General features: G+C 43.8%; 1 protein-coding gene across 1 annotated transcript; it reads left to right on the top strand.

Moving 5' to 3' along the window:
• The first annotated feature begins 31,458 nt into the window (after positions 1-31,458).
• Positions 31,459-65,307, top strand: TMEM233 (transmembrane protein 233). The gene is made up of 3 exons (XM_029922305.1): positions 31,459-31,790; positions 56,549-56,685; positions 65,034-65,307. The coding sequence occupies exons 1-3, from the start codon at positions 31,605-31,607 to the stop codon at positions 65,038-65,040; spliced, it is 330 nt and encodes a 109-aa protein (XP_029778165.1). The 5' UTR covers positions 31,459-31,604; the 3' UTR covers positions 65,041-65,307.
• The last annotated feature ends 6,782 nt before the right edge of the window (positions 65,308-72,089 follow it).

Genomic DNA, 72,089 nt, shown 5'->3' with positions numbered 1-72,089 from the left:
CTCCCTCCCTCTCTTTCTCTCTGCCCTTCCTCCTTCAAAACAAATATATAAACTTAAAAAAATAAAAGACAAAAATTAAACAGCAACAGTATCTCACTTGTTCCAGCTGGAGAGGAAGGAGGATGTACAAAAACAATAAAATTGATGTTCTTTCTTCACTGTACCAGAACTCATAAGAACCTTCCATTACACATCCAACAACTCTAGGGCATCTGAAATGTGGTCTCATTTACAAACATTTATTTGTACTTTATTATTTCATGAACCACTGATTACATAAAGCAGATTCACCTCCCTCCTCTTCTTTAAGCTAATATTGTTTTACGTTTCCAGAAAACTCACCAAAGAAGAGAGAAGAAGAGGGCAGATGAGCAGACCTCTGTCATGGGCTATGGTGTTGTGGGTGGTTGGAGGTTGTAGGATTAAGCGATGGACTCAGACCAGAGAGCCTGGTTCAAACTTGGCTCTGACATGTGCCAGCTGTGTGCCCATCACTGAACATATCTGTTGTGCCTCAGTTTCCTCAATGGTACGATATGAGTAGTAACAGCGCCTACCACATAAGATTCAGGTGAGTGGATGCAATGAGTTCATTCACCAATTCTCATTCTTCACTGCACTTTCAAACCACATCCACATGGGGAGGTTTTTTTTTAATTCTCAGTGCCCCAAGATTCTGATTTCATTGGTGTAGGGTGTGGGCTGAGAATCAGGACTTTTAAAAGTTATTCAGGTAATTCCAATGTGGAGCACAGATTATGAACCCTTGAGTTAGTAGATGTGGTATGCTTAAAACACTGTCTGGCACAGTGTAACCATGATTTAAGCGTTTGCTGTTATTACACCTTTAATGTCTTAAATAACTCATGATATATTTAAAATAGTCGTTGAGAGCCTACTCTGTGTCAATGCATGCCATTGCAGGAGCAGACCATCTTCCAAATTAATTTGCAAAGCTCACAAGGAATGTTTCAACATGTCGCTCTCTGGGAAGCACGGGTGGGCCGATTGGAGACCAATGTCCGTTCTGGCAGCTCATTCAGCAGTTCCATCTTTTCAAGCCTCCATCAGTGAAATAACACAGCCCATTTCCCAAAACACTTAAATCCAACAACAAGGCTTTAGTGTTTGGCAACATACAAGCAGAATGCAATTAAGCTTTGGAGCTGTGCAGAGTGTCTACCAGCCAGAGCCAAATGGGAATGGAGCGAGGTGAGGCCCCATTTGGAATATGGACTCACCCCATATGTGCCTCAGGCCCCTACCATGGGAGACACCTCAGTGAGTGCCGACTGAAAGTGATAAGGGGACTTCAGAACTCGGGTCTTCGTCAGAGAAGGAACCGTCGGGGGGCACAGAGGCACTGAAGTGTTGAGGAATGACCCTTCTCTCTTGGACAGGGCCAAAAGAGGAATGAAAGCCATCTCTTTTCTTACCCAAAAATGTTGAGCTCCCACATTGTCTCCAGGCACCGTGGGTGCTGATTCAAACAGCGACCACTGCTAACTTTTATTGGGCACTTCCTATGTGCTCAGCACTATTCTAAGACCTGTACATGCATCGTGATTTTTAATATCCATAAACAATTCTATAGGGAGAGGGTGACAAGCATTACTTTGGAATGAGAGGTGCAGTGATTTGGTTCCAAACGACAGAAACCCAACTCAGACTGACTTCAACTAGATGGAATTGGTTGCCTCAACAAATACAATGAAGGGTTGACACAGCAAGTTATAGGATGGACAAGGACACATGTGGATGACTGAAGCAAATAGAAAGAGAGGTCCTTTATTTCTGCCTCTCCTCTTCTGTGCACCAGCCATATCCTATCCCACTGCATGCCAGCTTCTTACACAGGTGGCACTATGGTTTCTGGCCTCTTATAGGCTCCCCTTGTCTGTTCTGGCTTCAAAAATCCAGGGAAAAGCTCTGATTTGCCCAGCCTGTCCACCTTGAACCAATTAGCAGTGACCAAGGCAGCAAAATCATGTTAAGAGCAGGGCAGGTCACACAAATCACATGGGTTAGACTCAGGGTAAGAGAAAAGTAAAACAATTTCCCCAAAAAAGGGGGATATATGTTCCCAGAAGAAAGGGGAAGAAAAACCTATCCTAGTCCACTTTCCAAGAATGAAAGCCAACAAGACCTTTAAGAAGGAAAGTGACTCCTCCTTAAAGTTTTATCACTCTGAAATTCCTCTGGGGACTTAGGGTTCAGACCACCTATGGCATTTCAATTCAGTTTAACATTAATTGAACTTTTGCAGAATGATGGCATTATGTTCCAAGCTGGCACATAGTATGAGCTCAATAAATTTTTGTTGCATGAATAATGCAAAGATGAATAAGGTAAGGTCTTGCTGCCCAAAGAACTTACAGCCCACTAGGATCTTAAGGCAAGGAAACTGTCCAAAAGGAAGATACACCTTGCTCTAAGAGCTCAGACAAATTAAACATCACATTGATTTGTGAACAGATGGAGAGACAACTAAGTTAGGAAAGTCGTCAAGGAAGGAGATACCATCTGAGATGGGCCTTGAAAATGGATTGGGATTTCAACAAGCAGAGATGTAAGAAAAGTGTCTCTGAAGAAAAGCAAAGCAGGTGAGCAAAGACATGAAGGCAGATAGGGACAAGTCATCAAGTCGTGTGTGTGTGTGTACGTGTGCGGTAAGATATACAAACCATAAAATTTGCCACCTTAACCATTTTTAGGTGTATAACTCATTGGCATTAACTATGTTCACACTGTTGTGCAACCATTATCACTACAGAAAATGTTCATCACTCCAAACAGAAACTCTGCAGCCATTAGCCAATAACTTTCCATTTTCTGGAACATGGCAATCTACTTTTCGTCTCTCTGAATTTGCCTCTTCCATATATTTCATATAAGGAGAAGTATACAATATTCATCTTTTTTATGTCTGGTTTACATACTCAACATAATGTCTTCATGGTTTGTCACGAGCTGTAGCATGGTCCAGAGCTTCATTCCTTTGCATGGCTGAATAATATTCCATTGGATGAATGTATCATATTTTGTTTCTTTATCTGTTAATGGACACTTGAGTTGGTTCCACTTTTGGGCTGCTGTGAATAATGCCACCATGAACAGTGACACACAAACATCTGTTCAAGTCTCTGTTTTCAATTCTTCTAAGTATGCATCTAGAAGTAGAATTGCTAGGTCTTACAATTTTTTTGAGGAGCCCCCAAACTGTTTTCCACAAAGTTTGCAGTATTACATATTTCCGCCAGCAAGGTACAGGGCTCCAATTTCAATACTTGTTATGTTCCATTATATATACATATCCATCCTAGTAAGTGTGAAGGGGTACCTCATTGTGGTTCCAATTTGCATTTCCTTCATGACCAAGGATGTTGAGCATCTTTTCACATACTTATTCAAGCCATCAGGTTTTACTGATGCACAACCCAGGAGTAATAAAACTAAGGTGTTTAGGTTTTATTATGTAGTCAATAGGGAGCCAATGATAGTTCAGAAGTAGAAGAGTGACATGATGAGAAATATAAAATCTATTTAGAAGAAAGCAAGATGGAGACCAGGACTTGTTGGGAGGCTATCTCAGTGCTCCAAGTGAGGGACAGTGCAAGCTTGAGTCAGGAAGGTGGCAGTAATGACGGAAGGAAAAAGACTCCAGAGGAATCACCCCTTCAGCACCCTGGAAACAACTCATGTACAGTCCTAAGGAAACGGTTATATAAGAACGGTATACAGCCTTCATGATGAATTGCTCTGCGTCCACAAAAATGAAGATGCAGATGAATAAATAATGGGGCAGAAAGATGCTCACAATATACTAAGTGAAAAAAAAAAACAAGGTTACAACAAAGAATGTACATCATGATCCCATTTTTAGATAGATGGTACGTAATTAGACCAGAAGGGAAAAAGAAGGACAGATACTGAGGGAAAGAAAGACCTTGAAAAGCACACACACAAATGTGAATCATAATCATCCCTCTCACTAAAACTAACCTCCCACCAAATTACTTTCTGTGCCCTATTTTCTCGACTGCCCTTATCACTTTCTGAAAATATCTTATTCATTTGTTCATTTGTTTATAAATTCCAGGAAGGACTCAGGAGGCTGTTTCATTCTTTCTCTATCCCCAGAACCTAGAACCTCACCATAGGAGAAGTTCCATAGATATTGTTTGGCAAAAGTGCTCAGTGATGTAATCACTGTAATTAGCGGTGGTTTTTCTTACCTTTTTTTTTTTAAACTGTCCACAATGAATTTCTAAGTTTCAACATAGGAAAAAACGCAAACAAGAGAGACAAAGACAAACGTCTTTCTTGCCTCTGCCAATAACATCACCACCACCTCTGCTAATGCCACCGGATCTCCCATCACGGCTGTTGTCCTCAGAAGGACCCCGCAACCAGAGGCCAACACCAGATACCACTAGTACGACATCAAAGAACTTTGCTCAGCCTGTGAACCAACCCAATGGCTCTCTTGCCTTCCTCCAGCTTCCTGGGTATCCGCTTTGTCCATCTGTGCCCACTCAGCACAGGTGAAGTTATTAACACCATCGCACTCCCACAGACTCAGAAGCCCAGAATAACCTGCCGCCGATAGGACGTACACTTGGAAGGATGTTTCCAGGAAGAGGAGGTCACCAGTCTATACCCACACTGTCCTATGCTCACCCCTTCACCTCCTTTGCCCCCAATCCTGAAGACTATGGAAATCATTACTAAACAGCAGAGTTACCTAAAGTTGGAGGAGGAGCCCAGGCTGTACCCATGGAAAAGTAAGTGTGGAGCCCAGGAGCCCACTCAGAGATTCATCTTACAGCTTTGGCCATTAGCACCTCCTCTCAGGTCCCGAAGTTCTGAACCAGAGATTAATTACACTGAGTCATCAGCCCTGTGAGGTGAGTCATAGTCATGAGTTACTAACGTAAAGGGCCAAAGTTTTTAAATAATTAAATATTCATAGTAATGTAGAATATAATTTATTACATATAATAAATAGATTTTACTATATGTGTACTATCTAGAGAAAAGTACATACGTTTATACAGTGGCATATGTTATATATTACATATGCTATATAAAATTATATAGAGTATATTTTACCATATACAAATATGTATATTTGTAGAGAGTACATTCAATCATTCATTTATTCATTTGTGCTGTGAAACTGAACCCCGATATTTTGTACCACCTTGTAAGCTTGAAGCAAAAGACAAACACCTATTTTTTTTTTTGAGAGAGAGCGAGCAGGGGACCAGGGCGGATGGAAAGAGAGAGAGAATCTTAAGCAAGCTCCACACTCAGCTGGGAGCCATAAGCAGGGCTCAATCTCATGACCAAGAGATCATGACCTGAGCCAGAATCAAGAGTTGGACGCTTAACCGACTGAGCCACCCAGGTGCCCCAGACAAACACCTATTTTAAAGCCACCAGTATTGCTCATTTGCTTTTCAGATAGAGGTTGAGTTCATCATAGTTAAGAAGAGGAGGAAAGATTATTTTTGAGAGAATCGCTCTAGGAGACCTCTGAATTAAGCAAAGGGGAAGGAAAGGCTTATTCTGAAAAGGTCTCTATTGAGGGCAGAGACACATCTCTCCAAAGATACTTCTGGTCAGGGGAGGGGAAGGAAGACTTCTTTTTTTTTTTAATTTTTTTAAATGTTTTATTTATTTTTGATACAGAGAGAGGCAGAGCATGAGAGGGGGAGGGGCAGAGAGAGAAGGAGACACAGAACCGGAAGCAGGCTCCAGGCTCTGAGCTAGCTGTCAGCACAGAGCCCGAGGCGGGGCTCGAACCCACGAACGTGAGATCTGACCTGAGCCGAAGTCGGAGGCTCAACCGACTGAGCCACCCAGGCGCCCCGGGAAGGAAGACTTCTATCTCTGGAACAAAGTGGGGAGGCTGGGGCTAGGGGCTTCACTACTGACTTGGGGGAGCGAAGGTCAAAGGCACTACCGACTGAGGGAAACAGGCGGGCTCTACAGTGTGGAGGCTGGAGAGGAGGGGCCCAGCTAGAGTGTCCAGGAGCCTAGTGATGAGCTCTGGGATTAGCGAGGTCCAGGTTTCCCCCTCTCTGATAGAGACTGCGGCCGCAGCTCCTCTTCTAAGAACTGAGCGTGACGCTGGGTGGGTCACCCTAAGAACATCCTCCATTACATCTCTCTCTCTCTCTCTCTCTCTCTCTCTCTCTCTCTCTCTCTCTTTTAATGTTTATTTGTTTTTGAGGGAGACAGAGCATGATTGGAGGAGGGACAGAGAGAGAGAGGGAGACACAGAATCCGAAGCAGGCTCCAGGCTCTGAGCTATCAGCACAGAGCCCCATGCGGGGGCTCAAACCCACCAACCGCAAGAGCATGACTTAAACCGAAGCCAGATGCTTAACCAACTGAGCCACCCAGGCGCCCCTATGTGTCTCTTTTTAAATAAAGTGTTGAAACCCCTGCCCTAACCCCTGCCTTTCAAACTCACCAAATCCCAAGCAGGATGGAAACCATCAAGCCCAACTCAGGCACTTTAGAGAAGAAAATCAGAGTTTTAGAAGAGGAGTTACAGAAAATGCACCCACACAGCAGCTATCCTGCCACCTCTCTTGGCCCCATCTACCATCCCTTTGCCTGTGACCATCCAACCTCTGCTCACCAGCTGGCAAATGGCATCCCAGAAAACCAGGGCCCTCGGTCACTAGAGCATCCTGCCCAACAAGAACATTTGGCGAAGAGAGACTCTCTGTGGGAGGAGACAAATTTAACAGGCATCTGGGCAGGAAGCACTGCCCTGTTTATTGATGGGAAACTGTTTGCCTGAGTAAGAGCTCTTTGGGGACCTTTGAAGATGTTTGGCAAGCCCCAGTCCCAAAAGCTGCCGTGTGCTGCGAAAGGGCCCATGGGCCTCAGAAAACTCAGCAGCCAGAAGGTTACCTCCCCAGAAGCCTACTAAGGCCGCAGTGTGGAAAGGTCCCCATCCAAGAAGGATACATGGAGTGAACCACATCTTTAAGAGCTGACCCTCCTCTAGAATTACTCCAGCCCTCCACGCCCCCCACCCTGTAATTTCTCCTTTAGAGCACTCTGCACACATGGAATTAGTTATTTGTCTATATTCGCCGAGCAAAAGCTCCTAGTGTGCCCGTTGTGAGCACCAGCACCGTCCAAGTCACATGATGAAAACTCATTGACCACAGTGAGATACCCCTGCACTCCCATTAGGGTGGCTACTACCAAAAAACCCCAGAAAATAATAAGTATTGGTGAAGTCGTGAAGAGGTTGGAACCCTTGTGCACGGTTGGGGGTAAAATGGTGCTCAGCCACTGTGGAAAATAGTTAAGGCAGTTCCTCAAAAAGTTAAAAATTGAATTACCAATTTGATCCAGCAATTCCACCTCTGGGTATATGTCTAAGAGAATTAACAGCAAGGTCTCAGAGAGAAATTTGTGCACCCATGATCACAGCAGCACTATTCACAACAGGCAAAAGGTGGAAGAAACACAAGGCTCCATCCATGGATAAATAGATAAACAAAATGTCATATATACATACAATGGAATATTTTCAGCTTTCAACAGGAAGGATATTCTGACGCATGCTGCAACCTGGATGGACCCTGAAGATATTATGCTTAAGTGAAATAAGCCAGTCACGAAAAGACAAACGTCATGTGATGTCACCTACATAAAGTAGCGCAAACTCACACAAACAGGAAGTAAGATGGCTGCTTCGAGGCGCTGGGGGGAAGGGAAAGTGGGAGTTTTTGTTTAATGGGTATAGAGTTTCAGTTTTGAAAGATGAAGAAGTTCTGGAGATTGGCTATACAACAATGTGAATATATTTAACTTTCCTGGGCTGTACACTTAGAAATGGTCAAGACTGTAAGTTTGATATTGTGTGTATTTTATCACAGTTCTTGACAGTGAGTTTTTAAAAATCCTTCTTGAATAAATGAAGAACACAGCTGGGGAGACTTTTAGCTATGTGAGGTGGGGGGGGCCCAAGCCCACCTACACAAAAAGGAAATTACATTGGCTCATATGACCACACAAATCCAAAGATAGAGCTTCAGGCATGGCAGGATCCAGGTGTTCAAATAATACCACCCAAAATCTGTCTCCATCTCCACCCTGCTTTCCCCAGCTTGTGGGAAAGAATGGCACACAAAGCCATGGAAGACGGTTTGTTTTTCATCCATATCAGTTTCTCTCTGAATTGGATACAAGTGGACACCATTTTGGGGCGCCTGGGTGGCTCAGTCGGTTAAGCATCTGACTTTGGCTCAGGTCATGATCTCATGGTTCATGGGTTCAGGCCCTGCGTCAGGCTCTGTGCTGACAACTCAGAGCCTGGAGCCTGCTTCAGATTCTGTGTCTCCCTCTCTCTCTGACCCTCCCCTGCTCATGCTGTCTCTCTCTCTGTCTCTAAAAAAAACAAAAACAAAAACAAAACAAAACAAACAAAAAAGAAAACAAAGAAAACACAATGAAGTGGACACCATTTTAAAATCCCCTCAAGTTGGCCTCAAACTCTAGCAACTCCCTGTAACCATTTCCAGGGAAGTTCTAACCAATTATACACAACTGCAACTAGACATTTAAAAAAAATTTTTTTTAAAGAAAGGAAATCCTGCCATTTGGGTTTTTGGACAACATGAATGAACCTTGAGGGCATTATGCTAAGTGAAATAAGTCAGACAGAGAAGGTCAAATACTTTATGATTATGTGAAATTTAAAAAGCCAAACTCAGAAATAGGGAGTAGATTTACAGTTAGCAGGGGCTTAGGGATGGCGGAAATGAGGGGATGTTGGTCAAAGAGAACAAATTTCCAGTTAAAAGAGGAGTAAGTTCTGGGGATCTAATGTACAGTGTGGTGACAATAGTTAAAATATTGCACTGTATACTTGAAAGTTGCTAAAAGAGAAGATCTTAAATGTTCTCACCAGAACAGCAGCAACAACAAAATGATAACTATGTGACACGCAGGATATGTTAACTCACCTTATTGTGGTAGTCATTTTATAATCTAGTTATATTTCACATCATCACGTTATACACCTTAAATTTACACAATGTTGTGAGTCAATTATATCTCAGTAAAACTGGAAAGATTTTAATAATGTAGATTAAACTTACAAGTAGTCATCATATTATGAATAACAACAAGGAAGAAATATTCTTCAGTATTTGAAACTGCTATCCAATTCAGCAAAAAAGTCAGCTCATGTCATTGACAAATATGTGAAATTTCCACATCTTCATCATTTCACTTTTGTCTTGCTCATTAACCTAAAAAAAATAACCAACTAACATTCTTGTCAAAACTACACCCATTCATTAATGCAATCATAGGTTGGCTAAGAATATGAGTATGGTAGAAATCAACAAATGAATTCTGTGATAATTTGATATTTGAAATTTATAATAAAGAATTTTGCATTTTTAATTATTTGTAAATTGAATGTTACAAATCCTCTACATCATGAAATTTATAATAAACATACACATCATTCATAATATATGTGTGTAGATAGATAGAAATATGTAACATAATCACTACAAAAACACTATACAAAGAGATACATCTGAAAACACAGGAGGGGTACATGGGTTGCTCGTCTGACTTTGGGTTAGGTCATGATCTTGCAGTCTGTGAGTTCAAGCCCCACATCGGGCTCTGTGCAGACAGCTCAGACCCTGGAACCTGCTTTGGATTCTGTGTCTCCTTCTCTCTCTCTGCCCCTCCCCCACTCATGCTCTGTCTCTGTCTCTCTCTTAAAAGTAAACATTAAAAATTTTTAATAAAAAAAAATTTAAAAATGTGAATTAACTCAGGATGGAATCTTAAGGGTATTCAAATAACCTTCAGGAAACAAGAGAAACAGGGAAGCAAACAGGAAACAAATGATAAAATGGCAGACTTAAGTTCTAACATTTCAATAACTGCCTTAAATAGAAGTGGTGTAAATACATCAATTAAAAAGCAGAGATTGGCAGATTGGCAAAAATGGATAACAAAGTAAGATTCAACGATATGCTGCTTAGACTATTGAATGCTGAAAATGAACTGAGAGTTGAAGGGGAAGGGGGAGGGGGGAAAAGAGGTGGTGGTGATGGTGGAGGGCACTTATGGGGAAGAGCACTGGGTGTTGTATGGAAAACAACTTGACAATAAAATACTGAAATTAAAAAAAAAAAGAAATTCACTTCAACCTTAATGATACTAGTAGGTTAAATCAAAGGAATGAAAATAGATATGCCATGCAAACAATAATTTTTTTAAAAGGCAGAAGTGGCTATACTAGTATCATGAAAAGTGGGCTACACAACAAAGAAAATTACTAGAGACAAGGAACCACCTTACATAATGGCAAAAGGATCAGTTCTTTAGGACCTAACAATTCCATCTGTGTGTGCACCAAATAGCAGAGCCTGAAGATACGTGGCAGGTGGAACAGTTGTAGTTGGAACTTCAACATGACCCTCTCGGCAACAGACAGAACTACTAGAAAGAAGCCTGGCAAGGATAGAGAAGATCTGAACTATACAATCAACCAACAGGATCTAACCGACATATATGAACACCCCACCCATTGACAGTAGAATACACAGTTTTTTTTCTACTGCCACCAAGGCAGATCCTATGCTGGTCCATAAGACAACCCCCCCCCTCAAATTTTTTAAATTGAAAAATCATAAAAATGGTCAAGGATATGAAAGTTAGGGATGAACAGAGGAACCATTCCAAACTGAAGGAGACATGATAACAAAATGCAATGCACGTTCTTAGAGGGGACCAGAGATGGCCACCTGGTGGGACAGGTAGCAGTATCTGAACGCGGTGTACAGATTAGATGGCAGGGTTATCTCAAGCCTGATCTCCTTACTTGAAGGGTGATATGGTGGTTATTTAGAAGAGTAGTTTTGTTTGGAGGAAAAACACAAAGATTTAATTTAAAGGTGATAAGGCAACATGTACGTAGCTTATGTTCAAATGGTTTGTGAAAACTAATGCTAATGAGTTGGCACACACCTGTAGACATTTAGAGGAAGAAAGGAAAAGGATGATGAATCAATGCAGTGAAATGGTAAAAAGTTGGGATTCTGAGTAAGGGAGGAATGGATGTTGCTTTCATGGCTCTTCCAACTTATCTGTAAGTTTGAAATTATTTCGACATAAATCACTTAAAACAATGGAAGTTATAGTATGTTATATGTGTATATTAGTTATAATATGTTATAATATGTGTATATTAGCAAACGCTGAAGGAATCTACCCACTGAAAGAAATGTAGAGATGAGATTCTATGGCAGAGGACTACTATGTATGTACAGGAATTAAGACAGCATAGGTACTTCTATGAGGAGAGACAATAGGCCAACCGATGGAATGTGCCCACATGTATGTGGACAAATTAGTAATGGTGCTGTATTAATTAGACATCCACGTGGAAAATGAATCTTGTCCCCTAACTCGTCCCTTTACACTAAGGGTCTATTTTCACAAGCAACACTCTACAACTTGGATTCACAATCAGGGGACAGAACGCATCCTCCCCACTGATCAGAGGTTGCTAATGTGGCACCTCAAACTGTTGGCAGGATTAAGAAAGCAGGGTTGGCATGGAAACCAGAGTTTCAGAGTAGAGTCCAGAAGCAGTTGGGTATCCCCTGAGGTACCAGAGCTAATGCAAACACAGGAGACTCAACTCTGTGACTGCAGCTGATAGACCTGTCTGGGAGCCTATGTGACACTGTGACATACCACCAAGGTCTGTCACGTGGGAATTACGGGTCCTTTACAGGAAGCTGGATGCTCTAGGTAAGCAGATGGAGGCAAGGGCCATCTGGCTGTTGCTGCTTAAGTGACTCGCATTGAACTCACAGGAACACCTGACCTCCCCATCAGTCTGAATTAGGTCTTACCTAATTCTGTATCCCCCGTGCCTGGCATAGGTAAGTGTATTAGTTTGCTGAGGCTGCCATAACAACGTGGCTGAGTGGCTTAGACAAAGAAATTTATTTTCTCATTATTCCCAAAGCTGGAAGTCCAAGATCAAGGTGTTGACAGGGTTGGTTTCTTCTAAGGCCTCTCTCCTTGGCTTGTAGAAAACCATCCATCTTCTTCCTATGTCCTTACATGGTTTTCCCTCTGTGTGTGTGTCTATGGCCAAATTTTCTCTTCCTATGAGGACACCAGGCATGCTGGATTAGGGCCCACCCTGAGGACCTCACGTTAACTTACTCACCTCTGCAAAGACCCTATTAGGACTTCAACCTATGAATTTGGGGACGGAGCACAATTTTGCCCGTAACAGTAGCCATTTGATGACTCTGCCTAGTTAACAAATGATAGAAGCCTCCATTACAACATCTCTTTTGTGGGAGAATGTTTCGATCCCAGATGCCTGAGCTGAGAATACTTGGGCGTTTGTGAATTTCTCAGACCCCTCCCCTTCAGCCAGTGAAACCAAGTGGAGCGCATTTATCACCAGTGCGACATCAGGGGGCCACGCTAAGTGCTAATACGATCTATTCATTATGGCTACTGCTTTGATATCTTCAATTTCCCAGCACTAAACATTGAGGCCCAAGGAGACTCCCTGAGTCAAGTCCGATCACTTTTTGGATTAACCTTAACTATCCCCAAATGCTGAAAAAAAGCATTTAGGCACACACAACCACCACCCTGAGAAAGACTCTCCTTGTCAGGATATGTGATAGAGGATAATCTGGCTGCTCCAAGACCTGCAGTCACTTATTTCCAATTTTTCAGGACAACAAAACCAATATGACCAGAGTCCTAATTTCAAATATGCAATTCCCTTGTCTTCATGCATATCCTTACATTAAATGGGACACATGCCCAAATTTTGGTAACTGAGTAAAATGGTGGTTTAAAAAAGCCTAGATACCAGGGCCCTAAACCTGGTCCTATTCATTAAAGTTATCATCCCTCTAAAAATGAATACGTTGATGTTAATCATCTTGGTGGTCCCTTTAAGTCTTAAGAATGCTTTTCCACAGATACCCTGGTTTATTTATAAAAATTATGACTTTGAGGAGCACCTGGGTGGTTCAGTCTGTTGAGCATCGGACTTCGGCTCGGGTCATGATCTCATGGTTCGTGGGTTCTAGTCCCACTCAGGCTCTGTGCTGTCAGCATAGACCCCACATTGGATTCTCTGCTCATCCTCCACTCACGCGTTCATGCTTGTGTGTGTATCCATTGTGTGCACTCATGCTCTCTCTCTCAAAAATAAATATATATTTTTAAAAAGCTCAGTGCGTATCCAGAATGACAGAAAACTTAATTCTCCTAGTAAATAAGAAAGGTCATCCATTCCTGTGAATAAATAATATCTCCATTATCCCTTTCCTGAGTTTAGATTCAGATCACAACTGCTCTCAAGCTTCTGTCTTCTGACTTGAAGCATTTCAATGGGTTAGCTTAGCTCATGCCACCCCAGGTCCTCTTCATAAAAATAACTGTCTTTGTCAACCCCCTAATAGTTCACACTTAATATGTCAGGGATCCAACTAAGTCCTTCACATACATTATCTCTTTAATCCCCACAATATTTCCATAGGGGTTGGCACCATTTTACAGGCAAAAATAACTGAGGCTCAGCGAGACTGGATGATGTCCCCAAGCAAGAAGTGGGGAACGAAGGCTTTGACTTGTCCAGGCACGTGCCATACAATTTTGGGCTCTGCAATATTGACTACCATTATTCTCCACGTGGTGCACATGACCCTTGACCTAAATCAGTTCCTAAAATCATGGAGGATCTCAGAGAGTCCTCAGGACCTTCTAAGGGACCTTTTCACTTTGCTGATTTACAGGTTCCAACTGCCATTTGGGACCAGGGCCTAGTTGGCTCCATCGGAGTCTTTAGAGAGGATTTTTTTTTTTTAAATAGAGATGCCAGGGTTTGAACCCAAGGCTAAAAATACATCTACCTCTTTTGGAAAGCTCCCCCAGGTGATTCTGGTGAGCAGCCAGGGAGAGGACTGGCTCCTTGGCCCAACCTTCCTGACACATGTAGACTCTGCAGGGAAACTTCCAGAAACAGAGTGTGTTACATACCAGTTTGATCAGTCCTAATGTTTGGAACCTTCTTTCTTCATTGCCTGAACTCTGCCTTTGCCAAATTTCGGCTGTCTAAGGAACTGAGAGTCACCCAGTGAGAACCAACGCCATATGGTTTAAAATCCTTCCAGACCATAAACAAGTTTACATTCCATTTCCTGGAACTATGCTGCTTTGTGCTGGTTTTCATAAAGAAAAAGAAAATCAGAGCCTCTCAGAGTACAAATCATAAAACAAAAGAGGAACACGTGTGCCTCATTATATCCACTTTGCAAACAGATCAAAGGAATAGAAAGAAGAAGAAGAGGAAGAAGGGGGGGCGGGGAGGAGACAATTGATGGAGACAGAAAGAGAAGGAGTCAAATATGGGCTCTACTGACTAAGGTTCTGAATTTTAAAAACCCACTTTCACTTTAACTCAAAAGAACAATACAGAGATATTTCCCCCTTACCAAGGGCATGCTGTACCTTCATTGGACAAAAAGATCCAGGGAAGTTTCAATCCTTAATGCACGAAAATTCCCCAGGAGCCCAAGAAGAGCTTTTCCCCTGGGTTGTGATGGAAAGCCCACTCCTTCATGTATAATTGAAGATACTTAGGACAGCATTACAACTCTTCCTGCTTGTGCACGAACGGCCTCCAAATCCCCACTAATGCGCAGCTCTCTCAGGAAGCTCTCTTAAGCAATTAAAAATGGTAATTCTGCCGCCTACCAAGAGTCTGAGCACAGCCCCCGCCTTGGGGTGGACGGGGGCAGCACATTTAGCGGCTATTCAGCGGTACACACTCTATAAACTTTTCTCAAACTGTGCTTTGCTAAATACGTAGGTGAGGCACATTAACTTTAAAAAAAAAATAACAAATAACGGGGGTGCCTGGGTGGCTCAATCAGTTGAGCATCCGACTTTGGCTCGGGTCATGATCTCATGGTTTGTGAGTTCGAGCCCCGCGTCGGGCTCTGTGCTGACAGCTCAGAGCCTGGAGCCTGCTTCGGATTCTGTGTCTCCCTCTCTCTCTCTCTCTGCCCCTCCCCACTTGTGTTCTATCTCTCAAAAATAAATAAATGTAAAAAACAAAAAAAAAAACCCAAATAACAAAAATGTTTTTGATGAGCATTTTCTTTTAATTTATCCAGTTGATTTCAAATTTGCCAACAACGATGAGAAGTAAAACTAGATTAGGTTCCCTCACCCACTCAGGAATAATTTGCTTCTGAAAATGTAATGCTGGAGTCCCCACCTTCCACATAGCACTATTGTACTGAATGGAGTGTTATTTTTGCATTACAATTGTGATACACAGTATCCAAAAATGTAAGGAAAAAATAGCCATCTTAGAGGGCTATGTAGTTTACAGTAGTGTTATTCAATGCCTGGTCCACAGACCAGCAGCATCAACACCTGAGATCTTGTCAAAATTTTAAAAAATGGTTTGAGAGCAGTGATGCCCAACAAGGGTGAATTTGCCTCCCAGGAGACACTGGGCAATTCCTGGAGACATTTTTGGTTGTCACAACTCGGGGTGAGGGTGCTACTGCTGCTGAGTGGTGGAGGCAGGGATGCCTCGAATCCTACAGTGCCCAGGACAGTGCCCACGACAAAGCCTCCTGCCCCAAAGGCCAACAGTGCTGCTCTTGAGAAACTCTGACCACAGAAAAGTGAATTGGAGATGGTTGAATTGGAATAGGGGGAGTAAAAATAAATAAATAAATAGAAAAAGTGTCTCAAGCAATAGAAATAAAAGGAGAAAAGAAAACATTGGCATGAAGGCCATGGGGCATTGGGCTGTGATCCCTTGGGGAAGTCACCCTCCCTCAATTTCATTTTACATGTCTATAAAACAAAGGGAGAAAATGGGATTATTATCCCTGAGGTCCTTTTGGAACTGAAGCATTATCATTTAGGCAGAGTATTTCCCAAGCTTGGGCCACCCGTGAATCACCTTCACTGTGTTCGCAGTATCTGAATGCCATTGTTTTCTATTTCAGTTTTTACTTTAGTTAACATATCTCTCAGGTTCAGGGTGCATTTTTAAAAGGAAATTTTATGTCACTATCATTAGTTTAAAGCCACTCCTACTGGCCACAACTGGAAGTAAACACCATGAACAGAAAACAATGTTATTAAAGTCTAGTCAGATACGCTCCTCTTCCCAAGACTTTGAGCTCCAGGTCAGCTCTCTCTTGGTTAAATGGGAGATTAATGAGCGTTAAAGGGGTTAAAGGCATATTAGCACCAACCCAAGATTCTCTGTATCACCTTAAGTGATTTTACATTCCACCCGTGATGCATCCTACAATTTGGAAGATGGTGGCATGGCAATTAAAAGCATGAGCTTTGGAAGTAGCTCCGTTTGGGTTCCAGACTTCACTCTATAACTCTGACTTTCTGGCTGTGGGATATTGGCCAACCAATTTAACCTTACTCAGCCCCAGTTCTTCACTGGGAGCTAATAACAGGACCTAGGGTATTATGGGAGGCAGTCTCTGAGATGGCCCCATGACCCACCTTCAGGCATTTACGCCCTTGTACAATCATCGCCTCTTGAGTGTGCCGGATCTAGTGACTGCTTATAACCTATAGCAAACAATACCAATGGGATATCACTTCTGAGATTGGGTTGCAAAAAGGTTGTCTCCTTCCCCGCACTGTCCCATCTGTCTATCAGTCTCTTCCTCTCTCTCCTTCTTTTCCTCCCTCCTTCTTTCCTCTTATACAGGAGAAACAAGCTGTCAGGTCAACAGCCAGCAAGGCTCTGAGGCCAACCAACAGCCATGAGAGCAAACTTGGAAGCGAATCTCCCCCACGTGAACTCTTGGGAGGATTGCAGCCCCAGCCTAGGAGACACCCTGAGTCAGGGGTATCCATCTGAAATGCACCCAGATTCCTGATCTACAAAAGCCATGAGATAATACATACTTGTGAGATAATACATACTTGCTGTTCTACACTGCTAAATTTGGGAATCATGTGTTTTGCAGCAAGAGATGACTAGTACCATTATTATGAGGGCTATACATTCAGGGAAAAGTCCTGCTGGAAACAGTATCGTACAAGGTGGAGGTAATCCACAATAGCTTCTAGGATTAGTTAACCAACCCCATTATAAATATAAATGGACAGCCAAAGGTCCCCAGACATCTGAGAACTGAGATGAACAAATAGCACAAACTGACCTACAGTCAAAGGAGAGAAAGCATTAAAAAAAAAATCTCTAAGTGGACACTTGGGTGGCTCAGTTGGTTGAGCATCCAACTCTTGATTTCAGCTCAGGTCATAATCCCCAAGGTTGTGGGACCGAGCCTTGCATTGGGCTCCACGCTGAGCATGAAGTCTGCTTAAAATTCTCTCTCTCCTTCTCCCTCTGCCCCTCCCCTGCTGTGCACATGCTCTCTCTCTCTCTCTCTCTCTCTCAAAAAAAAACTCTAAAATTATAATTAGTATCTTCATGGGGATTCAAGAAGATATTTATTTTTAAATAATAATAATTAGTAGCAATGATAATTATAGGCTCTAACTATACTGAACTTTTCAGTAAATACAAAGGAGCTCCTAGAAATCAAAACTTTATTACCTAAAATTTTTGATTTAGTGGACCTCCTGGAAAAAATCTGAGAAAATCTTCCAGAACATAAATAGAGAAAAAGAGACACAAAATATGGTATGAAAGCTAAAAACAATAAAGGTGTAACCCAAGACATTCAAAGTTCATCTAATAAAAGATCCCAGAAATGAGAACAGAAAATGGAAATGAGAAAATAATTTTTAAAATAATAGAATCATCATCTTGATACATGCAAGAAAGGCATTCAGTAAAATCTAATATTTATTAATGATTTAAAAAGTAATACACTAATGAAAACTTTCTCAACCCAATAAAGGATATCTATCAAAAAAATAGAGCAGCTGATAAGACATCACTCTGAATTATGTAGTTTTACTGAATTCTATTCCACTCAAATCTGAATGATACACATGTAAACTTTAGAGTTCTAATAAAAATAACTTTCATTAAAAAAGAATTAACATTTTCTTTAAAAATGTACTACAAACACAGGACGCCTGAGTGGCTCAGTTGGTTAAGCATCCCACTTCAGCTCAGGTCATGATCTCATGCATAGCTTGCGAGTTCGAGCCCCTCATCAGGCTCTGTGCTGACAGCTCGGAGCCTGGACCTTGCCTCAGATTCTGTGTCTCCCTCTCTGCCCGTCCCCTGCTCAGACTCTGTCTCTCTCAAATATAAAATTTTTAAAAAACATTTTAAAAAGTTTTTAAATTGATGTTTAAAAATAAGAGAAGAAAGTTCTATAACCAATATAATTGGGTAAAGAGAAAACATAATTTATAGATAAACTATTAGAACCAATAAAAGAGCTCAGTAAGGTCATTGCATATACTAATAACATACAGGTATCTGTAAGATCTTTATATTCCAAGAACTACCAGTTAGAAAATATAAAGGGAAGCCTACAAATCCTATTCAAACAGCAACACAGATATCACATACCTAGGAATAGGAGACCTTTATGAAGAAAATGATAAAACACTGAAATGCCTACAAGAAATCCTAAACAAATATATGTAAATTTGGAAAGACTTGAAAATGTGACAAAATTTGTCCCTATCCATGAAATATATTAGGTGTGTGTTTTAGGAAAGTTATTCAAAAGTGAATGTGGGGAGCCTGGGTTGCTCAGTCAGTTGAGCATATGATTTTTGATTTGGGTTCAGGTGCATGATCTCACTGTGCATGAGTTCAAGCCTTGCATTGGACTCTGCACTGACAGCGAGAAACTTGCTTGGGATTCTGTGTCTCCCTCTATCTCTGCCTCTCTCCACCCAAATAAATAAGCATTTAAAAGTGAGTATGAATTGGCTAAGCCAGTTTTGCAAATAAGAACAATGAGGAAGTTTCACCCTACTAAATTTGCCACATCAGACAGTGCCATAGCATTAAAAACCATGAAGCACTACTCTAGGAACTGGCTACCAAACAAACCCATAATCATAAATGATTTGGCAAAACTAGATCATTTTTGGACAAAAACCAAGTTGGATCCCTACCACAGTCCATTACAAAGGTGAATCCCAAATTCCTTGAGGACCTGAATGTCAAGGGTGATTGCAGAAATCTAACATAAGACACTGTCAGAGTTTTCTGGGGTTGTTTTGTGGTCTCTCAATGGAGAGAGACTTACTTAAAAAAATCCAAATTCTCATACCATAAGTGGAAAACTGGTAGTTCTGAGTGCATCAAAATTAAAGTCTCCTGTTTAAAAAAACAAGTCAAATGGTTAACTGGTAGATAGAAACCTGAGAGAAGGTTCTTGGAACATATAAAACTGATGAGGGATTCACATCTAGAAAATAAAAGAAACTCAAGATCAATAAGAGAATATGTAAACTCCAACAGAAAATTTCAGAAAAGGATATTGACAAGAAACGAAGAAATGACCACTCTCACCAATAATCAAAGACATACAAGTGAAAACAACAAGATACCACTTTTTCCTATCAGACTGGCAAAAGCTGGAAAGTAAGGTAGTATCTGGAATCTCCATGATTGCTGATAGGAATGTAATGGAATCCATCCTTCTAGAGAACAACCTGGCAGTATTTTGTGAAATTAGTGTAAGCCCTAGGACCGAGCATTCCCCTCCCAGAACATAGAGACTTCATAGGAACTCACACAGAACTACACAGCGACATGTATGAGGATGTCTATTGCCAAACTGTGTAGTAGGGAACTAAAGAGTGCGAGATGTCCATCACTGGGGGAAATGTAATAGGAACCTGTGACCAGGGGTGCCTGGGGTGGCTCAGTTGGTTAAGCATCTGACCCTTGGTTTTGGCTCAGGTCATGATCTCATGGTTGGTGAGTTCAAGCCCCGCATCAGGCTCTGTACTGAGTGTGGAGCCTGCTTGGGATTTTCTCTCTCCCTCTTTCTCTGCTTCCTCTCCCCCACTCGCTTTCTCTGTCTCTTTCAAGGTAAATCAATAAACCTAAAAAAATAAAGTTTAAAAAAAGAAAACTGTAACCAATGTGTGCTTGGGCATACCTTGCAACAGTTCAGAGGAATTAACTAGAGGTACACATAGCACGTAATACATCTGAAAATCATTATATTGCTTTTAAGAATCAGGAAACATTGCATCTTGGGGTGCCTAGGTGGCTCAGTTGGTTAAGTGTCAGACTTCAGCTCAGCTCATGACCTTGCAGTTTGTGGGTTCAAGCCCTGTATCAGGTTCTATGCTGACAGTGCAGAGCCTGGAGTATCTCTGCCCCTCCCCCATTCACACTCTGTCTCTCTCAAAAATAAATAAAACATTTTAAAAATTTTTAAATAAACAATTACATCTTTTGGATGATATTGTTTGTATCGCTTGAACACACACACCCAAAATAACGATATCCATTTTACACGGATACACAGGAATCCAGGCACATATGCCAAACACATTTGAGTGGGTGCCCATGGCAGGAGCAGGTGGTAAGATGTGGAGGTGGATTAGGAATATAAAGATAGAAGGGTTAAAAAATAAAACCAAACCAGGGAAGAACCCTGAATGGGCCAATGATAACACATAAAATGAACTGAGGAGTATGACTAACTCAGCTCTTTGCACTTGAGATAGAAAAAACACATTTCACAAGGAAGAACAAAGCACCAAGGATAGTCAAGAGAATTTTGAGGAAGGGAAGCAAGATAGCTGACCCTGTCCTATATCGAACATCAAGGCTTTTTATAAAACCATAACAATTAAGGCAGGAGTGCAATAAAAACAAATCCAAGGAATAACAGCTGTAAAGTGGGCATGAAAACACATGGCCCAAAGTATAACAGGAAGTCAGAAAGCTCTTTAAAAAATAGATAAATTATTTAATGCATTTGACACAGAATCTAGATGGGCTTTAGGAAATGGGATGGCAAATAATAAAAATAACAATAGAGTTATGGTTACAATATGTTGTTTTTTTTTCATTTTTTAATGTTTTATTTAATTTTGAGAGACAGAGATAGTGCGAGCAAGGGAGGGGCAGAGAGAGAAGGAGATACAGAATCCGAAGCAGGTTCCAGGCTCTGAGCTAGCTGTCAGCACAGAGCCTGATGTGGGGCTCAAACCCACAAACCGTGAGATCAGGACCTGAGCTGAAGCTGGACACTTAACTGACTGAGTCACCCAGGTGCCCATATGGTTACAATATGTTGTATACTTTCCCCTTTCCACCATCCCTCTCCCAAATTTTATTAATTGCATCTACCTTATTTTATTTTTTAAAATTTTTTAAACATTCTATTCATATATTCTGAGAGAGAGAAGCAGAGAGGCAGACAGAGAGGAGGAGAGAGAATCTGAAGCAGGCTCCATGCTGCCAGCACAGAGTCCTATGTGGGGCTCAAACTCACAAACTGTGAGATCATGACCTGAGCCTAAACCAAGAGTTGGCCATTTAACCAACTGAGTCACCCAGACACCTTAATTATATCTCCTTTCAAGGATACAACCATAATGACACCTAAGTCCAGTAAGTCCAATAACACACACTCATTCTTCAGTAAGTGACGTTTATGTAACACTTTGAAACTATCAGTTTATGGTCTCAATTTAACCTTTGGACAAAGCCCAAAAGAATTTAATTTTTCTTTATTACAGAGAACAAAATGAAAATGTTATAAACCTGGACAATAGACAATGACGACAAAAAGAAGTTAGGATGTAAAGTGATTTGGGCCTTGCTCTGTAGGAGAGCAGATGACAGGTGCACAACTTCGGGGGTGGGGGGCGAGCTGGTGCTATGGGGAAAGTGTCCATCATCATTCCAACCAGGGGCATGGCATATGATACAGGAGTTCAGAGATTAAAAAGACAACAGGGAAGGAAAGAGAGGCTTCAGAGAACCAAAGAGCAAAACCAGCCAGAAACAATGAGAAAGCATGGTCTCCACATCTCCACGGAGGTTACAAGGTAGCAGAGATCCAGCCCAAAAAGTTTCCCAGAACTCATGGGATCCCAAGTTTAGATGCTTTTGCTCCAAAGGATTTCAGAAACCACAAGAATGAGTGTGGGAAGGGATAAAGTTCTGCACTTTTCAAACTTCAAAGCACTTAAAAATCAGCAATGAATGGCTGCATTTTTAGAGTTGCTGAGATTTGGTCATTTGCAAGGCAACTCAAGCACTTTACAGTTAGTCCACTGAGGCCCTGAAGTAGGGATTGTCACAGCCTTTTCCTGACACGTCTGTTGAATTACATCCCTTTGGAAGAAGTATGTCCAGCTCACACCAATTTCCCCTTCCTTTACGATGTGTGTGTGTGTTGGCCTGTGTGTGTACATGTGTGTGTCTAAGTACTTTCTCACTTCAGAGCCTCTGTTCCTGCGATTCCTTCTGCTCAGCAAGCTTACACACTGCTTCTCACATGGCTTCTCTTCTCATGCTACTCACCTCAACTTCTTAGTGAGGCTTTCCTTGACGGTCCTATCTAAGTAAGTCCCTTGCTATTATCTGTGGCCAATCTGCTAATATTTATTAAGTACCTCTTTTGTGCCAGGCTCTGTTCATTCTCTGGTCACAAAACTGTGGTCAGATAAAGGCCCTGCCCACAAGGGGCATCTTGAAGTAACCTGTTTATGTTTTTTTTCTTCTACAAGGAAGGGTTCATTCATGTCCATGAGGACCTGGACAGACCTGTTTAAGCTCATTATTTTAATCACCCCCAGCATCTAGGACAGCACAAAGCAAACATCTGGGACAGTATTTTCAAAAGAATCAAGGAATAGATGTCTACATCACATTACCCAGAGCCCAAGGGATACTGGACTGAGTTCAGCCAGATTCTCTCTCACAAGAGTTTGGAGTTTGATCCACAGATGTAGGTGGGTTGGGAGCCAGATGAGAAGACCTTAACTCCTATGGTAAAGTCCCCATCTGCCCTGAGTCCTACCTGCCCCAAGGCCACATTGTCTAACTCTCCTTGGAGCTCATGAGATAAATCCTCCTTCCAATAAATTTCCCAAAGCCAATCTTAGTCACACTCTATATCTGGCAACTTGCTTAATGCAACTGATTAGCACAAAGGAACATTAATTGGCTCACATCAAAATCTGGTTTAAAATGTTTCTATGGCTTCCTATGGTTCCTAGGATAAGACCCAGGCTCCTTACCTGTGCTGGAAAATTCCTGCATCATCTGGCCCTGCCTGCTTCTCCTACCTCACCTCCTAGCCTCAATGGCTGCCTTTTGGTTTCTTAAACATCTGAGTTCTTTTCCACCTCAGAGCCTTTCCACGTGCCATTCTCATTGCTTGGAATGTTCCCTCAGCTCTTCAAATATCTGGCTTCTCTTTACTCATCAGATCTCCACTTAAATGTCACCTCCCCAAGGAGATCTTCTAAATCAGGCACTGACCCAGCAGGACTCATATTCCCAGGAGAACATTAGGACTACTCACCAAGGCGTGGGGACTTACAAGGGATAGTACGTTACCCGAGGAGCAACAGAGGGACCGGAATCACTCCTAACCCTGAAGACAAGAGGGTAATGGGGCTCTCTGAAACCCAAAATGAGAATTCCTTAGAGAAGCTGCACTGGAGGAGTTGTGACCTTCAACCCAGTGACTCACCAGCTCAAGGCAGCTCAGCAAGGAGAAGACCAAGAAGGAAACGTCCTACATCACTCTCCTCCCTCCTTCTGGTCTCCTGCCAGGATTCCATGCTGGTCAAACCCATCTGAAGCCAGAGGGCAAAGAAGCTAGTTGAAACTGGAAAGGGTTGGCAAATATTTTCTGAGACAGTAAACATTTTCAGCTTTCTGGGCCATACGGTCTCTGTCACAATGACTCAACTCTGACATCACAGCATGAGAAAAGCCATAGACAATACATAAGTGAGTAAGTGTGGCTACCTTCCAATAAAACTTTATTTATAAAAATAGACAGTGTGCCGTATAGTGTTGGGCCCGGATGTAGAACATTCAAGGTAGACTGCTGGGTCAGAAGATGGGGTGAAGTTGGGGGCCTGATGCTCAGCCAGTTAGCAGCCGACTTTGTCTCAGATCATGATCTTGCAGTTCCTGCATTTGAGTCCCACATCAGGCTCTGTGCTGACAACTTGGAGCCTGGAGCCTGCTTTGGTTTCTGTGTCTCCCTCTCCCTCCCGCCTCCCCGCCTCTTTTGGTCTGTCTGTCTCTCTCTCTCAAAAATAAGAAGATGGGGGGGGGGGCGCCTGAGTGGCTCAGTCAGTTGAGCATCTGACTGCAGCTGAGGTCATGATCTTATGGTTCATTGGTTCGAGCCCCACATCAGGCACTGTGCTGACAGCTCGGAGCCTGGAGCCTGCTTCGGATTCTGTGTCTCCCTCTTTCTCTGCCCCAACTTGCACTCTCTCTCTCTCTCTCCCTCTCAAAAATAAACATTAAAAGAATAAATCACACACACACACACACACACACACACACACACACACACACACACCAAATAAGAAGATGGGGTGGAGAGAGGAAGAGAGTGTCTCTAGGGTTCAACAGGATTTATCTGGCACCCCTTCTCCAGCCACCCCATCTAAGCGCCCCCTTTCACTCCAAGTCACTGTCACATTACCCAGTTTTATTTCCTTCGGTACAAGTTGTAAGCACCCTATCTGCTTTTCCATAAGAGGAGAGATCAGTTTCATTGCTTGCCACCATATCCTTAGCACCCAAAATCATGTCTGACAGACGGTAGCTTCTCAAATCAATATTTTGAAGGAACAGGAAGACTGAACTAATACAGTATGACACCAGGTGACAAGACATCTGGTCTCCTTAACTCAGGTGCACCAACTGATACCCTCCACATATAGGAACCCAGCTCCCCTCTCCAGTCCACATGAAAGTGCAATTCTTATCTACTCCATTTCAGTCTTCCTAATACTCTCTCCAGACCAAGTTTGCTCATCTATCAACCCAGAATTGCTCCAGGTTGCAATTCTACATGTCAACATGCAGCTTTTAAAATTGTAAGGGGTTTGCAGTCCACATTCTTTGGAAATGATCCTGCTTGAGAAGTCCTCTCCCACACTTCCAATGCAGTCAACTGCTTGGAATGTCTCCGTTTCATCCTACTTTCCTGGATAAGGCAATGAGAGGAGAAAGGAAGGCCTTGGCAGCATCTTTTTTTTTTTAATCCCTTTTCCTTATTCTTAACACAAAACTAGACAGAGCCCCAAAATTTATCCAAAAAGAGAAAAACAGTTAACTTGTCATGAAATTATTAAAGTCATCAAAGACAATCCAACAGAGGATCACAATGTGGGAAGGAGTTAGTACAGGGCATTAAGTTAAAAAAAAAAATCGAGATACAAAATGGTGCGTATGCTTTCATTGCATGGGAAACGGGTGTGGGTGATTTCTTTCTGATTTCTAAGACCACTTTTATAACATTTGCTAATTATTTGGTTCATCCAGGAGTTTCACAGGATAGTCCAAAACATAGTATTATCATTACTATATATTATCAACACATATTATATATTATTATATTATATTATGTATAATATTATATGTTATATTATATATGCATGTATAGATACATATAGTGGTATACTGGTATATGAAAGATATAAAAAATTATACATTCTGGTACAATGGAGGACAGATGAATGGGAAAAGGATTGCATTTTAAGTCAGAGAGTTTGTATTTTATGCCCCTCCATCCAGAAGTGCTTTCATTCAAAAGGCATGGTTTAAAAAATTCACAATCTGGAATCTGTTTTCCCCTTATACTTCCTCTCTCCAGTCTTGCTTCCCCTCAACCACCACCACTTGTGATCGTTGTAAGAAGATCAAAATTGTTGGAAACTGGAAAGGAAGATGGTTTTCTAATAATATTAGCCAAAAAGACACTGTTCTTCTGCAGCAAACCCCTGAGACCATAGCAGTTACTTTATGACTGTCAGAGGCTGGTACTTGAGACTAATGCAAAATTTGGCAACAGATGCATTTGACTTCCTACCATTCCTAAAGATCTGAAACGTTACTCTTCCATTTACACAGATCAGCAGAACCTCTCTATCTATCTCTCTCCCTCTCTCTCTCTCTCCCTCTCTCCTCCCTCTCTCTCCTTCTCTCTCCTCACTCTCCCCTCTCCCTCTCTTCTCTCCCTTTCCTCTCTTTCTCTCTTCCCTGGCTCTCTCTCCCTCTCTTCTCTCTCTTTGCCTCTTCTCTCCCTCCCCTCCCTCCCTCTCTCCTTCTCCTCTCTCCCTCTCTCTGTTTCTCTCTTCCTCTCCTCTCTTTCCCTCCTCTCTCCCTCTCCTCCCTCCCTCTCCCCTTCTCCTCTCTCCCTCTCTCTGTTTCTTTCTCTCTTTCCCCAACCCTATCTCTCACTCTCTCCCCCCTCCTTCTATTTTTGAATCCTAGATATATCTAAAATCAAAAGGTGTAGATTTAAAATCACCCTATTAAATACCATAGATCTGGGGATCCATTTGGCATTGAAAAGCTACTCTGAATCCATCTCATTTCATCTTGTTTGAATCACTTCATTTTTGTAGTCCATCGAACCTGTGACTGTTCTCTTGGCTTATATTTTAATTTTACCTTTGGTACTTACCTCATACTATAATTTCTCCAACAGCCAATTTGAGGGGTTTTTTTTCTGCCCTTCCAAAGACAGATCTCTCCCCTGTAAGATCACGAGTTATGAAGAAATGATCACAAATGCAATAATTGAGTATAAAGTCACAGCATTTTTCATATTTTGTTTAACAGTGAAAACCGGGGGCACTTGAGTGGCTCAGTCAGTTAAGCGTCCAATCTTGGCTCAGGTCATGCTCTCACGGTTTGTGAGTTCAAGCCCCGCATCGGGCTCTGTGCTGACAGCTCAGAGCCTGGAGCCTGTTTCAGATTCTGTGTCTCCCTCTCTGTCTGTTCCTCCCCCAATCATGCTCGCTCACTCTCTCTCTCTCTCTCTCTCTCTCTCTCTCTCTCAAAAATAAATAAACATTAAAAAAACAATGAAAACCCATCAAAATCAGCTAAATACCTCATCAGCTAAATACCTCAACCTGAAATTGAGGAATGGTTACATTAGTAAAAATCCATCAAATCAATGGGAAATTAGACAGATCATAAAAATACCTATAAAGAATAGTAAAGGTGATAGAATACTGAGCAAGAGAGCAGGAAACAAAACTGCATACAATCTCACTTTAAATTTTTTTAACATTTATTATTTTTTTGAAAGACAGAGAGAAACAGTAGGGGAGGGGCAGAGAAAGGAGGGGGAGATGCATAATCCAAAGCAGGTTCTAGGCTCTGGGCTGTCAGCAAAGAGCCCAACGTGGGGCTTGAACTCTCAAACTGCGAGATCATGAGCAGAAGTCAGACACTTAAATGACTGAGCCACCCAGGCACCCCTATGATCCCACTTCATTGGAAAAAAATACACACACGTAGAAAGGGAACAAGAAGGAAATATTCTCTTATTTTTTGTGGTGGTTACTATTGGATGGTGGGACATAGGTGAGCTCTCTTCTTCGTTACGCTTTTACACATTTTCCAACTTTTCCAGACTGAACATACATTACTTTCACATTTGGAAAAACACTTTTTCAAATGTCAAAAGTGTAAGTTGTTATATCAGCATCCAGAAAGCTCCAATGAAGTCTTCTTCCTCTCCCAGTCAGGCTATTCCCTCTCATTTTAAAAGAGGGAAGGTACTGGGGCGCCTGGGTGGCTCAGTCGGTTAAGCCTCCGGCTTCGGCTCAGGTCAGATCTCACGTTTGTGGGTTCGAGCCCCGTGTCGGGCCCTGTGCTGACAGCTCAGAGCCTGGAGCCTGCTTCCGGTTCCGTGTCTCCTTCTCTCTCTGACCCTCCCCCTCTCATGCTCTGTCTCTCTCTGTATCAAAAATAAATAAAACATTAAAAAAAAAAAGAGGGAAGGTACTGCCACACTATTAAGCAACCAGCCAATGGGCCTCATTCAAGAGTAATAAACTGACCTCTCAAGAGAAAATTAGCGAAGCTCAGGAAATTAGAGCTGGAAACCCCTACTGAGCGGTCTAATGCATCCCTCAAGAATGAGCACCATATACATTACACTTTCTGGTGTGGGCACTTTCTTTTCCATTTAATTGTAAATATTTCAAGTGATTGCAATTTGACTGCTACATTTTAGACAAGTCAACAGCTATTAAACTAACATTCCTGAGTGGAATATAATAACTTCAGCAAACTTCAGCTTGGACCTGCGAACTGAAAAAGTATCTTAGACCTCGTTCGAATTCTGGTGCCTCCACTTAGCTGTAAGACCTTACACAAGTCCCTTTACCCATCGTGTCATAGACTCCCTCATTTGCACCTCACCAATGGTGCTGTGGGAACCAAATGAGATGATGGATCTAGGGAATGCATTGAGGGCAGACAGTAGGTACTCAGTAAATGTTTGGTGATTCTGCATTGTCGGACCAGTGTTGAACAGGTGTTTTCCTGGACGAGGAATGGGCCATGCTAAGTCAACGCCCCCTTCTTTTGTATTTCCCTGGATGGCACAAGTGGGTTGGAGTGAACTAATATAGTTCATGACCTTAAATCAGCAACATTCCACTGGGTACCCAAACATTAAGCTTAGTTATACCAACTAAATTCACCGGCTTCAGACCACAAATACAGCTCAGACAGTACCCACTGAGGTTCTGCACTGTTAATAAGAGTTGTAATTGTAATGCTGGCCTTGGGGAAGGTGAAGAGAGGACCAACTGAAGAGTGTGTTTGTAACGGAATCAGTAGGGTTTGGTGAATCATTTATGTAGAGACTGAAGGAAAGACAAGAGTTCCCAAACTGGATGATTAAACGCACAGTTTATGGATCCAATGAAGATCTACAAAGCACCTACTAAGGGCTAGGCACAGAGGACATGTAGTGAACCAGGGGCGGGGGGGGGGCGGTGAGAATCTCTTCTCTTGTGAGTTTGTTTCATGGGGAAGACAGACAACAAACAGTACACAAACAAACAGGACAGTTTCTGATTATGATAACTGTGATGAAGGCAATGAATAGGGTGATGGGATGGAACATAAGAGGGCCATATTTGAGATGGTCCGGGAAGGCCTCTCTCAGGAGGTAACACATGAGGTTAGATGAGAAGGACCCATGAGGTGGAGAGGAGGGGAAGCATTCCAGGAAGAAGGAGGAGCAGGTGCAAGTCCTTGAGGTGGGGAAAGGCTGGGCGTATTTGAGAACAGAGCGAAAAACACCTTTGTTAACTGAAGCTTAGTGAGAGGAGAGAATTGGAAGGACAGATGGTTGACGAAGTGGACAGAACTTAGCTAAGGCCCAAGCCTTGAGAGGCAAGTTCTTAGAAGAAAGACACGTTACCTTTGACATGCTGAGTTTGAAGTTCCGGAGGGGATCTCCAAACTAAAGAGAGATCCAGGACTTCATCCTAAGAGATAGTAGTGACATTCAAGAAAATGTTCAGTTGCGTCAAAAATCACTGGGGAATGTTCTAAAAATACAGATTTCTCAGACATTAAAAATACATATTTCTGGGGGTATCACCCAGGGAAATTCTAATTCAAGTAGGTCTTGGTAAAGATTAGGAAATTTAAAAAAAAATTTTTTAATCTGGAAATCATTTTTGCTGTACTCACTAGTAATTCTGATCCATTCAAGTCAAGCAGTATTCCTCGTATTCCTACTATATGCTAGAGATACAACTCAGGTTACAAAGCATATAGGGTAGAGAAAGAACAAATGGTGAACACATTAACAAATTAAGTACAATAATGATACATGTCACAAAAAAAGCTGGTAAAAGGTAGAGCAATATTTATTGTGGGGACCTACACACTGAGGAAGTGACTTTGAGTTGATAGCTGAGAAATAAGAAGGACCACCACGTGGCTGTCTAGGGGAACAGCATTCTAGGTAGAGGGAACTGTCAAGGCAAAGACTTGGTTGAGAACTGTAGCTCTAATTCTTTGGTTTATTCCCAGTTGATTAACCAACCAAAATGGGGGAGAAGGCATGGTGGAAAAGGCACTATTTCATCTTTTATGTGTTCACCCAGCAAACTATATAAAGTACATACTTAGTTCCAGGCACTGTGCCAAGTGGTGATACAAAGATGAGCAAGATGGTCCCCTCTTTCAGAGAGTCTGCAGTCCAGTAAGGAAGGCAGATAATGAAATCAGTATGGCCCCATGAGAAGTGGAAGCATCCCAGATAATCAGTTCATGTTCTGAGAAAGCCAAGCAGATGATTAATACTTTTGATGTATTATGATGTGAGCAACTATTTTTGAAACCATGCATAATAAAGTTGCTTGCATTTCTCTGTGGCCGGCCAGCTCAGAATATCTGGATTTTTGGTGAAATATCTGCACCAATGGGTATTGGGTCTGAGATACTGCAGAAGGACTATATCCTGCAGAAATAGTTTCCTAACAATAACTAACATGTATTGAGCACTTAGAGTCACCTGGTTTGACACGCAATTTTATAGTGGTCACAGAGTCCCTTTGAGGGTCCCTAATACCCGCGTTTTCAGATGAAGGAATTGGAGCCCAGCGAGGTGAAAGGACTTCCCAGAGGTCATTCAACTCAAATGTGACGATTTCCCATGTCTGTCTGGATTTGGAGCCTCAGTTCTGGCCATATTCCTTCCCATGAATTGAGATCCTCATTCCGGTTCCCAAAGTGGACCTCGCTCTCTTCTCCCCATCCCAGTTATGCACCTGGGTTGTCTACACCAACCAGATGTACCCGCTTCTCCCGCCAGGGGCTCTGTAGGTGGGATAATGGAGCAGAGAAGGTTCCTTGTTTGCACAATTGGGAAAAAGTGGAGGGCACCCAGAACGGCCCTACTGGGCACTGCCCACTGCCTGTCTACACTACCACAGGTCTCCAGAGGCCCCCTGCAGTGCCCAAAGCTTAGTGCCTTGCGCACTGCCCGACTGTTGGGGCAGAGAAATTACTGGGGCTCAGTGTTCAGGGCCTGTACCAGAAGGGAGAAAAGCAAATTGTCAGTCAAGAGGAAGTAGGAACTCTGTGTCCACCTGGGTAAGGTTGTATTGCTTTCCGTTACACTTAATGTATTCAAATTCAGCAGCTCGAAAAGCTGGTCATCTTCAGCCCAAAGGCTGGCCAGTTTGCACCTTAAAGGGCCTTGGCTCTCCCCTTCCCAGTGCCTCCTGCTACTCCAGACTGGGAGTGAGTCTGTGCGTCTGTCTCATGGTCTCTGGGTGTGTCCTTCAAGAAGTGCCTTTCCCCCTGTTTCTCTGGCCGGCCGGCTCCCTCTCCTCCCCGCCGCCTCTCCTCACCCCCTTGTTCCCTCCCTCCCTCTAGTGCGGAGGCTCTTGGCCCTGGTCCCTCAGCCCGGGCGGGTGCAAGCGGAGGACGCAGGAGAAGTGAGGTCACGTCTCCCTTGAGCCCCGCGCCGCTGGCTTTTCAGAGCCTCGCCGTGAGCGGGCGGCCAGAGTCCCAGACCACGCCGACCGAGCGCTCCTCCGCCCTCCTGGTGCCGCCGGCCTCGCCCATGTCTCAGTTCGACCCCAGCTCGGACTTCAAGAGGGCTTTGGACAGCAGTCCCGAGGCCAACACCGAGGATGACAAGACCGAGGAGGACATGCCCATGCCCAAGAACTACCTGTGGCTCGCCATCGTCTCGTGTTTTTGCCCCGCGTACCCCATCAACATCGTGGCTTTCGTCTTCTCCATCATGGTGAGTGAGTTAGGACCTGGAGCAACCGGGGAGGGGAAACCTGGGCGGCGGCTCGCTGGCGCAGGAGACCCAGCGCGCTCTCCACCGCTCCCTTACGCCCTGCCCGGCGCACCCCGGGTTTTCTGTCCTCTGCGCCGCCTCCTCCTATTTACGCTCTCAGAACTCCGCCACCAACCACTAGCGCCTCCTCTGCGCTCCCTGGGGCGCTCAGAGCCCTGACCCAGCCTCTCCCAAGCCGGCTTTCCACGTCCTTCCAGCGCCCATGGTGCACTCTCTCCAACACGGGGAGTTCTTTCCCTGTCTCCTCTGACAACCCTGGGCACTGGTGTGGCTCTTCTCAACCCTGCTTTTCGGGAACCTCAAAGTGCGCCACCCTCGAAGGCCCCACTCTGAGAGCATGGGTTCTACCGCCCTCTCCTTGCCGCGCTCGGGGCTCCCTCTCTCCCCAGCGCGTGGCAGTCTTTATGGGGATCCCCGAGCGATTTCCGACGCCCTCTCCTAGACCCTGGCCCCATTCTTTCTTAAGCACCCCCTTTCCAGGGCACCAGTTCCTTCTTGTTTCTTTCTACGCCAGCTCCTCTCCTTGGCACGCTCCGCCCCCCCCCCCCCCCCCCCCCCCCCCCCCCCCCCCCCCCCCCCCCCCCCCCCCCCCCCCCCCCCCCCCCCCCCCCCCCCCCCCCCCCCCCCCCCCGGCCTCCTCTCTCTAGTGGCCTGCGCTCTCTCCAGGCCTTTCTTGAGCGCCCCCTGTGCCCCTCTGACCTGCGACGGGCGCCCTGGCCTCTCTCTTACTCTTTCTGCCCCATCATCGCGGACCCTGTCTCCGCCTCCTGGCGTCCCCCAAGGGCTCCCTGGCGCCCCTCCACCGCTCTGTCCCGGGGCGCTCCTGGGAACGCACTGGGGACTGCTCGCGCCCAGTGCGCGTCGTCCTCCCGAACCGTGCGTTCGCCTCTCTCGAATAGACGCTGCCGGTGTTCCAGTCTGCCCTCCCGGAGCTCGGCTCCGCGGCCCCCTTCGGCCCCCGTAGGAACTCCCGGGAGAAACCCACCAGGAGGGCGGCGAGTGTCCTCGGGGCCCTCGCCTTATTGACTGGAGCAGCTGGCCCGAGGTGGCGGCGGGGTGAGGTTCAGCCCGGCACTGTCCCGGGACAACCCTTGCAGCGAACTCCCTCCCCCCTCGGGTTCCACCTTGCCTGCGGCGGGGCGACCCAACTCCGCAGCCACAGGCCGAGAGAGTGGGACTCAGCTCAGGGAAGATCCAGAGCCACCGCCCCTTCCCTCATGCAGGTCCGCCCACGCTTGTCCACGGGTGGCACCGTATTCGCTTGGTGGGTACACGGGAAGATTTCCTTTGCACGCGCAATCTGCTCTTTCCCAAACCCCGTTTGTCCGCAGTCTGCACCAACATCCAAGCGCTCCGCCGCTCAAGTTCCGACTGCCGGGGTTCAAATACTAGTTCCCATGCAACCTAAGCTGTAAGATCTCCAGAAATCACTTCATCCCTCTTACCTTACGTCTTTTTTGTCTGTAAAATGGGAATAATCATAGCCATAATTTCTTGACCTTGCTGTATTAATGAGATGATTATAAAACGCTTGGAACAAGTGTCCAGCATGATGTTAATGAGATCTTTACTCAGATGTCACAGTTTAAAATCAAAATGCCCACAAACTCCCCTTTCCTTGCTGTTTTCTGCCCAAAGCACTTCTCTTCCATCTGATATATTATTTTACTTATTACTATGCTTGCTGCTTGTGTCCCCTTGTTAGAGTATAAGCCCTATGAGGGTGGGGGCATTTGTCAGTGTCGTTTTTTGCTGTATCTTCAGCACCTAGAAGAGAATCTGGCAGGTGCCAGAATGAAATGAATGCATGTGTGAATGAATGAATGAATGAATGAATGGTGTTAATGGATCATGAGGTCTTCTCAACTCCTGCTGCCTTTTCCCCCATACTGGAGCCAGGAAAACCGTGGTATCGAGTTCCTTAGGACCAGCCAGCCAGTTTCCTCTCTTCCTTCCACACCAGAAATATCCGGTCTTGGGTTTTCTACAAGCGAAGTTGGGGAGGATGCTGCAGCCAAATTCTCCAGGCAGCAGCAGACACTCTGGCTGGAATTGGTGCCCACACTCCATCCTGATTTATTAATGAACCTGCAGATAGTTCACCCCTTTCCCAGTGCCAATTATAAAACTGCCTGCAAAGGCTTTTTCCTTCATTGATCCAAGATGAGCTAACACTCCAGCTGGTGGTGACAGGTTGGACACTAATGATGCCACTTGGCATGTCCCAGGGGATAAGATTGGTCCATACCTTGGATGATAGCCTCTTTTCCTGACCCCTCCTCCCCATTCCCTCTCTCAAGACATTTCTAGTAGTTCTATAGCAAGACACACCTCTAATGCCAGAAACCAGAAGTTGGGAAAGTTGACCATGGGCAAGTTTCACACCTTCTTAAAGCCTTGGTTTCTTCATCTAGGAAATGGGAATTTGAGGAGCACTTTGATGGCTCAGTCGGTTAAGCATCTGACTTTGGCTCAGGTCATGAGCTCATAGTTCATGAGTTGGAGCCCCGTGTTGGGCCATGTGCTGACAGCTCAGAGCCTAGAGCCTGTTTTGGATTCTGTGTCTCCCTCTCTCTCTGCTCCTCCCCTGCTCACACTCTGTATGTATCTCTCTCTCAAAAATAAACATTTAAAAATTTTTATAGAAAAAGAAAGAAAATAGGAATTTGAAAAGTGTTTTAACTGGAACAAAACTGTTATAAGGATGGAACAAGAGAAAGCATGTTGAGTTCCCAGCATTGTATTAGGCACATGCAATAATTCTCAGACAGATGGATAGATCTGGTGCCTGGAAACAACATATGTCACATATGAAACCAAACAGAACATCAAATAAATGAAACTCAAATTCAAAAAGAGCTTCCCACAACCTCCCATCACACTTTCTCTAAGGTGCTTTCCCATTGAAACCGTGTGGAGGGGCGCCTGGGTGGCTCAGTCGGTTAAGCGCCGGCTTCAGCTCAGGTCATGATCTCACAGTTGGTGGGTTCGAGCCCCGCATCGGACTCTGCGCTGACAGCTAGTTCAGAGCCTGGAGACTGCTTCAGATTCTGTGTCTCCCTCTCTCTCTCTGACCCTCCCCTGCTCATGCTGCCTCTCTCTCTCTCTCAAAAATAAATAAAAAACATTAAGAAAAGAAAACCAAAAGAAACCGTGTGGATCTGGGCTCAACACATTACATGATAAAGACTCCAAAGTCCGAAGAATAAAGAGGAAGAGGAAGGGTGTGCAGGAGGGAGGTGGCTCTCCAGCGGTGTGTTTTCCCTAGGGTGTCTTGTGGGGTTCCATATGGCTTTTTCAACTCTGACTTATCCATAATTTATGGTAGAGTCAGGCGCACCATTGCTGGGAGTGATGCCATTCCCCATGGAGGCCATCAAAAGCGCTGGGGAACATTTGTGGCATCGCAGTGATTTGGGCACTACCAGCATTTGTTGGACAGAGCGAAGGACAGTAACGTACTGCAACGCTGGAGTCTCTCACCCAATGAAGAACTGGCCTACCCCAAATATCAGCGACACCCCAAACAAGAAACACGGTAAAGATAATGTGAAGTCATATGAACATGAATACAAGGAAAATATTGATAAGGCTCAGAAAAACTAGGAAGAACCAGAGATCTTGAAACAATCGAGATTCTTCATGCATTAAACCAAGCCTGAGAAGCCTTCTCTAAATTACCCGGAGTAGGCGGAGTAGATGTTGGGGGATAATAAAACTACTTTGAAAAATGTCTAAGAAGAATGTTCTTCAAGCTATGTGTGGACGTCTGTGATCTTTCCACCACCCCACGTGGAGGTAGGGAAGTCCTGAGGGTTGTGGCAGTCAGTGCCGTACAGGTGAGAATCGGTACAACATGGCTTGTTGTATTGGAACTTTGGTGAGTCAAGCATTGCCAGGGGCAGAGACACAGACATCTTTGCTTCTCTGTATTGCAAGTGCACTTAACCTGTACTCAATTTCAAGAACTTCTGCCCAGCCTGGGCCTTTTCTAGCCCAAATTTCCCGTTCGTAGGAATTTGAAAATGGCACATTTTCTCCATACACATGAAGCCCTGCACCAGGGCATATGGCTTGGAAAGTGGAGCACAGGCTGGCTTTCAAGCCTCTTTCCCCATGCTCCCATCCATCCCTGGTTATCTTTGTTTATTCCATCCAAAAGGAACTCCATAACTTCCGTATGGCTTCTGACTCGGGAGAAAGGATGTCTGTTTATGCAACAAATATTTATTGAGCATCTATTAGGTACCATGCTCGATTCCAGATGTCGATATACTCCTTTACCTCTATCAAGCAGTAAATAAGATCAACAAGATTTCTGTGCTCTTAGATATAGAAGAAGAAAGGTTCCAGGCAAATTGCAGGAGTGTTGGCAATTTTAGTTTGAGTTCACCATCTGTTGTCTGTGTGGCTGGAATTTGCTACCTAGCTCAAGAGACTGGAGTTGAATCCACGCTGAGCCTCCATTCTTGATGAGGACATGATATAGTCATTTGCACAGCTGAACCAATCTGGTCGCTCTATGTGTGAACCTGAAAGAGCCAACGACATTTGACTGGGTGATTTATAACCTACTTTCAACAGAACTTCTCCTTCACACTTCAAGATTGTCTAGATACCAACCAGTGAGGTTCAAATCCTTTTCTGCCATTCGGTACATTTGTGATCTCATGCCACTGACTCAATCCTTCTGAGGCTTGGTTTTCCAGCCCTGTAAAAAGGCAGTTGTAATAGTACCTACTCAAGTACTGCTATGAAGACTGGATGATAAAAGTTAAATGTTTTCATCACATTGCCTAGGACACAGCTAGGATTCAAAAAGTATCGATGATAATGATGATGATGATGATGATGATGATGATGATGATGATGATGATGTTGATGACAGATGATGATGGTGATGATGGAGATGATAGTGTGCATATTTTAGGGGTACAAGTCATTGCCTTTTCCAGTGGCAGGTTTTCTCTTTTTATTGAGACTAGAAAATTCAGTAAGAACAAAAGCAATGACAAGAAAATATGTCACTGGAATAAATAATTGTTGCAGCCTAAAAGTCAGTATTAATGCTAAACTGGAATGCATACAAAGAAACAAGGAAAACCATTGGTTAAGCATGGAATATTAAACATGCTTTCTTTTCTCCACTCTCTTCTGAAACCACTTAAAATGAATTTATTTTTTTAATGTTTATTTTTGAGAGAGAGAGAGAGAGAGAGAGAGAGAGTACAAGTGGAGGAAGCACAGAGGGAGAAGGAGACACAGAATCTGAACCAGGTTCCAGGTCCTGAGGGGTCAGCACAGAACCCAACGTGGGGCTCGAACTCATGAACTGCAAGACCGTGACCTGAGCCAAAGTTGGACGTTCTCCAACTGAGCCACCCAGGCACCCCTAAAATGAATTTAAAAGGGCACAAACACCCAAGGACAAATTAAGAAAACAGGCAAAGAAATGAAAGAGGTGACAAAATCTCGGAACATGGAAAATGGCTAGCTGAGCATTGACTGACATTACAGAGTAGACAACACTGACATCTGAATCCTGCAGAAGAACCCAGCCGAATACAGTCAGTGTACCCTAAAAAACTCTAGAAAGGCTCAGAAAATTGGAGGCACCCATTGAAGATCTCACTTCTGAAGATAGGAATAAAAAGTAGGGCTAAAGAGAGGAGGAATCATTGCAAGTCTGTTTAAGAAATCATTACTACCAGAGGTCATCTATCAGCCCATGCGTAGGCACCTACTCCCTCAACAACCCTGACAACAGATGGGAGATTTGAGGTCTGGTGAGATTAAACACAATGGCTCTAGACACCAGACCCAGCTGAGGGTAAAGTTAAGATACCACTGAACAAGGAAGGCTCTTGCCCCTGTCCCTACTTAGTACCCCTACCCTGGCAACCAGGTGGGAGACTGGAGAACTCATCTTCAAGAATGTGACCATACCCAAAGAAAAAAACCTACAGACACAAACAATCAGAAGTTCTCCAGAGAAAGGATGCAACTGCCACCCAGTCACCTCAAGCCACCCACCCGCTGACAAGACCCATCTTCACACACAAAACTTTCAAGAAGTTCTTCAGTGTTTCACTTTCAGATATGAACTGGCAGTCACAGGTTATTGGACATGGGGGCAAGTCTTATGAATTAAGAGACCTGTGGTTTACAGAAGAAATGAAGTGTTAGGAAATAAATAATGCAAAAGGTGCAAGAAAACTTCAAGGACAGATGATGAACATGCTCAGAGAAATAAGAAACTGTGTGGTAACCACAAAACAAGAATAGGTTGGGGGGGGTGAAAAATAAGAGAAGCAAAACAGAGATCTTGGGACTTAAAAATATGAGGGTAGATTGAAAAAAAAAACAGTAGAAGGATTAGAAGTCAAAGTTGAGATAAACTCAAGGAAGTAATACAAAAATAAAAAAGATGGAAAATGTGCAAGCAATGTAACTGTCCATCAACAGATGAATGGATAGACAAAACGTGGTATACATATACAAAGGAATATTTATTCAGCCTTTCAAATATCAGAAAGGAAATTCTGATGCATGCTACAACATACCCTTGAAGACACTGTGCTAAGTGAAATAAGCCAGCCACAAAAGGACAAATATTGCATGATCCCACTTATATGAGGTACATAGAGTAGTCACATTCATAGAAACAGAAAGTGGCTGGAGACAAAGGGGAATGTGAAGTTATTGTTTAATGGATACAGAGGCTCAATTTGGGAAGACAGGGAAAGTTCTGGGGATGGATGTGGCAATGGCTGCTTAACAATGTGAATGTACTTAATATCACTGAACTGTACACTTAAAAATAGTTAATAGGGTAAATTTTATGTTACCTACATTTTATCTAATAAAAAATGAGGAAGGATATTTTCCTCCAAAGATAAAAATAGTCAAGAAAATTTGAGAATCATTCCCAGAAATCCAACATCTAATCAGAAAGCTCCAAAAGCAAACAAAGAAATTGAAGAGAGCAAATTATCAAATGATTGCAGGAAAAATTTCCAGAACTGAATGTTTGAGCTTCTAGACTGAAAGGATCCCCTGATACTCAATGAAATGAATGAAATTGTATGTGCACCAAAGCACATCATGGTGAAATTTCAGATACTTAATGGCAAAATTTCTCTCCAATCCTACAAACTTACAAGAAGGAAAAGCATGCCATGTTTTCAGCAATGTTTAAAGTTAGACAGTGAAACAACGACTTCCAAATCCCCAAGGAAAATTATTTCCAACCTCGATTTAGACCCATCCAAATAATCAAAGAAAAGAATAAAGATATTTTCAGACATTCAAGAGCTCCCCCCGCCCTGCAAAACCCAAACAACCACAACAAAAACTACCTCCCACACGCCATTTCTCAGAAAGCTATGGGAGGATGTGCTTCCCCAAAACAAAGCAGTAAATCAAGAAACAGAAAGACAAGAAAGAGAAAAGATCCAGCAAAAAAATATCCAACACAGAAAAGAGGCAAAGAGAAATCCTCCTCATAACAAGGCAGTGCGTCTCATACACCCGCAGAAGATGCAGTGGGTAATGGATGGGTGGTCTGAAAGCCATTGTCAAATCCATTATCTGGTTGTGGCCTGGCAGAGTAAGCCAAAACCCTGCCCCACGCCTGACCACACCTGCTATTGAAGACAAGGTTTGTGGTCAAAGAGAAAGTAAATACCCACAGGATGAAAGGCAAACCAAACTGTTCTTTCCATCTGACCTAGGCTCCACCAGGGATCGCTCATCCATCAAAGCTGTTTCAAGCGGACTTCAGTTAAACTTAGAGAGGAGATTGTGTGTGTGTGTGTGTGTGTGTGTGTGTGTGTGTGTGTGCGCGTGCGTGTGTGTGTGTGTGTGTGTGTATGCGTGTGTGTGTGTGTGTGTGAGAGAGAGAGAGACAGATACAGAGACAGGGACAGAGACAGAGAGACAGAGAAACAGAGACCAAGGCAGAACTTGGAAATAACAGGTCTCAGTCCACGCGGCTGACCCAGGAGCTATAACACTGCTCTCAAGTTGGAGCTCTTGGGTCCCTCAGTGTGGCTTTTCCCAACCCTCTCTAGCTCTTCCCACACAATTGTCAGCTGAGAAATGGAATATTAATATTAGGGACCCTTGTGATTTATTTCTTATGAATTCCTGCACATGAAGTTCTGAATGGTTCCAATGGTAGGGACCTTACCTGAAGTGTGGCGCTGTTAGAAATTTCTGTTACAGATACTCGCAGATTTTACAAACATGCACGTCAGCCAAGCAGCCCCTGCTTTTATGGTTACTATGTGGCAGAGGGTGGCCACTGACATTTGTTACTTGGGAATCTAGAAGTTAAACTGCTGCTGGAGTCCTTTCAACACTAGGCTATTGGGGGTTCAGACTACATCTATTTCAAGCTGTTAATCTGTGTGCTCCTATAAAAGAAAACACTTTTTTTGACTCTCTAAAATACATTTTAAATACCATCTTAACTTGCTGATAAAATGATATAATGATTGCATCATAGCATAATGTGGGAAATATAGATAAAACAAAATTGACCACTAACGGATGGTTTATGAAGCTGGGTCATGGGAACATGATTTGTTTCATGTTTAAAACATTCCATAACAGTTTTTTTTAGTTTTTACTGTTTATTCATTTTTCAGAGACATAGAGAGCACAAGCAGAGGAGGGGCAGAGAGTGAGGGAGTCACAGAATCCGAAGCAGGCTCCAGGCTCTGAGCTGTCAGCACAGAGGCTGATGTGGGGCTCGAACTCATGAACTGTAAGATCATGACCTGAGCTGAAGTCAGATGCTTAACTGACTGAGCCACCCAGGTGCCCCCATAACATTACTCCTCTTTCAAAACTCAGCTGGAAAATCACCTCTTTGATGAGGCCTTCCTTGATGCCCTTCACCCTCACCCTAGGTTGTGCCCACTGTACTCGGAATAGATTTCTCTCAGTGCACCTTTATTTCTTCACACCAATTTGTGTATGTGTGCCCCTTGAACTCATCTAGCACAATGCAGAGCATACGGTCAATAAGTAACATAGATTTGATGAATGAATGAATGAATGGCTACAGAGGTCTAAGTTTGTTCCTAACTTTATCTCTGAGGATACTCCTCCCTTCCAAGCGGTGTTCTGCATTTCTGCCAAAACTTTTCTGAAAAATATCCAGGAGATCTAGGCTAATGCCATGAGTCACTGAGAGGCTGGCCAAGGCTTGGTTCTCAACGGTAACTTTCCTGGCTGGTCTGGAACTCACTAGCATCCTCACACTGCAGACCAACGGGCCCACGTTTAGAGACTGATCTCTCTTATCAACTTGCTAGTCCATAGGATGACGTTCTTCAGTTCCGAGCCACTCATCCGGAAATGTGATGCCTTCAAAGCCTGAGCCTGGACATATCTGAAAACCTCCAGTTATGCTGGAGTTAGGTTCATATCTCAAACCTCCAAGTTCAAGAATTAAGCCAGATTTTCCAGAGCCACGCTTCTTGGACCACTGGTTCTACCGAGTTTCAACAAGTTTTACCACAAAAGGGTTGGGGAGGGGATTATGAAATTGGGAGGCCAAATGCTGAGTTAAGCAAAAGTAAACTGTTTCCTTTCCTTTGGGGCTTTTCTGAACATCTGGCCAACACTGTGCCTTGTGGCCCTTTAGTGGAATAGTATAACAGAGGACATTCACTAAGCATGCTGCCCGGGACCCTCTGGTCCTAAGGCTAATACACCACAAGGCACACTTTGGGAAATACTGTTCTTAATGATACAGGTTCTCACTCTTAATGGACTGAGCCATTGTTGATATGGAGGTGTTCCATCCCCAACTTCTTGTCTTGTAGACTCCCCTCTCCTCACTCTCTTCCAACAGAGGAGTTTTCAGGGTGTCTCCTTAGCCAAACTTTTGCCGGTGCTCTTCCTCCCTCATTCTCTTTTCTCCTATAGGTTAAATTCATAAATTCATCTTTGTTTCCTTTACTCTTTATGTGTCCTCTTCCCCCAAACTGAAGGGGACCTTCTGTATTTAACTCTCTCTTCTGATAATTTCATTTGTTCTTTGTTCCTGATAATTTTGGTAGTGTGGTATCACTATTATCATCATCATCATCGTATTTGTCTATATGTCTTTACTTCTCAAAGCATTTTTATATTTACTTCTCAAAGCATTTTCATATGGACACAACTTCACTTTTTCCCCACAAAATCCCAGCAAGGTATGCAAGAAAGCTGTTTGCCCCCACTTATCCATGAGGTAACACTAAGTAATATGTGAAATTGCTGAATCACTATATTGTACACCTGAAATTAATACCACACTGTTTATTAGTTATACTGAAATTTTTTTAAAAAAGGAAAGAAAGATGACACCAGTGGACAAAATCAAACATGACAGTCCTTGCCCCATGGAGTTTATAGTCTAGCCCCTTGAAGGATTATAGTCAGGTGGCTATGCCTCGCCCTCTGATAGGAACACAGCTTTGATGTTTTGAAAGCTTTCCCTTTTAATAGACTTGCCCCATCAATAAAAGAAGCATCGTATAATACTCTCAATCAAGCCTGGCAGAATTCCTCTCTAGCTTTTTGGTTTTAATGATAGATGGGCAAAAGGACAATTCTCACTCGTCCTTGAAGATATTTATGGAGAGAAATAGCCCAGAAGCACAAGAAGGAGACAGACATGCATGAATGAATGAAGGGTGATGACAAGGGAATGTGTCTTGTGATCTACAAGCCCCATCTCTGAATTTCCAGCACTACCTTTAGCCACAGAAACATAGGAGCAGGCAAAATCTAAATGAGAAATCCAAGAGTCATCTGAAAACTCGGGCATTATTGCTAAAGTACTAACATCCATCAAGCCGTTTTGATGGAGCCTGCTAACGAGGAGTTGGGGATCCAAAGACAATGCTGATCTATATAAAATGAGTTCTTACACCTGAACAAAAGTATCTGAGACTATGTTCAGGCATTGATGTAAGCCTATATAGGTATGTGAGTCTCTGTGTGTGTGTGTGTGTGTGTGTGTGTGTGTGTGTGTGTAAGAGACAGAGAAACAGAGACAGGTAGAGAGAGATATATACACAAAGAGAGAGAGAGACAGAGAAAGAGAGGTAACTTCACTTCCCACTGGCCAAATATGCACTAGAGACAGAGGGATGGTGAAGATGAGGATGGCCTTGAAAGAGAAAAGATGTGTCTTGAAGAAAAGGGAACACATTCTAAAATTGGGCCTTCAGTATTGGCAACTCAATAGATCAAACAATAACAATTTCAAGGGCCATACTGTTTTCCTGAGCAAAGCCCTTTTTTGTTCTGTCCCTCAACCACATAGAGGTCATCTGATGCTCCTGAGGGAAGTTCTTCATGCTTTTGAAATACATGTGGCTCATAGTGTCTTTCTTCCCTTGAGCCACACTATCTCCTAGGTATCTACCAACAGAAGAAAATGGAGACTGGGCAGAATACCTCCAATACTTCAACATCCCATGAGCCCAAAAAAGTCCCTTCCACATTTGTGCTTTTTACAAAGTCCAGAGCCCATTTTAAACACAAAGGAATATAGAAGAGGTGGGGGCACTGCAAATAGATATCTGTATGACCAAAGACAGAGAAAGCCTGGGTCATTAGCCTTTTCTTCCATTTATGGTGTCCCTGGCCCCTACCACTATGGTAGGAAGCTGGATGGGTGGCCCTGAGCTTCAAAGAGGAAAGCTGGGAAAAGAAATTCAGATGAAGGAAGAGAGATTTAGGCCAACACAAAGAACTGTCACTTGAACACTTCCCTTCAGAGAAGACACCACAGCACTTGGGAACCCTCTGGCCACTTTTTCAAGAGTAGGAAGCAAGTACAATTTTTGAACACTTACTATGCGCCAGACATTATGATGACCCAGTAGATAAATGTCAGCTTTATACAGCTGAACTTTGGGGCATCTGTGAGCTGGCTAGTTCTCAGTGACCAGAAGCAGCCTACATGTTGGGTCAGTAAATTAGCCTCTCTTCTTCCCCCAAGAGTTCTGAACTTGTTAGGAAACAAGACACAAGAAACAAATAGATGATCTGTTTGCAGAGTGTGCTTTCAGGTCCACAGCCAAAGCGATCCACTGTGCCCCCCAAATTGGGCTGCCCTACCCAAGACTCCCTGGGCAGCACAGGACAAGCACAGCCTTCCCTACTTGTTGACTGAGAGAGCCAAGGTCTTGGCTTTCTAAGAACTTGTCTTAGTGGGGGAAGACAGACCATACACAGGTTAACACATAAACAAGATCATTTCACAGAGTGGCAAGTGCTGTAAAGAGAATAAACTGAAGTATGAGAAAGAAGGACTAGTGGGAGTAGGTGGTGGAGAAGAGATTCTGTTTGAGAAAGGCTGAAGGATGAAAACAAGCTAGTCATGGGAAGATCTGGACAGAACCAGGAAGTGCAAAGGCCCCATGGGCAGAAAAAGCATAGTGTGTTCTGGGACATATGCTATGATATCTCTGTCATCCACTTAAAATGGACCTAATGCCCCCAGGAAGGAACTCAGAATAGCTCACCAAATAGCCAGGGCTTCTGTTATCCGGTGGGGTGTCACACAAGAGCTCTCCACAGATCATTACTTTGCCCAGACTTCAAGCCAACCTGCTCCCACATTTAGGACCAATTCTTGGTTTACTTTTAATTCAATTCATTCCAAACTAGAATAATCACTCGGAACAAATTTGGTCACTGAAGGAGCAAGATCTATTTTTGTCTGGGTCCCAGTTTCCCTAGGCATTAACGGCCTGTGAGTGCAAATACAGCTGTCATTAATGAACAAGAGCCCAGGCTTCATTGGTTCTTGGCCCTCCCTGCTAAGTCCACCCCCCACAAAATTCCTCCGTTTCCAGGAGGTGCTTTTCACATTTTCACACACAACAGCATGTGCTGTTAACTCCTGCAGGGCCCGGCTGCTGCTTTCAGAGGACACCGGGGTAACAGCCATGTACCCCCAGGCTGCTTCTAAGCCCTGACATCATCTCTTGCCTGACATCACCAATTTCTCTGGCCTCCACCATTTGGTCCACTAGAGCCCTCAATATACAAAAGCCCTGTCACCAGGCCTTGTTTCTTTAAAAAAAAAAAAAAGTATACAATTCAAGTGATTTTTATTCTACTCACGAGACTGTGTAATCATCACCACTATTTAAATCCAATAAATTTTCATCAGCCTCCAAAGAAATCCCATACCCATAGGCAATCACCTGTCATACATCTTTCTCTGAACCCCTGGCAACCCGTAATCTACTTTCCACATCTATGGATTTACCTTTTCTAGACATTTCGTATAAATGGAATCATACGGGGGCACCCGGGTGGCTCAGTCGGCTAAGCATCCAACTCTTGATTTCGGCTCAGGTCATGATCTCACGGTTCGTGAGTTCAAGCCCACATCAGGCTCTGGGCTGACAGTGCGGAGCCTGCTTGGGATCCTCTCAGCCCTCCTCTTTGCCCCTCTCTCTGCCCCTCCCCTGCATATGCACCTGTGCACTTTCTCTTTCAAAATAAATAAATACCTTTTTTTTAATAATAAAAATAAATGGAATCATACATTATATGATCTTTCAGGTCTGTCTCCTTTCACTTAGTGTAATGTTTTCAAGGTTCATCCATGTTTTAGCCTGGGGCAGTGTTTCTTTTTAAAGCTAGGTAAGTATCCCATTGTATGATAAGACCATATTTTGTTTTTCCATTCACTTTTGGGTTAATTCCATTTTTCTGGCTCTCAGAAATAACACTCTCTGAAAGTTCATGGACAAGTTTTTGTGTATGCACGTTTTCACTTCTCTTGGGTGAGAAGTATACACTTACTAGTGGAAGCGCGGAGTCCTACAGTGACTATGTCAACTCTGAGAAGCTGTCAGACTGTTTCCAAAGCAGTGGTGCCATTTTATGTTTTCATGCAGGAGGGTTCCAGTGTCTCCACATCCTCAATAAAACTCGTCATTGTCTGTCTTTGCATTCTGGTCACCCTCCTGGGTATCTCGTGGTTTAGATGGGCAGCACCCTAATGACTAATGGTATTGTGTATCTTCTCATGTGCTTTATGGCCATCTGTATATCTCGTTTGGAGAAATGTCTCTTCAGATCCTTTGTTCTGAATTAAATGTCTCTTCAGATCCTTTGTCCACGTCCTTTGCCCAATTTTGTTTTTATTTGTTTTAATTGTTGTTTGTTTATTATTGTTGAGTTGTAAGAGCTCTTTATATATTCTGGATACAAGTCTCCTATCTGATACATAATCTGCAATGCTGTCTCCTCTGTAGTGGATTGTCTGACCTTGTTTTTTTCACTTGACTTGTGACCTTTGTTGGAGGGTCTATGTGTTGCAAAGTTTTCAAAGAAACAACTTTTTAAAATTTTTTTGCTCATAGCCCCCCCATCTCCTTTAGCCCCCAAGAAGAACTGGCAATGGATTCAAAGCCAGACACTTGTGGTTCAGGCTCTATACTCAACTCCTAGGTTCAAATCCCAGCCCCACTCCTTCATCTAACTCCTCTGAGCCTCCACTTTCCCACCTATACAATGGGAATGTTGATACAGTTCTCTCAGTATTGTTTTCAAGATTAAATGAGGTAGTGCTGGCCCCCGTGCACTCAGTATCTCAATTAAGCCTCACAACCAACCTGTGCTGTAGACATTATTATCCCCATTTTACAAATGAGGAAACCCGACTCAGAGCCCTTCCTACAAGGTCTTATTTTCCTTCCAGTTGAGCTACTACCATATTAAAGATCCAAATATCTATTGTAAATAGTCTGTAATAAAATGAGGCATCGCACAATTCACATACCCATATGTAAGTATTAGGACAGTGGGGTCCATTTAAGTGAAAAACTGTCAGTGACTCTGGCTTGTGAAGTGAAAGTAGCTGAAATTCCTTCATAAGCCCCCGACCTCGAGCCAAAAGTTCCTTATTCCAGTCACTCGGGCAGCAAACCCGTGTCTGCTGTTCTAAGGCAGAAGGCCACCCTTCAGAACTCTGACACAGAAGCTGGATGACTCAGTTTACCCTCTGTTCTGCACCAAAATGACTGGTTGCCTCCGTCCGCAAGTTAAGCTCCTTCTCCGTGTTTGGTTGCATTGCTTGTGTCACTTGTTTGCTTTTTTGTCAACCTAACCTCAGTGGAGAGGGTTAAGGAAGCACTGAGGGTTAGGCCCTCCATCAGGCACTGGGAAGAATAATGAGTAAAAGCAGCCCCCCACCCCCACCCCGTGGAGCTCTCGGTCAGATGTGGAGTCAAACACTCCAGGAGTCAATTAGCAACAGAGTGAAATCACTGAGTCGCTTAGAGGATGCTGTGACGGAAGCAGACGAGGGCTGAGTCAGCGTGTAGGTCAGGGGACCTAGGGAAGCAGAGCCACCTGACCTGAGAAGACCGCCCCCAGGAAGTAGATATGAAAGCTGAGACCGGAAGAATGAGCAGCACTGGCTGCGGAGACATCCAGGGAGGAGGGCTCCCGGCAGAGGAAATGACCAGCACAGAGATCAGGGGGCCGGAAAAAAAGGAAGGCGGGGAGCAAGGAGGAAGGTTCCAAATGGGGCCGGAGAGGCAGGCAGAGGTCAGACCCTGAAGGGCTTGGAAGGCCATGATTCAGGATGTGCCCTGTTTCAGGACAACGGGGAGCCAAGACCGGTTTCCAGCCAACGCCACTCAGGGCCCCCATCCCATCCCCCCATACAGGTGACTTACGCTCCCTTCTCTCACAGCATTATCAGACATCAAGAGGTTTCCAGAAAAGCTACTTCCCACTGTGGTGTCACTGGCTGCTAAGGCCTCCCTGCTTACCTGTCCCAGGGAACAGAGATGTGCCTTCTACGCCTTACCAAGGGGGGAGATGACTCTTGGTTTTTACTGAGGTCTTTTTTCTTAACAGTAGGCATAATCCTAAGAGAGAACAGTTGGGCGAGGGGAATATAAAGCACCCTAAATAAAGGTAGAGCATACTAAATAAAGTATATTTAATAGCTCGTTTGTTTTCATCTTCGTCAATCAGCATATGGCATCATCATAATAATATCAATGTAATAGCTACTGCTTACTGGCTGACACGCTATTTCTCAAGCACTGCTCAAAGCCCTTCACATGTATTAACTCATTTAATCCATAATGACCAGGAAACCAAAATATAAACAAACAACTGACAATGTCTTCCATTGTTATTGTTTTGTGTTTAGGGGCTAATTTTGTTCAAGGGTGAATGTGGGATTTCTGAGCACGTTTGGTCATAGATGAGAACAAAAAAAATGAACAAATCTTTGACAGGGAGATCAGTAGCACACATTAGAGACATATTTGTCCTATTTTCTTTTTTATATCAGGGACCAAGTTTTTATTAAATTAGAATCAAGTCAGATACCTGAAGCTGAGTTATTTTCTTTTTTTTTAAGTTATTTTTTTTAATTTTTGAACATTTTTTCTTTTCTTTTTTCTCTGTCAAGATTCTCTCTCTTTTTTTTTTAATTTACTTTTGAGAGACAGAGAGAGACAGTGCGAGCAGGGGAGGGTCAGAGAGAGAGAAAGATACAGAATCTGAAGTAGGCTCCAGGCTCTGAGCTAGCTGTCAGCACAGAGCCTGAGGTGGGGCTCGAACCCATGAACCACGAGATCATGACCTGAGCCGAAGTCAGACACTTAACCTACTGAGCCACCCAGGCGCCCCTGAAGCTGGGTTATAGAGCTCATGGGTTCTTATGGACATAATGGCATAGTAATTATAAGAGCTTTGTCAGTTAACTTATGGTCATTTGCTTAAATTTGTAGCCTCCTTAGAAAGTTGTCTTTGGATGCGGAAACATTATCTGCTTCCTTGACTCTGAGTCTTGGTTTTCTCACCTGTAAAATGAGGGGATTCAATTTTTCACCCCCATGAGTGTCGTTGTTAAGATTCGATTATGTGGTGGCATAAATGGTCAGTTCAGGGCCTGATGCAAAGTAGGTTCCTTGTGAATATTAACTATTATATTACTATAATTCTTTATTATTGTAACTAACATCACCCCTGGCTTACCTTCAGCCACTTCTTATTTCTCTGCTTCCCCCTCCCTCCTTCACACTTACATTTCAGTCACACTGGGTTTTCTTGAGTACCTTCAACAAGAAAATTATTCCCTACCCCTGGACCTTTGCACATGTTGTTTTCCCTGCCAGCCTCCTTCTTCCCCTACCCTCTTTCTGCAGGCCTGACCCCGTCTCAAATCTTCACATGTCAGTGTACCTGCTCCCACCTCAGCAAGAGCTCCCTCCCTACACCCCATCTTTCTTGCCTCAATAAGATTCTGTAATCATCTCATTTATTAGCCTGTTTAGTTGCTTCCATTCTTCACCAGAATGTGAGCTCCATGAGGGTGGGGAGCACCGTCTGGCATACAGTTAGTGCTCAACAAATAGCTTTTGAATGGAAGGATGGTTGTCCATCTATGACAGTGGTTCTCAACTCTTCCTAGAATAACCTGGGAAGTTTACAAAAAAGTCAGCTGGAGTCTCAGCACCAGAGATCTTGATCCAATTGCTCTGGGAGGGGGCCTGGGCATAGGAATTTGTCAAGTCTCTTCAGGTAAATCTAAGGTCAACTGGGAGCTGGGAGCTGGGAACCACCAGCCCAGGAGAATTTAAAAAGCATGACTTTGAAGAGTTGCACCTCAGGCCGCACCCAGCAGCCACCCCATAGGGCACGCCGTCTCATCCGGTATCGTGTGGAATGTCGCCGAGATCTGCTCTAAGAGCAGAGGGAAAGGACAAAGTGCTTTCCATAGCATCTGGCTCAGGACAGTTGAGCAGCTTCACCATTTGACTGAGGTCACAAATGTCTAAAACATTGGACCCCCTGGTGTTCAACTCCAGTTAGCAAAATTGACGGAGTTTTACGGTGTCTCTCCTTCTTGCAAACATGGAGGCCAGGAGATGCCCAAACCTTCTGACAGGCAGCCAGGAGCCCTGGCTGTGTGTCCTCATGACACAGTCTTGCTGGTCCCTGCTACTGTTTTTTTTGAAGTTGGGCCTAGAAACAGTCACCCTCGATTCTGGCTCCTGACCAACTTTCCTTCTGTGGGTATTTGAGTATCAGGTGTCCATCCAGGGAATGGATGCATAAATTAGCTTGAAATAACTTGATCCAGTGACCATGACCTCATTAGTATTTACTTGCCCACCTTTCTATCAAAGTGTGACCTTTGCTGGTTTGAGGTTGCTGACTGAGACGTGGAGGCTTTCCTTAGGTTATTTTTTAATGTTTATTTTTGAGAGAGAGTGTGAGCAAGGGAGGGGCAGAGAGAGAGGGAGACACAGAATCTGAAGCAGACTCCAGGCTCTGAGCTGTCAGCACAGAGCCTGACGCGGGGCTCAAACCCACGAACCATGAGATCATGACCTGAGCCGAAGTCAGACGCTTAATCGTTTGGCCAGCCTAAGCCCAATCTCAGAGAAAAGAGAAAAGGCACTGCTGGGGATTCTCGAGTGCCTTATAAAATGTGCGAGGGGGCCTCATTTGCTCTACATCCTGAGGATGTTTCATTTGCCTAGAGAGGAAAATAAAAACTGGAAGAAAACTACACATCCTTCTTTTCAACATAATTTTCATGGTGAAGAGAGATGGCACCTTATCACCCAGCACCTTAAGTTAAGAGTGGGTGGTTTAGGGCATTATGAGGTCTACAGAAAGGAACTCGGGGCAACAACCCAGCACCATGAATACAAGTTCGAAGACAGAAGACACAGACACAGGGGAAGGCTGTAACATGAGAGAATTTCTTTGCGTGTGGACACACCAATCCACATAAAACAAAATTGCATAGAACTATACACATAGCAAAAAAAAAAAAAAAAAAAAAAAAAAAAAAAAAAAAACCAACAACAGAAGAAACCCCAAACAAAGAAAAGACATCTGCTTAATAGTATCATGTCAATGTCAGTTTTCTGGTTTTAACAAAGTACTATGGTCATGTAAGATATCATCATTAAGAGAAGCTTGGTGAAGTGTTTATGAAAACTCTTGGTTCTATCTATAATTTGCAACTTCCTGCGAGTCTCAATCTACATAAAAATTGAAGTTATAATTTGGGGGAAAATGGACTAGGAGAAACTAGGAGAAAATTTTTGCAATATATGTAACATATTAAGGTATATTATCTGCTGTGCTATTAAGTACAGTTGCCATTAGCCACATGTAACTATAAAGTATTTGAAATATGGGTACCAAAGCTTTTAATGATATTATTTTGGACACGTTGGGTAAAATCAAATTTATATTATTAATTTTACCTATTTATTTTTACTTTTTTAATGTGGCTACTATAAAATTTTTAATTACACATGTGGCTCCCATTCTGCTTATATTGCATAGTGGTGTTCTATAATATATAAAAAGTTCTCACAAAGCAATAAGAAAAAGACAAACCAATAGAACACTGGACAATGGATATAAGTACAAAATTCATCAAGAAGAAATACAGGTGGCCAATAAACATTCATCCATATAACAAATATTTATTGATCTCCTATTTTTCAAGCATTGTATTGGTCACCAGAGAAGGTTTTTGAAACCTTTTTTTTAAAGTTTATTTATTTTGAGAGAGAGAGAGAGAAGCAGAAAGAGAATCCAAGCAGGCTCTATACCCTCAGTACAGAGCCTGAGGCAGGGCTTGAACTCAGAAACCATGAGATCACAACCTGAGCTGAAGTCAAGAGTTGGGCGCTTAACTGACTGAGCCACCCAGGTGCCCCAGCACAGAGAGTTTTAAGTACACTGTTCTTAGAAAGTTTCTCTAAGAAGGTGATATTTGAGCTGAGCAGAGGTCTGAAGGACATAAAGATAGCTCTACCTCACCATTAAACCAAAGAAATGTTATCTTGAGATTCTTTTTCACCTATCAGAGTGGTTAAAAATTTTTTGATAATAAACAGTGTTGGCAAGGATGTAGGGAACAGGGCCCTTAAATACTGTTAGTGGCAGTGTCATTTGTCTAGACTTTTTGCAGGACAATTTGACTCTCTCCAAGTGTAACCACATCCACCTTTTGATTCAGCAGTTCCTTCCTAGAAATCCATCCTACGGAGAGGCTCAAACAAACGTGTGCAAAACTCTATGAATAACGATGTCTACTGAAGCATATTAAGTAATTGCAACAACCTTTAAGTAGCTGAAATGTCTATAGGGGAGGTGCTACCATGTAATTGACAAAGCCATTAAAAAGAATGAGACAACGATGCTGACAATTTTTCTGTAAGTTTGAAGCTACTTGAAAACAAAAAGTTACCTAAAAACAACAACAAAAAGTGCCAGGACAGATTAGGATATTTTCCCCCAAGGGTGCAAGGATAATGCAACAGTAAGAAATCTATCAATATAACGCACTATTTTAAATCATACCTGGAGAAAGAAAACAAGAGCTTGGAAAGTGCATATCCTATATTAGTGGAAAAATGAAAGTTGCAGAATAGGATAGTATAATACTATTCATGTTTTTGGAATAAAGAGAAAACAAACAAACTCTAAGTGTGTGTGTGTGTGTGTGTGTGTGTGTGTGCGCACGCATGGGCACACACACTTTTAAGTACATTATTAAAGTTAATTTCACCAATTTATTTTTATTTTTTTAATGTGACACTTGTAGCTCCCATTATATTCCTATTGCACAATGTGGATCTACAATATATAAAAAGTTCCCACAAATCAATAAGAAAAAGACAAACTAATGGAAAACTGGACTAATGATAGAAATATAAAATTCATCAAGAAGAACTACATTTGACCAACAAACATTCACACATACACACTTTACCAAACTAGCTATGTGACTCTGGACAAATCCCTTTAACTTCTCTGTGCCTCAATTTTCCCATCAGTAATATAAAAAAAATAAAGCATCTACCTCATAGCCCTGTTATGAGGACAAATGAGACAACCCTAGGAAAAGTATTTAACACAGTGCCTGGTACATATAAATGCTCAATCAGTGTTACCTGTTATCATTATTATTTTGTCAAAGAATGACTCAGAGGCCAAAACATTTAGAAAGGAAAAAATTCTCTTGGAAAATAATGCAAGGGAGTCCACCTTCACAAGGACCAGCTAGCCACATAAAAAGCACAACACAAGGATTTAAAGAAAACAAGTGCAAAATTGCTAAAGTGACCAAGTTATACAGTAATCTGTTCATGATTAAAAATAAACAAATAAACAAAGCAAAATAGTATCTTTCTCAAGAAATTACAATATCCACAAAGGAAGTGACCTCCATTTGGACACCAACATCACAGAAGATGGAGATGAAGTTTTCTTTGCCAAGATTTATGGGAAATATTCAAGATTTTAATACTGGAGGAATGTGGGCTCAACAGACTGTCCCTGTATTCTTGGTTTATCTCAGGGTACAAATTGCTATTTCTTTATCTTGACTGATAGACACAATGTATTTAGTCATAATGGAAGCAAGAGAAAGTGTCAGCTTTCCTTTCATATTATTCGTGGGCGTGGGGGGGGAGGCAGAATCTAGAAGCAAATGCACCGCCTGCAAACAATGGCTATCCCTGGGAAATAGGATGAGAAGAAAGTACTATTTACTGACTGTTTCTGTAGCATTCAAATGCTTTACATGTTCACAAATTACATTTGTAATCTGTAAAAGAACTAATAAGATCATATAAATGTTAAATGTCTAAGCCATCCTGTTTCTTTCCAGTTCTTCCACAACAGATGGGATAGTTTGCTTTCTAAGCTTTTCAGAAAAAGACTTTAGACCATTCATTTTCTCTACAACCCACCTCCAGGACTTCAGTCTGTAGCATCTACCAGGAGGCCCTTAGTGTGCAATTCCAAGCTGGGAGAGGCAACGAAGGACAGCCAGTGAATGGGGGAGGGAGGAATTCATTCCTTCTGGCTTCACTGTTAGATCTCCACCTTGAATCCTGAGACTCCCGACCAGTGAGGTCCCTCAGAGTGAAATCTGGGCATTCTAAAGCTCCCACACTCATCTCTCCATATCCTAGCCAGCAGATATGCCCAGAGACAGCCCCTTCTTCAAGGACCTGAGGAGGAAACGGATTCATAAGAGCACTCATGGCGGGGGCTGGTGGGGGCTGGTGGGGGCAGGGGGAGGAGAATCCACAGCTGATACTGAAAGAAACTTTCATCTGTCTTTCAAGCCAACATGGCCTCATTCCTAGACGACTCAGCATCTCCCTTACGAGCCCCGGCCAGGTGGTGGTTTGCAGAGAGGAGGGTCACACACAAGATGCCAGAGTGGCGGCAGGGATGGAAGTTCAGCAAGACTCCCTCATGCCTTGCACGCAAATCCCCCTCAGCCGGGTCACCGGCCCAGCTCTGCTGACCTGCAGCAAACAACTCAAGTGGCTCAGGAAGGCTCCATCTCACCTGTGTCGTGGGCAACGCACAGAGAGAGACGTACCCCTCAGCAGGCTTGCTGTTCTTCGCCCTGGAGAACATGAAACTGGCTTTTTCATCCCAACAGCCAGGAGTTGAGGAGTCTTCCTATATTTTTCCTCTAATTGCATCAGCACAAGTGCATTGCCATAACTAATTACATCTCAGAACTGGGTTTTCCAAGGCAACACAATAGGATAATGATCACTTTAGGAGCATGTTGAATGTGCATAATTTTACAATGGATTGAGAAAAAACATAAAAATTTAAAAAGAAATGAACTGGACTGTGAGCTCAGAATTTGGAGGTCTGAGATTCTACACATTGACTTTGACCGTGAAGACTATAAAACAAAGTTCCTGGGGTGCCTGGGTGGCTCAGCCAGTTATACGTCCAACTCTTGATTTTGGCTCAGGTCATGACCCCATGGCTCGTGGGTTCAAGCCCCACATTGGGCTCTGTGCTGACAGCTTGGAGCCTGGAGCCTGCTTTGGATTCTGTGTCTCCCTCTCTCTCTCAAAAACAAATAAACATTAAATAATATTAACAATAAAATAAAACAAACAAAAATCACTAGCCAGGTGTTTCCAATAAATACTCAGTGCTGAGCACTCCAGAATTCAGGACTCTGAATTCCAGTGCTCATGCTGCTGAAAGGCCTGGGTATCATTGCAGGTTCTGGCCTTCCCTTTCACACCAGAGTCCTGTGAGCAAAGCCCCCTTCACTGTTGAGGTCCCCAGCTTGTTGCTAAGGCGTTCAGAATCCAAGAATTAATGGAAGGTTCTAGAAGCGGGAAGCTCAGTGTTCTACTGTTTCCCTGGCTTGTAATTGTCTACATGTGCTTAATCCCCCTTAAAAGTCCAGGAAGAGGAGCAATCTCTTACCGAAGTGCTGTGACTTCAGGATCAAGAACAGAGGTTCCTACTGAAATCTACACCTCACCACAGTGAGCAACCTCTGTCTGTATCTAATGTTACCAACTTCCAGTCTTCTTTGAGCCGCAGCAGAACTTTTGAGGGGACCCTCAGCAGCAAGAGTCATGAGGAGGAGGGCTTATTAGAGGACCGTTCGGCTGCTCTGGCCATCAGCTCAGCAGCAAACTTTCTCTGAGCACCTCCACTTTGCCCTCCAACAAACTCACATTCTGTAGGGAAATGGATAGATTTCTCTCACCCGCTCAGCCAGTACCTATTTCTTGAGCTCCTACCATGGACCAGACGCTGCTCAAAGTACTAGCAACAGAGGCGATATTTAAAATATTCAACAAGTAGGCAAACATTCAACAAAATACTCCATCAGAAAGGATGTTCTGTGGGGCCAACTGGTAACCCTGAAGTTGCTGAGTCACGGGGAAGTGTGCAGGGACTCAGAGGTGGGGGGGCGAGGATGGCTGGGGGCCTGGTGGAGAGGGGTAGCTGCTATTTACCAGCCAGCCAGAAGTCATTCGGTATTTTGCCAGCTGGGAAAGCCATATGAGTAGGTACCAGCTGAATGACACCTTGGCTTGGGGGTAGAGGTGAACAGTTCAGCCAAGGTTCCCTGCCCTTGTGGATTGAACTTGTAGTGCAGGAGAGGCAAACTTTTTCTGTAATGGACTGAACAGTAAGTGTGGTCTCTGATCCAGCTACCCAACTCTGCCGTAGCATAAAAGCAGTCACAGACCATAGTAAACAAATGAGTGTGGCTGGGTTCCCAACAAATTTCATTTACAAAAACAGCAGACGGGGGCACATGGGTGGCTCAGTTGGTTTAAGCAATCGACTGTGTCTCAGGTCAAGATCTCAAAGTTCGTGGGTTCGAGCCCCGCATCAGGCTCTGACAGCTCAGAGCCTGGAGCCTGTCTTGGGATTCTGTGTCTCCCTCTCTCTCTGCCCCTCCCCTACTCACACACACTCTCTCTCTCTCTCTCTCTCTCTCTCAAAAATAAACATTTAAAAAACAACAGTAGGCTGGGCTTGGCCCAAACCTCATTCTGCTGGACGAGACATGCCTATCTGTTCATTATACAAATATTTATCAAGCATCTTCTGCATGACAAAATATGACACTGGGCACTAGTACACTCTGCTGAACAACAGATAGTGGTCCCTGGCCACAGAGCACTTACACTCTAATGGGAGAGGCCCAATCAATCATTTTAATGTGTAAATACTAAGATGAAAGTAATCAGCAAGGGAAAGTCAGTCAGCCCAGGGAGGGCTTCTTGGAGGAGGTGATGATCAGATCAGCCTGAGAAGTGCACGCGTGTCTTTCCTTGTGGGTTGCCTGTCATCACCAGCTCTTCCCTTGTGTCCCCCAGTCTCTGAACAGCTACAACGATGGAGACATCGAAGGATCCAAGCGGCTCGGGAGGAATGCCAAGTGGGTGGCCATCGCCTCCATCATTATTGGCCTTCTGATCATCGGTATTTCTTGTGCAGTTCACTTCACAAGGAAGTAAGTAGGCTCTTTGAATCTCTCCCGATATAAAATGCCTTCTCCTGAAACCCGTTGGAACCTGTTAGGACAGGGTAGGTTATATTCCAGTAGCAAATGATGCCAAAGAAAAAGAGTTTTCATTTTCACTTCACTGGTGTTATACTCGCCATGTATGTAGCTCTGTGGAGCACCTCTGCCCTTCCCCGTCACTCAGTGTCCAGGCTATCCAAAACTGCACCATCTTCCAGCTGCTCTGTCTAGAACAGGGGTCAACAAACTTTTCCTATAAGGGCCAGACAGTAAATACTGTATGTCTCTATCACCATCTCAGTCATGACCACTTAATTCTGCCATTGCAGCATGAAAGCAGCCATATGCAATATGCAAATGAATAAGCATGGATGTGTTCAATAAAACTTTATTTACAAAAGTTGGCATCTGGCCCATGAGCCATAGTTTTCCCATCTCTGAGAGAGGAGAGAATCCCACATGGACTTTCACAGGCTCAGTCCCTTCCTCTGCCTTACCATCTGATCTGCTGGATGATTTCATGATTTTGACTCAACTACCCAATCTGCTCTTACTGTAAGAGCAGAAGGCCTCCACATATTTTTGGTGTGTCATGTCACAAAGAGTTGGATGCTGCTGTTGTTTCTCTCTGGATTTGGACAAGTTTATCCTGATTTCTCTGATCAGCAGAGATGGGCTTGATGACAGTTTCCATCAGAGCCTTGATAGGACACAAGGTCGTGTGATGGATGACCAAGACCCAGAAGTGACAAGCCCCGACCCATCTTTGCCTCGCTGTGTAACTCTTGGCAAGGCGGATAAGGACTCTGAGAAACCTTTTAGCTTTTCTCACAGAACAGGGGGTTAGCCCTGCACCATGTCCCTCGAGCTGAGAAGGTCAGCCTCTGTGACTTGGTTTCAGGAAAGGCTCACCCGGTGTGAGGGAGGACGCAGACACCCGTCAGCCTGCCAGACTGGCCAACCCAACCTTGGCAGCTAAGAGGGTAGTGCATGTCACAGTAGGTCAACTTCCTATCAGACGAGCCAGACCCAGGAACCATCAGGGCAGCTGAATGGAAGGGAAGATATGTAAACGTAAAGTGTCACAGAGGGGAAAAGAAATAGACGGGTTTGACCAAAGAGAGGAGAAGGGGACACTAAAATATCAAATGAAGTTTCCTGCCTGCAAGATGGAAAACGGATGGTGTTGGTCTATGAAGAAGATGGGTAGAGAAGGGATGTGGACACACCCAACTTTATCCTCTAAGGCAAGCAGAATGTGCTTGTGTGTGAGCACGGAGCTGTGGAGTGCAGGGCTCATGGTGCAGGTCTGGCACCAGACTTCCTGGGTGCAGCTTCCCCCTCTGCCACTTACCTACTATGAGACTGTCAGCCAAGTGCATAACCTCAGTTTCTTCTTCTGTAAAATGGGGATCATAGTAGTACCCATTTAAGAAAGCTATTGTGGAGGTTAATTAGATGATCCATGGCATGTGTATAACATGGTGTTTGTTCCTTAGTTGATGCACAAAAAATGCAAACCATTTGGGCCCCTTGGGTGGCTCGGTTGGCTAAGCGTCCGTCTCTTGGTTTTGGTTCAGGTCACGATCTCACAGTATGTGAGATGGAGCCCCAGTCAGGCTCTGTACTAACAGTGGAGAACCTGCTTGGGATTCTCTTCTCTTTCTCTCTGCCCCTCTCTTTCTATTGTTCTCTCTTTCTCTCTCAAAATAAGTAAATAAACTTAAATATATACATAAATGCAGACCATTTACTAATCCTATTATTACTGGTGTTATCAACATGGCTGGGAGAGGACCTCAGAATTTAAGAGGCCACCAAATAAAGCTCATGGCTTTGCACTCATGAGCTAATTTCAAAGGACAGTGTTCCAGGGGAAAAAGGCCAAGTCTTGGCCTAACTCCTGGGAACTTGTGAAAATACACGCTGCCCAGATAAGTACTGACCTGGGTTATAATAATAGCAGGTGACGCTGACACGGAACTTACCATAGGCCAGCTGCTGTCTAAGCTCTTACTTGAACTAATCCCCAGTGAACCCTCACAGCACCTCATGAAGTAGGCATTATCATCCCCACTTTGCAGATAAGAAAACTGAGACTCAGAGAAGAGAAATAAATTAACCTGATGTCTCACAGCTAGTTAGACATAAAGGCAGGGTTTAACCTGAGATAATCTGGCTCTGACAGCTGCTCTTTTTTCTTTTAAAATATTTGTTTATTTTTGAGAGAGAGAGAGAGAGAGAGAGGGAGCGTGAACAGGGGAGGGGCAGAGAGAGAGAGAGGGAAACAGAGTATCCAAAGCAGGCTCTGCACTGTCAGCACAGAGCCTGGTGTGGGACTCAAACTCATGAACTGTGAGATCATGACCCAAGCCGAGGTCAGATCATGACCCAAGCCAAGGTCAGACACTTAACGGACTGAGCCACCCACCTGAAAACCGTTCTTAGCCACAGTGCCACACAGCCTCTATGCCAACAGCTAGAATACTCAGTAGCACTCGCTTTGTGGCTAGCTCCAGGACTGACTTCTATGGGGGTGGTATGCTGAGGTTTCAACCTAACAACAAAAACAACAAACAAACAAAACACCTGTGATGAGACAGGGCCAAGGGTAACAAAATCAAAACACTGCAGGTGGTAAGCAAGGAACATGCATGAATGTTCACAGCTACGGAAGCAAGTGGTGGGGACTGTGGTGCTTGAGGACATGGTCCGGCTGATTGTTCCCACTTAGAATGCAGACCACAGGGCCTCATTTGTCAAAAGACTTTGGAAAGCTACGTTTTCATTTCAAATCTCCTGGTTTTTAGATGTTGACAACCAATTCACAGTAAGTTAACACATGGTGAGGGCCAAAAACAAAACAAAACCAAAAAAAACGTAAAAAACCACATCTCCAGCCTGGACATCATCTGCTTTGCAGTCTCTGGTGGACGATCTGGCTTTCAAAGTTCAGTTTGCCCATTAGACACCATCCAAGCAGGTTTACAAAGGATGCAGAAGTCTTCATATGTGGGGACTTTCTTCATTCTTAATATAAGTATTTCTATTTGGAGCTGAAACATCGTGTATATGCTTGTGATTGAAACTTTGTTAGCAGTGGTTCCTAAGAAACAGTGTTTCACTGTGGTTGGAGCCTGGACTTTACTAGGATACAAATCCTACTTCTACGCACAGACCGCCCTGGCAAGTTACTAAACTCTCTCAGCCTCAATTTTTCTATCTATAAAATGAGGCTAGAATTACTTCCCCATCAGTATGGTCAGGTTCCTTTCAATACCTTTCCCTCCATGTTATCAGAGAAAATAAAATGTTTTCCAGAGTTAGAATCCCAGGAAGAAAGTCAAATGTAAGGCTTTGTCGTTTGTGTGTGTGTGTGTGTGTGTGTGTGTGTGTGTGTGTGTGTGTAGGAGAGAAACTAGCCCTTAGAGAATGAAATCAATTCTGCCTTCCATTAAGACCAATAACGGGCCAATTTCTCAGTAATCCTTTGAAATAAAATTTTCCAGCCCTGGAAGGAATTGAATGGCAACATGGAATTACTAAGGCAGAGGGTCCTCACTTTGAGTTGCATGTGAGTTACCTGAGAAGGTTTAAAAGAAGTTGACATTGGAGCTCCATCTCAAAAGGTTCCAAGTCGCTAAGTCAGAAGGGAAGCCCACGAATCTGCATTTTCCAGCTCTCCATTCACACCTTGGGGTTGGTCAGCTCAACCCTGTTTGCCAAACATCCTCCCTCTCAAACCCAAAAGGAAGGATGTGCTAACAGAAGTTGGCCTTTAACAGAGTGGCCAGTTTTCATTTACATCAGCAAACTCATCACCCTAAACGTGTTGCATCTCGCTCATTGCCAAGGAGGTGAGTCAAGTTATGGCCAAGGAGAGTTCCCACGGGAAGGCTCTTTTGTAATAATCCTCAAAGCAGCAAGGACATGCGCTGAGGGCTTCTGGGGAAGTCTAACTTTAGAGAAGCCCGGGCCTGGACATGAGACAAAAAGCCTTGAATAGGTGACTTTTCTGATTTTCATTCCAAAAACTGTCTGAAATCGACGATTGTCTTTTAAAAGCTATGAAGTCCTGCCTTTAAAAAAAAAATTACTCTTTATCCTTAACAACACTGTAACTAATCCCAAAGTCCTTGCCTTTTAAAAAATTACTGTGTGTCCTTGTCAAGAGAGCTGTAATCAATCTCTTCTCTCCCAGATGATGGAAATCCCAGGTGGATAAACTGGAGTCATAAGAGTCTTTACCCAAACTCAGAGAAAGGTCTCTTTCATCCTAATTTCATAGGATATCCATATAAGCCATCTGGCGGTGAACGAGAGATTTGGGACATCAAATCCACAAAAACTGGGAATCACTGACACTAAAATATTCAACAGTTTGGGACAGAATGTGGCGCTCTCAGAAGAGAAGTATTCTGGCGCAAACAGAATCAGAAATTTGCAGGCTCAAAGTCAGAAAATTCCCTGCTCTCCAGCTGCTAGGGAAAGTGGAGAAATGAATTGCACAGAGCTGAAACATTTAAATATGGCCGCAGTCTATTTATCAATTGAATCGTTCAAGTCCCTAGCTTAAATCAACCTGTCTGCAGGCTTTTACTTCCTGCTGGTGCCTTGAGGATTCAAGCAAAGTGAGACGATGCCAATCGTGTTTCTCAAAGTCTTGGAGCCACTTAGGACAAAGCCAGCTGGATGTTTGTAAAAATGCAGATTCATGGCCTTTAATCAAGAAAGACCCCAAGTGGCCCTGAAAGATGCATTATCACAAACAATCCCCCCAACATAGTTCCAAGTATTCCAAAGTTGCAGAAACACTGTTCTAGGGCTTTGCGTTTAATGGAGAACATTCTTGCTTGTGTGAATATATGCCACAAAACAAGATTTTTTTTAATATCTGTAAGAAACCTGGTAGAAGCTTCCGCTTCTGCTGCTTCCTCCCTACTCCCTAGAAACTTTACACACCTCCCAAGTTTGTTCTTCCCTCTCTCCTCATGATCAGAGTCATGGTCACATATCTGATGTCCTGAAGAATCCAGTGGAATTTCCTAGCAGCAAAAACAGTCGACTGTGACAAAGCTTGGGTATAAAGCACAAGTGTCGTCTACCAGAAATATGGCAAGCAATAGGGAGTTGTCATCTTACTCAGGGGTGAGGTTCTAATGTCAGGACATCAGGTGAGCTTTGCGTATAATCAAAATTCATCTTGGGAGCATCCATGGGGTGGGGGGGTGCCCTATTAGAGATTCACACCCCGTATCCCGGTCAGCCCAGTAGAGACAGGGTCCCACCAGTGCTGGAAGAGATGCCATTCCTTGGGCTGAGCGCCTAAAATAGCTGGCTGTTTAGGGATCATGGTATATGTTCAACACTGGAACCATGTTCCAAAGTCACACAGAAGGAAAGAGTCATATACCCATCCATCCTCACAAGCATTGTACAGGGCGATGGCCAGAATCTCCAGCTCCATTTAAAGAGCTGCTTTCTTCTTTTTGAGAAACGTGAATGGTTCATTCACCGTACACACACGTTCATTCTCACGTACATGCAACTCCACTGAGTTTATGTCTCTGGATGGCCGTGTGGGCATCTAAATAGCCAGGCACACCCCTACCATGTATTAAAAATGCTTGTCATTCTTAGCAGTAAAAGCCTTCATGCTCCAAAGTTTTCATTAAGGAAGAATTTGGCCTCCTAATTGGATTAAGGATCCCATGACTGTCTTCCATTAGCAGACACAAAGTTAGCAAATATTAAACCATTATGTGCTAGTAAAGTTTATGGCTTATAAATAAACTGGAATGAGTCCTTTCCTGGCCTCAAAATATCCTTCAACTGCATTAGGATTGGAAGTAAGTATATGTGCCAAGGTAGGAAAGAAGCAAAACGTTGGCTTTTTGCAAAAACGTAAAAGCAAATTCACCTTCTTTTCTATATTACTGGTTGGAGTAAAACTTCCTGGGGATTGTTTTGCACAGATGTGTCTGCAGAGAATCTTTGTGAAAAATGGGGAACATTACCTATTCCCAGAAAATCAGAAGGGCCTTTCTTTGTTGGTTCACATAAGCTAAAAAGTCAAGACAAATCACACCTAAGCCATCATCAACAATGGAAAGATTTTGGCTTTGAAAAGGATATAAACTTGTGGATTTTGACAAAGAAATCAGAATAGCCATTAAAAAGAGGTCAACCTCACGAGTAACCAGAGCAATACAAATTAAAGCAACAGCAAAATACTGGGGTTGGGGGGGCATGTTGTCTGTCAGATTGAAACAATTAAAAAGATGGATAATATCAGGATTGGCGAGAGTATGAAGAATTGGATACAACCCTATTGGTGGAGGAGCAACCTGGGACAGTCTTTGGAAGGTCAGTTTGAATCCATCTATTAAACTCAGCATGTGGCCACCCACTCAGCAATTCTACTTCTGAGCATCCTCCCTAGATACAGGTGTACAAACAGGCATGTGAAACAGTGGCTCTCTTCCCTGGTTACACATCAGAGTCTGGGGAGGCTTAAAAACTAACAAATGCCCAGGGTCAACCCTGGATCATTTAAATTAGAATCTTCGGTGATAAGACCAAGAATTCTCAGGTTTTAGGGCTCTCCAGAAGACTCTGCTGCAGCCAGGGTTTAGAGGCAAGGATGTGCAGTGATGTTCACCACAGCTCTGTTTGCAGGAGGGGAAACCATGAAACAACCTAAATGTCCATGGGTAGGAAAAGGACTAAATATGCAGTGGTTTATTCACAGGATGGAATACCACACCGCAGTTTAAATACGGATCATCCATCTCCCATGTTACGCCTCTATAAGGCCCCACATGACCTTGCTGCTGCCTCTCTCTGTTCATCTCCCAGCACGCTGCCCCTCACCCCTCCATTTCAGCTATACTGAATTCCCCTCTCTTCTTTGAGCAGCACAAGTATGCTCCTGCCACAGGGCTTTTGTCCTTGCTGGTCCCTCTACCCAGAATTTTCTTTCTCCTGATATCCACGTGGCTTCTTCCCACCTCTCCTTGAGACGCTGTTGGCAGAGAGTTGGCAGAGAGGCTGCCCCTGACCACTTCTCTAAAATAGCACCCAAAGCCCCACCCTTATTCCCTCGGTCCTCTTATTCCAACTTTACTTTTCTTCCTAGTCCTTACCACTCCTTATGAAAATATCTATATAATATATAATTTAAAATAATTTATATTGATATAAAACTATACATTTTATATATTAATATGCATATAATCATGTATTTTTATAGTCTATTTCCTCCTACTAAGATGAAGATTCCAAGAACAGACTTTTTTTTATTTTAGAGAGAGAGCACAGGCAGACAAGAAGGGCAGAAGGATAGGGAGAGAGAATCCTAAGCAGGCTCCACACTCAGGGCAGAGACCGATGTACGGGCCCGATCCCACGACCCTGGGATCATGACCTGAGCTGAAATCAAGAGTTAAGACACTCACCATACTGAGCCACACAGGTGCCCCCAAAACATTTTCATTTCTGTCATTGCCCATAATAATAGAGCATAACATTTTATGGTGCTTCCTTTGAAGCTAAACTGTTGGGGTTTGAGTCCAGGTTAGCCTCTAAGTAGCTGTGTGCTCTTGGGTGTGTCTTTTAACCGGTCTGTGCCTCAGTTTTCTCATCTGTAAAGTGGGGATAAAACAGCACCTAGCTCACAGGAGTGGTAAGATTCAATTGTGTAAAGCCAATGCCTGACACACAGTACTCACTACGTTAACTGTTGGGCCCTGTCCTCACCAGCACCTAGAGCAGCACCTGGCATGTAAATATTTATTGAGTTAGTTAATGAATGAATATATATATGTGTGTGTGTATCTGTGTGTGTAATATATATCTTTTATCACATATATAATACATACCTTTCATATATAGATATATCATTATCCCATGTATATACACACACACAAGATGAAGTTCTAAGTGCATACTTACAGATGTAAATGTAGAGAAAATCACTCCAAGGATGCCCGTAAAATGTTCACTGCTAACCCTTGAGGAGAATGAGGTTCAGAAATGCTCATGAAGCAGTTTGCTGCATCTGTATCGTTTGTGGGTTGTTGTTGTTGTGTGTGTGTGTGTGTGTGTGTGTGTGTGTGTGTTTGCACGTGCCAAGTGTAAAATCAAATAGTGTTCCAAATACCACATTTCTCCAAAGGAAGCCAGTGCTTAGACTCAAAAGTATGCAGATGTGCTGGTCCACGTCTGCGCTTGTTTAATCAAGGGTGACCCCTACGAAGAACGGGAGCCCTAGGGTCCAGAAGGCTCAGGCCTGCCATCTCCCTCGCTCTTTCTCACCATCTGTTTGTGCCCCACAGCGCCTGAGCGGCCAGCAGTCAGCCGCGAGCATGGAGGACGGACCTCATCCGCACACACCCCACAGGAGTTTCTGAGGAATGGACCCTTGACTTCAGACTGTGAGATCTTTTCCTCCAGGACTCTCCAGAGGCAGGTCCCTGGCAAATGAACTTGTAAATGAAAAAGAAAAAGAAAGAAAGAAAGGGGGAAACAAAGTCCAAAATTAAGGAAAACCAAGCAGCACAGACAGATCAGCCATCATTTAAAAAAAAAAAAGGAAAAGAAAAACTCAAGTGTCACTGTCAGAGTTTAGTGAAGGCCTCTGTCCATTCCTCTTCTGCAGAGATGAGCCTCAGGAAATCTCAATACTTTGAAATCGGGGGAAGGAGTCCAGATGTGGGGGGAGAGGGAGGTCCTAGAAAGCGATGGGTGCTGGCATCTGCCAAGTTGAGTGCAAACATTTGCAGCAGGTTTAAAGTTGACAATGGAGTTGAATTTGTGCATTTTTCCCCCTCTTGTTTTTACATGTCCTAGCTAGCGGGTCCTCCTGCACCAGCTGTTCCCGTCACAACCCCTGAGTCCACATATCACTCACCGAAGAAACAAATGTAAGGTCTTTCTGGCCTTTTGTCCCGACCTCAACCTCCCAGCGGTCCTCTCTGTCCCTTGCTTGTATCCGCCGCCGCTGCTCACCTCCCTTTTCACTTAAAGACTCTGAGACTGTGCTTTGTGATCAGTTCTAGGCACAGGCACCTTCCCCATCCCAGTTCTGGGAATACACTGGCTGTTTACGGAATGTGCTTTTTTCAATCTCTCTCTCTTTATAGCACGTCTCAGGCAAGATCTTTGATTTTGCTGGATGCCAACCTGGAAATGCCACCCACTGTATTTCTTTTCTGTCAAACGAAACCCCTTTGGTGTGAGTGTACTCGTTTAATGATGCCATTATTCCGCCTGCCAGCGCACGCCGACCAGCGTTTCTCAGAATGCAGGGCGTACCGCTGGTGGTACACAAAGATCGTTTTTAAGTCGTTTATAGACACATCATTAAGTGATGCAAATCACAAAGTATGTTTCCCCTTTTCTATTCTTTTTCGATGCTGATTACAGCGAAGAGAAAGCAAGCCTCTGTTAGTGCTCACGGGTCCTTAACACCTTTTCTGTTACTTTGGCTCTTTTCCCTTCTTCAGAAAGAGCAGGCCTCAGGTTCAAAGTCTTCCGTCTAGACAGTATTCAATAGCATAGTCCTGTTTCCGTTGTATTTCTTAATTACCTTCCATTTACAGTTTCCCCTTAGGGATGTGATACATTGTTTCTATTCAAATAAATGTACTGAAGAAAAATAAGTGGACTGGAAGAAAATATCAAGGGATTAACACGACAGGGGATATGTATATGTGGCAAAAATAACTTCAAGAACTAATATAAGGAACACAGCGGTAATGAACTTTCCTAAGCAAGAGATAAGGCAGCTTATTCTAAGTAAATGAACAAGAGGCCGAGAATCAAAACACCTGCATCCCTGTACCTTCTTTGCCTCTCACTGGCTATGCAAGCTGATCTTAGGCACGTTTCTTAGCCTCTCTGTGCCTCGAATTTCTTCATCTGGAAAATGGAAATGAGAATGCCTGCCTGCATACCTCAGAGTGTTGTTAACGAGAATTAATCACCGTAATAGATGTGAATGCCCCTGGAGGGAGATTCTAAATGCTCTACAAATACAAAGCAGTGTTCTTAGACTACTATGAATCTCAGGCATTTGTGAAAACCCTGGACCCCAGCAAAAAGTAGACGTTGATGGACATCAGATTCCACCTGTCATCTCAGCCGGATGTCTGTCGTGAGCCAGCACTTGTCCCAGGAGGAAACTGAATCAGGGCCACGAATTCTCAGCACGCAGAGATCCTAACATCATTCCAGTATATCGGATCCTGATTTCTGTTTCAGACATCTTGTTCCTTGTTTGTTTGTGTTTGGGTCCCCGATCTTTTTTTTTTTCACCATAATATTTTATTGTCAAATTGTTTTCCATACAACACCCAGTGCTCTTCCCCACAAGTGCCCTCCTCCATCACCACCACCTCTTTTCCCCCCCTCTCCCTTCCCCTTCAACCCTCAGTTCATTTTCAGCATTCAATAGTGTCTCAAGTTTTGCGTCCCTCTCTCTCCCCAACTCTCTCTCCCTCCTCCGCTCCCCTTGGTTCTCCATTAGGTCTCTCTTGTTTTCCTGCTAGACCTATGAGTGCAAACATATGGTTTCTGTCCTTCTCTGCCTGGCTTACTTCACTCAGCATGACACCCTCAAGGTCCATCCACTTTCCTACGAAGGTCCCCGATCTTTTACCCAAATCCAATGAAGAGTGTTGCTGAGAGGCAGAATAAAAATGGTTTTAAGTAAGCCTGTTTTCCATGGTGTGAAAAGTTGTGTTTTCTCCAGGTTCCCAACCTTCTAAAGGGAAAGGGCTCCTGGATCCCAGCCTAAGCCTGTAGTGAAGACCAGAAAGGCAGGGGGTGGGGCTGGAGAGGTGTCAACTCTGAACTAACTTAGGCCTGAAATGCCCTTCCAGGAGGTATTGAAAATGTTGGTCCCACTGAATAAGGTCCCTGGGATCCAGAGAGAGCTTTCAAATGGATGAATTGGGATGATCATCCCTTCCAAGGCTTCCTGCAAGGCTGAGATCATCCTTGCTCCACTCCAAAAAACAGTTGGAGCGGAGTGCCTGGGTGGCTCAGTGGGTAAAGCATCTGACTTTGGCTCAGGTCATGATCTCGAAGTCTGTGAGTTCAAGCCCCGCATCGGGCTCTTTGCTGACAGCTGAGAACTTGGAGCCTGCTTTGGATTCTGTGTATCCCTCTCTCTTTGCCCCTTCCCCACTCATGCTCTGCGTATGTGTATGTGTGTGTCTCTCTCTCTCTCTCTCTCAAAAATAAACATTAAATTTTTTTTAATTTTTTTAACATTATTTATTTTTGAGAGAGAGACACAGAGCGTGAGAGGGGGAGGGTCAGAGAGAGAGGGAGACACAGAATCAGAAGCAGCCTCCAGGCTGAGCTGTCAGCTCAGAGCCCGACATGGGGCTCAAACCCTGAACTGTGAGATCATGACCCAAGCTGAAGTCGGCCGCTTAACTGATTGAGACACCCAGGCACCCCTAAAAAATATTTTTAATTAAAAAAAGAAAAGCAGCTAGAAAAAGGATTGACCAAGAGTATCAGCCAGGGGACACTTTCGGCAGACAGTGACCAAAAAAAAAAAAAAAAAAAAAAAAAGGGCTAGAGAAAAAAGTAGAGTTTACTGGTTTCCCAACTGAAAATTCCAGAAACAGCTTCAGGCATGGCTGGATCTTGGTGCTCAGCACTAGGCACATCTACCTGTCTGTTTCTCAGCTTCAGCTTCCTGGATTCATTCTGGTTTCACAGCAGCTTCAGGCTGCTTCCAGCAACTCAGCAATGCCTGTGGAAATGCTGTGTCTTTTCCCTAACAGCTACAAGGAGGGGGAAAAAGGTTCAATTCAAAATAATGCGAAATTGATTTAGAACCAGAACCTATCCATGAGTCTGAATGCCAGCCATTAACGAGCAGGCGTGGCCACGTTTGCGACACACGTCGAACCCGTGGCCAGGGTGTGTGGCACCCTCATTGGCCGCACCCGGCTCCCGGTTCAGCCAGTGGAACCGAGGGTGAGGTCAGATCCACCCAAACTTTATGTGTCGAGGGTAGGGGAAGGATGGCTTCCCAAAGGAAAACCAAAGTGCTTTTACCAGAAGAAGGAGAGACAGAGGTGAAGCAGAAAAACAACCACTGTCTGCATTAGGCGTGCTGCCTCTTACTATGCCTGCCACAAACAGGCCAAACGTGATGTAATAGCTTTTCAGACAATTTCCCCAGTCCATTGTCACTCTCATGCGCTCCCTGGTCTGATCGCTATTTACAGAGCACCTGTTCACCCGTGGGCGAGGCTTTGGAGATTCCGATATGATAAGAGATCCCTGGGAAGTGACCGCAGTGGGGGGCAGGCACATACAGCAATTAGAAGAAAACATGAGGACACTAAGACAGGCATGAGCAGTGTTCTGCATCACTTTGCAGGAGGGGCTGCTGGCTGTACCCAATGGGGGAGGCCTCAGGGAGCAAATGTCCCTGTCCCACCGCTCTGTACATTGCTAAGGCTGATACGGCTAACAGCCCTTGAAGTTGCCCTATCTTTGCCCACAAGTTACGGGCAGAAGCAGATGCAGACATAAAATCGCTGGCCTCAGCTCCTGGATCAGCAAATTATCTCTGGCCTACACCAAGACAGCTGCATTCAGCAAAACAGCATTATGCATGTATCCTGATACGTAACCCTAGATCCAGGCTTCTAAATATAAGAGACAGTTTTGGGCCACTGATTACAAATAAAAAAAAATTATTCTAAGACAGCGTCCACACTCATTGGTTACTACCAATCCTTTAAAAATACTTGTAGATGTTGAATATTTGAGCCTGGAGAGTTACCCTTATAAAAAAAATAGGCCCCTGAGCCCACTCACACTGAATTCCGGTTTTGACACGTGTAAAAAAGAGGCCTGAAGACTTAGACAAGCATCACCCATCATTCCTGGAGAAGTCGCAGAGAGAAGGAATTCTCTTTCCAATGCAGAATGATTTATTTATTCTTTCTTCTAATAGAGATTTACTTATCGGGTGTCAGGAGAAGGAAGTACAGAGTTGCCTCCGTGCATTTTTGTGGGTCGGACATCCGTTTCCCCTGTGTTCCCGATTCCAAACCTCAGGTAGGCAGCCTGGTCAAATCTGTGATGGTCACAACCTCCATCCCTCTTCCCGTCTGAGGGCACACTTCACCGTCATGCACTGGCTCCCTTGGGTGCCCTACCATTTAATTTTCTGAAGCTGTCTGTTCCTGGCAGCACCACAAGGTGTCGATCCCACCGGGTGACACGGAATCCCACGTTTGGGGACTAGTTGTACTTCAGAGTGAATATATTGAGAGGGACCCAGGGAAGGCCAACTCCTGCCTGTGGAGCGGTAACAAGGGGCCCGAGGACCAGCACGGCAGATCTCAACACCCAGTAGGCAAGGTGAGTATTTCCCGAGTCATCACCAAAGCTCATCTAAACCATCACAACAGTCTTCAGATGGGCCCCCTTGTGGATTCATTGCTGGCTGGCACTGTAACAAGTCCTATGAGCTCAGTAACTGGAAAACAACCCACATTTATTGCCTTACCATTTGGGAGGTGAGCTGATTCCGGGAGGGCTGTATTCCTTCTGGCAGCTTCCCAGAGAGACTCCGTTTCTTTGCCTTTCCCACCTTGTAGACAATGACCATGCTCCTGGGCTCCCAGCCTCCTGCCATCTTCAAAGTCACCGTGGCCACTGGACTTTACTTCGCAGGGCATGTTTCCCGTCGTGACCCTCTGCCTTCCTCTTCTCCATTTAAGGACCCTTGGACTTACACTGGGCCCACCCAAGTAGTCCAGGCTTATCCCCTTATTTTATTATTTTTTTAATTTTTTAGTGTTTATTTGTTGTTGAGAAACAGTGAGAGATAGAGTGTGAACAGGCAAGGGGCTGAGGGAGAGGGAGACACAGAATCCGAAGCAGGCTCCAGGCTCTGAGCTCTCAGCACAGAGTCGGACATGGGACTCGAACTCATGAACCGTGAGATCATGACCTAAGCCGGTTGGACGCTTAACCGACTGAGCCACCCAGGCGCCCCTAAACCCCTTATTTTAAAAGTAGCTGGTTAGCACCCTTAATTCCCCTTGCTGTGTATGCTAACAAACTCACAGGTTCCAGAGATTAGTCCGGGGACATTTGGGGTGGTCATTTTTCGGCCCACCACCCCTGTTTTCACAATGATCCCCACATAGCACTCACAGCAGCCTGGAGTGATCGCAAAACCTGAATTAAACTGAACCACGTCATTCCTCTGCTGAAACCCAACCCACACACCCAATGGCCTCCTGTGCAACTAAAACTCAAACTTTTAACATGATCAGACCTTTGCCTCTCAGATCTCATCTCCTACCACTCACCCTCCCTCCCTCTGCTGCAGACCCACACTGGCCTTCTCACTACTCTCCAAACATGCCAAGATCATCCTTGCCTCAGGGCCTTTGAATGTGCTGTTTGCTCTGCCCATAACACTGATTCCTGGATTTTTTCTTCCTCTTTCTCCGGGTCTCAGCTTCTTGGAGAGGGCCGACCTAACCCCAACCAAAGCACCCTACAGTCTTCGGTTTGCACTATCACACAGCCCCAGAGCTTTACTTCAAGGTCCATCACAATGGAGTTGGATACAGTAATCAATTGTATAATTAGCACTGAATGTTTGTCTTTCCTGGCAGATGATCTGCCCCTATGAAAGCAGGGACACTGTTCATCTTTTTCATCTCTGCATTTGCTGTGCCTGGCTTATACGAGGTTTTTGGTAAGAATGAATAAATAAATAATGAATGAGAATGTAGAGCAGGGAGAAATGGAAAAAGAGGACAGAACCAAATATTGCTCCATCACTTTGACCTTGGTTTTTTTTTTCAATTTACTTATTTATTTTGAGAGAGAGAGAGAAAGTGTGTGCCTGTGAGCAGCAGAGGGGAAGAGAGAGAGAGAGAGTCCCAAAAAGGCTCTGGGCTGTCAGCATGGAGCCTGACATGGGACTCAATCCCATGAACTATGAGATCATGACCTGAGCCAAAGCCAAGAATCAGATGTCCAACTGACTGAGCCATCCAGGTGCCCCTCTAGCAAATGTTTTAAAGTATGTGTTCTTTAGTGATCCTATCGTTAGGAATTATTCCCCCTATTTTATTCACAAAACTATACCAGGACATAAAGACTGATCAGGCTGTATGGGTATACAACGGCAGTGTTATTTGTGAAAGTCCAAAATGCAAATCAAAATGTCCACTACTAAAAACTGACGACAGGGGTTCCTGGGTGGATCAGTCAGTTGAGCCTCCAAATTCAGCTCAGGTTATGATGTCACAGTTCATGGGCTTGAGCCCCGCATCGGGCTCTGTGCTGACAGCTCAGAGCCTGGAATCTGTTTTGTATTCTGTGTCTCCCTC

The sequence above is a fragment of the Suricata suricatta genome, chromosome 14 (genome assembly GCF_006229205.1).
Source record: "Suricata suricatta isolate VVHF042 chromosome 14, meerkat_22Aug2017_6uvM2_HiC, whole genome shotgun sequence".
NCBI lineage: Eukaryota > Metazoa > Chordata > Mammalia > Carnivora > Herpestidae > Suricata > Suricata suricatta.
The sequence above is the reverse complement of the archived record's forward strand: the minus strand, read 5'-3'. Positions and strand labels throughout refer to the sequence as shown.

Excerpts from the sequence above, each read along its gene's own strand:
- TMEM233 (XM_029922305.1), top strand. The coding sequence starts at position 31,605 with ATGTCTCAGTTCGACCCCAGCTCGGACTTCAAGAGGGCTTTGGACAGC. Across the intron at positions 31,791-56,548 it reads CTTTCGTCTTCTCCATCATG|TCTCTGAACAGCTACAACGA; the intron begins GTGAGTGAGTTA and ends TGTGTCCCCCAG.